Source organism: Ambystoma mexicanum, chromosome 6p (assembly GCF_040938575.1).
Source record: "Ambystoma mexicanum isolate Mex_15411 chromosome 6p, UKY_AmexF1_1, whole genome shotgun sequence".
NCBI lineage: Eukaryota > Metazoa > Chordata > Amphibia > Caudata > Ambystomatidae > Ambystoma > Ambystoma mexicanum.
In genome coordinates, this window is record NC_090935.1 from 389,999,083 (window position 1) to 390,071,171 (window position 72,089).

The following is a 72,089-nucleotide window of genomic DNA, read 5'->3' on the forward strand; positions in this document are numbered from 1 at the left end:
TTTTTCATTTCAAGAGCATGTTGTAATTCCATTTCCCTTAGTTTGAGATCCTGTTGTTTGGCTTCAGTTTGGAGTTGCAATCTTTTGAATTCTAACTCAAGTATCATTTTTTCAAGAGAGACGCATTCTGGACTCAGTACTGGACCTGGTAGAGTCCCTGTGGCTAAAGGTTGAGGCCTAAGAGCATGTTGAGGTAAAGAGGGGCTCACATCCTGAGACTCCTCTAACTCTTCTGACTCTCCAATAACATTAGAGTTAGACTTTCCAATTTTTTATCAAAATTATCTACACATGACTCGTGCTTCATAGTAGCGGATAGACACGCTTACTAGACGACAGACATTGACAGCCACTCACCTATATTTCAGGTCACGTATTGCTCTCTGAAGGGCAAAGTCATCGTCATACACTGACGTTGACCATCACTACATGCCAGCACAGGCACATTTGTACCAGAAAAAATACCAACACATTGCAAGTAAAGTGTGATAATGTAGCATTCTGACCGAATTTGACAATTAATTATTGTAGACTACCTTTTAATTCAGTCTTATCTATATTAATTTCAGGGCACTGTTTGTTGCCAGAAAATTACCAAAGTAACCATCACTCTACATGGTGATCGCATGTTTATGAGGAAATTGAGAGGCCAAATATTATTACCACGTGAAATCAATGCACACAAAGGGAATATGCTTGGAAAATGTACTACAGATACAATTATTTTATTTATTGAAATACACTAACATATTTCTCCTGAAGAAGAGAAACTGTCTCTCAAAACACATTGAGCTCTATTTTGAATTTTGAATTTTGAAACTTGTATTTTGAATTATCTGTTAAAACTTTCTGTGTATTTTCAAAACTGAGTGTTAAGGTATCTATGGTTTACACTAAATGGTATAGAATACATGTGTGAGATTAATACATGAACATGAAATGAAACTATGACTGATTCCTTATCTCAAATAGTGATGTGAATGAAATTGTGAAAACACAAATCAATAAGATTATCCAACATTTAATTCACTAAATGTGACACATATTTTGACTGGACGGCATCTCCAGTAGTGATAGGTGTGCAGAAGACGGGAGGACTCATACTCTATGAGTTCTTCATTTATTCTGGAATAGTAGGTGTGACAGACCTACTACCCAGTCTTTGATTTTCTAACAATCTTGCATTGAGTTCATTTTTTGTTCCTTTAACCGGTAGATTCCTGACCTTACACATTTCTTTAAGTTGCTCTACTGTTAAAATGATCAGGGCTTCCTGTCTGAAGCTACCCATATCTGTCATGTTACAATTGCTTTTCTAGCAGAGCTTAGCATTGTGGAGGTTACTATTTGAACAAAAGTAAAGCAAACTCTAAATGTAACAACTCTACAATATCCCACAGCTGCCACCAGTGTTAGGCAAAGTTCGTATGCAGTACCCTCTGGGAACACTACACACAACTATGACTACAGGTGTAAGCAAACCAACCTTTGGTATAAGTCTTTACTACACAGTTTTGGTAGCATGTTGAGCAGCCAAGCTTCAAGAGTGGAATTGTGAGCTGTAATGGAGTTGCACAAAGATTCCCAGTTACAGGTATTCAAATAAACTCTTACACTCAAAGTTTCTTGCATAAACAATTAATAATGTATTTATCAGTCAGTCACAAAGCCTTCTTCAGAAGGGAGCAATAGACTAGTAACACAGAAATATACTTCAATACTGTATACTCTTAAAAATAAAAAAGGTAGGCAAAAGGCAAAATCTATTAGAACATAAGAATAAAAATAATCTTAGACAGTGCAAATATTTTTAGTCCACCAGAAGAGTCAATTCAATTCAATAGGCTAGGCCAAAGTCAATGGGCTAAAGTCTTGGATAGGATAAAGCGTTTCTGATAAGTAAACAGAAAAATCTTGGCACAAGTTCTCAGAAGTAGTTTGTAAAAAGAATAATAATATGGTGGGTCACAAGCTGATTAGGCCTACAAATTGCAAAAGTTTCAAGCACTTTCACCGTGAGAGGTAAGTTCTCTTAGTCTTGTTTCACAGAACCTTACAATGAAGAAAAAGATGAAGCTGATGACTTCTGTTCATGGCAGTTCCTGCAGATCTCGGGGTTCCTGGGCTTCAGTCGCGGGGACAAGAGGAGGACGTCGGGGGCTCCTGCACTGCACTGGGACTTGTCAAAAGCTTGCAACTGGCAAACTTCTTTTTCAGTGCTGTTTCGCATTTCAGCTACTGCACTGGTAACAACACTTGTCCTGGCTGTCAAAGTGGACTGTCCTTGCTTCCGAGTTCCCACACACAGCTGGGGGGGTCAGGCTCGGTCAGTCTGATGTTGTGGGCATCTGGAGGATCTTTCAACGTCTTTCGGCTAGCTTCAAAGTAACGCACAAAATCTGGTGTCCCTCTCCCTTGCTCTACAGTTTCCTGCAGCACTCTGAGGAAATGCAACCAGCTCCGAGATGGGTGTCTAGGTGGCTTACTTGGGAGTTGATTGGTCCTACCAACTCAAAGGGAGAAGTCGTCCTTTGCAGGGCTTCTCTGTTGATGCAAACTTGGCGATTCGGACCTGCAGCAGGGCTTCACCGGGCAAACCAAAGTCCAGGAGTTGCAGCAGCCGTCATCTTCGAGCTGTTCTTCCGTTCCTTCGTCCAGTGGTCGACTCTGCCTTCCAAGCCAAGAGACTCGCCTTTTATTTGATTTTCTCCCATTCATTCCAGCCTAGCTGCCACTCACCCAGCAGGGTGGCTGTCCTTGCCGGACAGTCAGCCAGCCAATCATCACAGAGTGCATTTGGGTCTCCTTGGAGACTAAGCACAGGGAGTTTCGGGCACCTACCACACTTCCTGCCTGCCCAGACACTCTGGAGCCAGAGGCGGGTTTTACTCCTGAAGCCCGACAAAGGCGAATGAACAAAGATACCAAACCTGGTTTGGCGCGCAGAGAAAAACTCTAAAAGGACCTTTCCACATAGACATGGTGAAAACAGAACACCAGGAACCATTTTAGCAATGATGGCTGGGCGCCATCTTGAAAAACATGGCTCCCGCGATTAAACGTTACCACAGCTAAGAATAGTTTGCGGTCGGGAAAAATCATGGTAGTTTGTTACAAAATCACTGCCACCAGCCATTCTGAGAGGAAAGGGTAACATTGGACTGTTATATGAGTAACTGGACATAGGGAATACTAGGTAACCCCTCCAGCACTCTATTGTAAGATAGGGTGTGCTGGGTTGAGAAATGTACAGGGCTAAGTGAAGTCAATTTCACTCCTCTGTTCTTGGAAACAGTAGTTGATTCCAGAGAAAGTATTTAAACCTTGGGAAATCTGAAAGACTTCCCTGTGCCACTGCACTGAAGGTGCTTTGTGACACAACTGTAAAAGATGATGCCTAGGGAGTTGGTTAGACTCCCTATCCAAGAAAACACAGAGGTAAAACACATGTCAAAATACACAAGAGAGTGAAAAAAAGGGTCACACTCTCTTCAGGTAGAAAAATCAAGTCCTCAAAATCCAGCAAAGTTACTGGGGGTCTCTAAGGTAGAGGGAATTAGCACATTTCTGAGAATACTCCCAACAGCCCAGAATGTCAGGCAGCGGAAACTGTAAGTCCCCATTCCTGTGGAGTCCCATATGACTCCACAGGAAGGGGACACAGAAGCACCGGCACTGTTCATAATGGTGTCGGTGCTTCCTTGAGAAACATGTCTGCGGGACCGGTACTCCCGGCAGGTCAGAATGCCGGGAGATCCAGTCCCTGCAGGCATTCTCGTAGTCTGGCGGTGCGGAAAGAGTTCTAGTAAGTTGCTACTGGCCCCCTTATTTCCGGACCACCAGACTTAGAATGAGGCTTATAGGGTGCTCAGAATTGCCTTGCTCTCTAAAGCAGTTGTGGCCTCAGCTTTAGAAGCATATGAGGACCATTTTTTAAACCTGGGGGTAGGCCTTATAAACTGGGTACTCGTCCCATCATTTGGGTGACCCCTAATCACATGGGTCCAAAGACTGTATCCACCCCCATTGAACTTTCAATGCATTCACTAATTCATACATTTTACACTGCAGCGTTTTCTTTTCATTTTCAGCTAACCCATTGCTTTTTTGTGGGTGTTGATGGTACTCTTTTACTATAAAGAATGGTATTTTCCTATTTTATTTTAAATTGTCATTTCTTGATGATGTAAAAATAAAAGAAACGAAATGCATTTAAAAAAAAGGGATCGATTCCAGAAGGAATTGGTGAAGGTGTGAATCGAACACAGCTTCCCCACAGGAGACTGTTGCTTCAGAACTAGGACTGTGGCAATGAAGTCTTAAGTGTTAATGAGCCTCCACTCATCCCCAAACTGACAATGCAACCATCAACAAACTGATAATGCACACTGACACAAAGTGGCAATCACTTTCCAGTTCTACAAGTTCGAGGTAGATTACAATCTACTTACTCTCCAGATGTCCTGCTGGCAACACACTTACCACATTTCGTGTGTGCATGGCTAAGGAAGTGGCAAACATTTATGTCTCTTGTTTCTCATTATCCCACACCTCTCCCTTTCCCCACACTTGAATTCTCTCAACTATCTGCTTCTGAGATCACTTACAGCAGAGGGTGCATTTATACTTAAATTTAAGCCACTCGAGTGCCATTCTCTTTATTCAAAGACCTTTCATTGGACCTTAGTAAGTAAGAGATTGAGCGGCAGGCACCAAATAGTCAGCCACTGTCTCCTGATGATGGCTGCTATCAGACCAGCACCTTCACCTTGGCATCCCATACAGGACATTGTTATCATCTCCGCCTCCTTGACCCCAATGCCACTGAAGTTGCTGCAATGGCTAATGAACCCAATAAAGCATGTTTGGCAGCTTCTCCCAGCCAGTAGCTCGAGTTACAGATGAAGTTGTGGTGTATGGGCAGTCAAAACAATATCAGGTACATTCAATACAGCATTAATAATTAAGCAATTATAGACTACAGTCAATGCAACACTCAACGTTGAAAACCACTGAGTCAGTGGGTAGAGGTACCTTAGCTCCTGGGCAGATAGCAGTGGTTGCAACAAAGGACAACATTCGCATGGTGGCTCCCAATTACTGTTTTTTGATTGTGTAGGCCCTTTGTTTACCAGCCCCAGCCCAGTGCATGGGTGTACATTCATTAACTCTTGCCAGGCATACATCCCAAGGGAACTAACACCCCACCTCCCAGACCAGCTGGACAGGAAGAGGCTTTACACAACCTGCAATATATGATGTTAGAACAAGAGATGGACTATGCCCTGAGTCCCTACCTTACTCCAATTATTTAAAAACAGGCACACTTTTAAGGGATCCCAAAAGGTACCCAAACCAAAACACAATAACTGTATGAACATTAATAACCCTAACATACCCCTGATAGCGCATTTATTTTTTTTATTGTATATGGTTAAGAAAATATTCAACCTTTTACAATTACACGCGAAGACCACACATATATTAATATAAATACACATATACACATGACCTTATGTACAGCTAACATATTCCCTCTTCAGTTTAAAATAAACATAACATATCCAAAATTATACAGCATATCACTCTCTATCTATAGTCCATACCTTAGAGCAGTTTTATACTGTCAAGAAATCACAAAACATCCAAGGCCACCGATGTTGGGTTTCCGCCCATCAATCATTTCCACTCATTTTCACTGTCAATAATTTCTAAGCTATATACCGGCTATTTAAAATATAAAGTGCAAAGGGACTGCAGTGCAGGACAAAATACTGTCAAATATTTCAGAATTTCCATGGTTTTTGTGTTACCAATAAACAGGCAAAACAACATGTCTTTCATTCGATTAGTTAAAATTGATCTAGCAGGGCGAAGATTCAGCTGAAATGGATCGCATGAAATCAGTATGCGATTGGTTATTAGGAAACAACTTGTGGTAAGGTGCTAAGCCTCCCAACTATGTGAGTTTCCATTTCAGGTGAGCATAAGACTCATATCGATGAGTACTATCCATGGCGTCAATCCAATATTTTCTGTAAAATGCCAATTTGACATTACATAGTTCATGCTTTCCGAAAAGTGTTTATTCGTTTTCTCAGTGGAACTAATGATACAATCTAAAAATTGACAAATGGAGTGTTTTTCGGTGGATCACAAATGTTCTGGTCTACTGATAGATATTTCCACTTGGCCCTTGCTTGCAACGATTAAAGACCAAGTTCAAAGTGGATAACCACTGCAGGAGCACAATTAGGTAGCCTTAGCACCCTCAACCAGATCATAGCATCATAATATACCGAGTTATCTAAAACCCAATATTGCATAGTCTCTACCCCATAAGTTAATTTAGGAAAGACCATTCCCTCATAGAATTTGAGTAACGCAATTACAGAAAATGTCCCACATATTACATTAGTTTTACACATCTGTCCAGCTAGTGCTACTTCATTATGTCTCAGAAATTCACAGATGTGTGTCTTACTTGGTTTGGGTGTTGTAAGTGATTTCAATCCGGCATACACCCAAGTCAATGCCTAGCATGTAGTGCACAACTGAAATCCTTATTTATTTTTGTCTAAAAGTTCTTTATTCTGAACGATATACCACTCATATCACGCCCTTCTCCTGGAACACCCCTGCGCCACCACAGTCACACTGAACCAGGAATCAGGCTGGTTTGCAAAGGTAAAGATTTATTTATGTATTTCAAATTGTATCACAATATGTCTTAATGGGTACACAACAGTCACCAATCCGGCACTGAATCATCTCTTTAATACACAAGGAGTAGCGGTGAGCAAAACAATTAGCACAGAAAATAATACTTTTGTATTGTTTCAGATCGGATAGCACTATGGTTAAAGGTTACCCCTACACACCCCTCAACCCCTCAATAGGCAATGTAAAGAGATAGGAGGAGAGAGCAGGTATTCAGGAAAGGCAGAATTCAACAGAGTATCAATCCCACTTTACCCCTTTCAAACACAAGAGAAAACGGAATGGACTGTCAAGCTGTCAGAATGGCTTTTAAAGTTATCCTTAGAATGGACTGGGCAAAAACACTAAATGTGGTCAAAATCGCTGAAATTGTTATAAATTCTTATGGGAGCGCTTTGGATAGTTGCATACAAACACAAGCAATGATTTAATACCAAGAAACAATTTGTAATCTTAAAATTCAAGTCGGAAGCAATTAAAAGCTTTTATACACGTGTAAGACTTTCCCAAAACGCAAATTCGCAGCAAACTCTTCAATGCGCAATATTCGCGATAATGGGAGAACCGAGAGTTATGGACATTTTAGTAGAGGTCGTTTTTTTGAGATAGGCACAAGAATGGAAAACAGGAATGCACTTTTAAAATGACAATAGGATTTCTTACACTAGAGGATGACTATGAACAAAACAAATACCACACAGGAACACAACAACTTGATCAGAATGACTGCCTGTGGAGCAAACTCGCCTTCTTCAGATGAGAAAATATCAGTGCAGAGATAGTTTTAGCAATACTAGTACAGGAGGAAGATAGGATGGTTTGGATAGAGAGTTCAGACAATTCAAAAATACTCCTAACAATACAAGATAGGATGGGTTTAAGATAGGGATTGGACTATGCAAAATACATATGCCAGTGACACACTTCTTTCTATAGATAATCACTGGATACGTTTTTAAATGGAACTGTCAGGATTGTGGTCAGGGGATTGGATCTGGTTTAATACAGAAGGCTGGGCTCATCAGACTGGGCATCGTCAGCAAGGCACTCTGGTCATGGCACGGCACTGGACTGGATCTGCAATGCACTCTGGTCACAGCATGGCAGAGGACTGGATTGGATCTGCCCTTCTTGGTTATAATGATATTATTTTCAGCAGGCAAGCAGTACAGCACAGCCTGGCTGTATTATGATTTTTAGCCTTATGTTTGTGGGGTTTTTGTTCTGCAATTTGAGGCCTAGCTGAAAATGGATCAGCTATGCAATGGGTTTCTGCTTTGCCAAGTTTCTGGAGTCTGGAGCAAGGAAAATGTAGAGTTCAGCAGCAGTGTGCTGCGATAGCATCAGGATAGTGAGTGAATCTGTCGGTCCTTCTGTGTGGTGAGCTGTCTCTATTTGTGCTATGATAAGGGGGTGTGTGGCCCAGTTTATCCTAAACCTGCCCCTTTTGACAGGTGATTGGGTCAGAGTCTACTCTCTGGCTTGATAGGAGGAGAGAAACAGTGTGTCAACTTTATGGTGTGATTTTATGAGGCTGGGAAGCCACCCCTAGCCCCTGGAACACAAAATCTACTTTTGGCACAATACATATTTACACATGTGCAACCTCTACAACAATCACATATACCGATTACATATTTTCCATGGCAGCTACTCCTCAAAACCCTGTAGATGTGGGATCTTGTCTCCGCTTTTCACAGAATGTTGCCCTTTTCATCAGGAACACAATGTCCAATTTTTAAGCAAATTTCTACAAGTGTGCGCGTTTAACATGGGCATAGGTGTATAAAGTTTCATAATGCTAGCGGAAATACATTTTTGCGTAAGATCACATTTCTTGCTGTTTCTTTCCAGAACATGTCACACGATGTTGCCACCTCTTGAAACGTGCAGTCAAAATTCCGATTCACAAATCTGTTACTTTTATAATTTTCACAATTTTAACTGGCAAGTTATGTCTTTAAAAAAATGTCTTTGTTAATGTTCAGCCACAGATGGTTGTTTGTATCTGCCTCTTTTTGTCTCCCTGCAGTCCAGGAGAAGTCTCCTCCCTGCTTGCTCTTGGCAGAGGCCATTTACGACTGTCCTCACACCTCACATTTCCTTAGTTGCAGATGGTCATTGTTCCTCATGCCTCTGTAGACCAGATTGTTTCCTACCCCATACTTAGAGCTTTTGTATGATTTCCTGCTGGGGGAAAGACCTTCCTTCTGTGAGAAAACCTGTTATTCCAGTTTGGTGGCTTCAGCCAGGCTTAATTTTAATTGTTACTCTGTTGAATTTTTCCTTAGCTTAAAACAAACTTTTTGTATCAGATCACAGCTAGAATACTTATTCAAGATTTTAAACCATGAGGTCAAAACCATTACAATATGGGTTACTATCAGTAACAGGCCTCTTAGATTGCAACAATTACAATATGGGTTACTATCAGTAACAGGCCTCTTAGATTGCAAACATTTGATTTCAGTTTATACATGTTAAAGTTTAACAGAGCAGAGCTTGAGCCGAGGTTGAGGCAGTCTTCGGCAGTCTCTCCTTCATGTCTATTGTGGGAGGACCCACTTATACTCAACAACACCGCAGAGCAGTGAGCGGAGCTTGAGACGAGGTTGAGGCAGTCTTCGGCAGTCTCTCTATCGTGTCTATTGTGGGAGGACCCACTTATGCTTAACAACACCGCGAAGCAGTGAGCGGAGTTTGAGCCGAGGTTGAAGCAATCTTCGTCAGTCCGTGGCTGGTCCCAGACGGACCAGGATCCTGGGGATGGAGCCCATTGAAAATGAAACTGAAACTGCTGTGCGCGGTCTCCCTGAACCTCCATCTGAACCTATTGAACCATCAACAGAGGCGTGACAAATAAGGAGAAATTATAAGCTCTCAGATCTCCCTGCTCAGAAATCACAGAAATCACGGCTTAAAAAAACTAAGGAGGTAAGGACTCCAATTACTCAAATTTCCACCACAACTTCAGCCGCCACCAAAGCAGTCAAAACAATGAAAACACTGTTTGACTTTGAAAATCTGTTTGATGGTAACAGGTGGTCGCCATTTCTCTCTCCAACCGACCCACTTACGAGGACCCCCATCAATGCTATCAACGCTACCATTCAACCTGCCCCCTACGCCTCTAGTGCTCATGCACTATTACCCTCTACCTTTTCAACCACCCCCTCTGCTACAACATCAACCTTAATTAATGGCTGGACTGTGCCCCCAGCACTTCCTATCTCACCTGTTCCGCCGCTCGCCGATTCGGAGGATCTCCTCCATCCCTCAGTACCGCCTTCACCGCGATCAGCTTCCACATCGGGGTTCCTCTCCTCCTCTCCATGCGGCGTCCAGCATTCCTGCCAGGCCCTCACAGTGGCGAGGGGTGTGGAGGCTTCGACTGTCGTAGGACGGTCAGCCTCTGCCCCTATGCTTGCAGTCCGGGCAGAGGAGGAAGGTGCTCCTTCAGCAATCGATCACCCGGTCATGGGCGGCAGAGACCGGAACAGGGAACTGGAACGAGTGCCGATGGCAGAGCAGCCAAGACAGACTCCGCCTGTGGCCGAAGGTTTCTCCTCCCACAGCGCGGGTGCACTTACTCCCATACACCAGCACCAGCCGTTTACAAGTCGGACCGCTGGCTTGCAGGGGAGCCCGCAAGGGGGATCTGCACAGCCAACAATCTCAACTTCAATGCCCACAGTGATTCTGGCTCAAATCTACACCATAATGGAACCAAGGGACCCAACAATGGAACCACAGCGGCAGAGCAACATTGATCTACTGCCCAAACCGTCAAACAAAAAAACAACAACCAGTACCCTCTTCAATGGAGTTCTATCTGTGCCTGAGACAAGATCGTCAAGCAATGATGGTTGCTCAACCCTCAAAGAGCCTCTTTCTTCCTTAACAAGTAACACCAACCTACCGATTTCACGGAAACGAGACGCAGACCTCAAGGTACTTGACTCCGAAGCCACAGAACCCCAAGCAATGGAAAAAGTTAACAAACAAGATATTCAACCCAAAAAAGCACCAAATCCAAAAAAGAAATACAGAAAAAAAGACACAGGGAAGAAAACCCTTCCCCGTCCACTCCTATCCTCAGCTGCAGTGCAAAAGAAAGTTAGATGAAGCTCAAGAACTCTCGAATGCAGAAATCCTGGAGGCAATCCAAGACTCTCCTCCAGCAACAAAAGCAAGAAAAACAACGACCAATACAAAAAAACCACCCACGTTGCCTACCCTTGAAATACTGGAACTAGAAAAAAACAATGTTACCCAAGGAGCTCCACCAGCATTGGAGAAACAAAATGAGGCTATTGCAACTGCCCCAAACGTGTCCATACCTGACCATCTCCCAGCGAAAACAGTGTTAGCTGGGTCAGCTAAAACAACCCCCAATACCTTAGGAAAGGCAGCGCAAGCGAACAACTCCGAGAAGCCCACGCCACCCCATGAAGAAGGGCTAACTAAGACATCGTTAGTACCCAACAAGGAGATTTCTCCAAAAGAAAATCCACCTACTGGAACAAAACCATTACTTTCCCCAGCTTCCAGGCTGCAACTGCCCTACGGGAGCAAACCGATGAAGCAACTTGAACAAGACCCCTTTTCATTGAAACCAAAAAACTTGGACAGACCTACTCAGCTTTGCCCTAAGAGAGCCAGCATCGCCGTCTACACCTAGAGTCCGATCTCCTCCAAGAAACAGGAGGCTAAGTGAAATAGCCACCTCAAACTCCAAGGACTCACCGCCAAAAAAAAATGATCTTGCAACCATCATGTCGGCCATAACAATAGCCGTAGCTCCGTTTGGGAAATTATATGAAAACATTAATGACTCGCTAAAAGCCAGTATCACAGTAATAGCAATGATGCATACCAAGTTGATCTTCGTGGAGGGATTCATCACCACCCTGGACCAAAGAAACAAGAAACACAGAGACTCCTGGGGCTTGAAGATGTCCCTTCTGGAAGAAAAATTAAAGCTCCTCCAAACCACGAGTCATGAAAAACCACTGACAGCTGATAAGGAATCTGAGACACTGCCCCAATCCCAACCCATGAAATCGGCTCCACTTTTTGCAAGATCAAAAGACAAAAACCCTTCTCAATCAAATGTGGTGCCTAAACCAGCGCCACCAAGCGACTCCTCTCAAAAGTCCACTTCCACAACGAAAAAGCAACCTCTCCTGAAACTTGCTACCTGCTCCCAACAAGATTCCACTAACACGGGAAAAGTAACTGTGCTTGACCCACTGCTTTCTTCAAGTAAGAAAACCAAAAATACCTTGAGAGAGCCCTTGGATGCTGTACAAGACTCTGAAAACATTACCAACACTGAGTCTCATTCCATCCCTTCCCCTAGGCCTGTGGAGGAATTTATGATCCGAAGCTCCATGATCGACCTAACACAACATTGGGATTCAATAGAAATTCTGGAACCGCAAATGGAAACTACAAACAACACCAAACCTCAATCGTCAAGCCTACCTCCCAGCCCTGAAAAGGTCAACAATAAACCACTATCTTCAAACCTCTACTCAGAGCTTAATGACAGAACACCATTGTCGAAAGACACGAGTATTGAGCAACTTTACCAAAAACTAGAGACAACCCAATCGAACGCTTCTACCAGCCACATGCACTCTTAAGAACAAAAAACTTCACCAGTCAATTGAAAAGAAGATGCCCAAGAGCAAAATGCCAATCAACAAACACCGTCCGTCTGTTCAGAATTGAACAAAAACCGTCTGACGACCAATACATGATCTTAAACAGAAGAACGGTCCTCAAGATACTCAAACAAGTGGACACGCTTCAAGCTTTAAAGTCAGATGATTTTATCCTGATAGAGCCCTACCATAGGAACAACCAAGCTAAGGCCTACCTTCATATCAAAAACTTGGCACTTCGCGAAATCTCTCAAGATGTATACGCAAAACTAGCACATGTCGGCTTCCTCCCAACTGAGATCAAGGCGGTAAACACTACCAAGAAACAGGCCGAAAACTACAAGAAATACCCTACCAAAAACTATAGACAAATCACAAACAGAGAAGCTATACAGATTGGTGAGAAGGAGAAGAACTCCTTCTGCACTGGGAAAATCAGATTACAACCATACTAGATTATCCTGGAAACGAACAAACAGATCTGACCAACCGAAATACGACCGACCCCACAATGGCAGAACTGAAACAAGAAGAGAGTATAGAAACTACAAAGAGTATGAAAGACATCAAACGCTCTCTAGCCCTTCAAGATCCCGCCAGTATGAACGAAGGCCTATATCGCCAGATCGCTGCAAAAGCAAAAAACAAATATCAGATTCGAGCACTACCTGCCCAGAAGTCATGCCAAAAAAGGGCAGTTGGTCATGGATACGGGACGCCCTGACTCCAGGCCTCAAAAGATGGCAGCAAACAGGGGTGCCAATCATTCATCACGGCCACCCCACCCTATCCATGAAGACTTCTGTAATCCAACTCTGTCCATAGCTTCATGGAATACCAGAGGCCATATGCATTTAACTAAGACCGACTGGGGGCCCATGACATTCTTTGCCTCCAGGAAACCTGGTTGCAGGACAAACCAGCTCTGGATGGCTACACCTTAGAGATTTCACCTGCCCTCAAAGGCCCCCTGGGCAGACCATCTTCCGGCTTACTGATAGCAATTCGAACAGGATCAAACATAAGCATCACCAAGATAATAGCACCAACCTTCTGGCAGTCCTTGCGACACGGAATGATGAAACCCCAGCAGAAACTACATTTCCCCACAAAGCTTTTGCCATAATCAAAGTATACTGGAACCCCCACAAAACATCTTCAGCAAACTTCTGCGATGCAGCAGCCAACATTATCGGCGAGATTATGATCAAATACCAGACCTCGAATATCCTAATTTGTTGAGAGCTAAACACACATTGCAAAAACTCAAATTCTACCAAGACGAACCAGTCTGCTCTTACTATCACAGAGGCAAGAGGAAAATTGTGGGCTACGTTAATGAAGTCTAAAAATCTCCAAATGCATGCAGCAGCCAAAACCTGATACCTACGTGGGAGCGCGACCAGTCTTGCGCAACTTTTGATTACATCTTTGTCTCTGAAAAAATGTATGCAAGCATAGTCTCATTCGTAGTAATTAGAACCAGAGCAAGCGATCACAACCTATTGAACCTCACCTGCAACACAAGAGTCCGAGATCAGCAATTCTATAAAACCGCGATCGAGACAAATCCTCAACTAACTCACTTGCGTATGACGACTAAAGACATTAAAACTCTGTCAGACAAATACAAAATCTTAACTTCTGACACCTAAGCAAACGACTCAACCTTCATGGACAGTTATATTCCTCTTCTACTTCCCTACAAAAAAACCACGGAAACACCATCATAATTCATCATTAAATCACACCCACACGTACAACCGGAACCTGGTGATCAGACGAGATCACCTAAGGAAACTAAAAAAAGAAGCAGCTACCTTGAACACAACAACGCTATGGGAATCCTACCGTGCTGAGTTGAGACTATATAAGCAGTGGCTAAGAAACAACAGATCTGCCCTCTACCAATCAGACGCAGAAAAAATGCTCAAGGTCTTAACAGACAAAAAAACTTGAGAATTCTGGTCACTTGTTAATAAAACAAACCATCACCCCAATTCTCAAATGATAAATTCAGTCTCTGAAGTCAGCTGGATCACCCACTTCTCGCAACTCTTCGAGTCCTCTACCCCTACCACGGAGACCACAAAACGACCTACAGATGGAACCTGGTTGGACCTGTCAGACAAAGAAGAAATAAAAAAAGTCATCTTAAAATTGAAACTGTCGAGAGCACCTGGACCGGACGGACTGGCAAACTCTGACCTAAAGCAACCTCCTGAGGACCCGGTCAACCGTCCTGAGTATGATTTTTAAAGACTGCAAAGAACGGAAGATACTGCCAAGCTCTTGGATTCAAGCCGTCATTGTCCCAATCTTCAAAAAAGGCATTAGAGAAGATCCCTCCAACTACTGGCCCATAGCATTGCTTTATGTCATCGGCAATGTTTTCGCAACAATCCTCCTGACCCACCTCCAGAAATGGGCCTGATCGTCACCGGCCTGAAAGCTCGACTTAACCTGTTACCCACCCAAGAAATCTTGGTAATCAGAACAGCGTCCGATGAAAAAGCATGCAGACTCTGCAAAGATCCCTTCTCCACAGAATCAATTAGGCACCTTCTGATGGTTTGTCCGACAATAGACCAAGAAAGAAAAGCTTTCCTCTGCCCCTTGTTTATAAACTCCTTCGTCAATGACGAAAACACTTGGTGGAACCGCCTTATAACAGGAGCCCAAACTAGATGGCTAATAACATCGGCCAAACTTCTAAACATTGCCTTGGAGAAAGTCTCCCAACCTAAACAGAAAAATCCATCTAGTTAGAAGACGAAGACTGTGGGACCCTCCCCCCGAAGTGTATCCACCCGTAGAACTTTTCTTTTTCTTTTCTTTCTTGGTCCCCGCTGAGAACGCTCAGTCAAAACAGTAAACACTTCTCACTAGTTTTTCTTTCTGCACTACGAAATATTTTTGTAAAAATCTAAATAGATTAAATACAATTAAAAAAAAAAAGTTTAATCAGGCAGGCTCCTGACAGCTGTCATTCAGGCGGCCCATGGTACTGCATCCAGAGATTTTGGACAGATCCACAGACAGGCCACTTTTGCTGTGGAAATGTCTTTATGCTCTCAGCTTTTTAGGACTTTGTAAGTTCACAATGATTTCTTAAACTAAGTGAATTGTATCACCCAGCAAGCATTTTGAATGTTTGAGGGTGTTCTGTACCAGCATTTTGCAGTTTCAGCAACAAAGAAAAAGGGATTTAAAGCAAGATTTTGGGTTTCCTTTAGCAAAGCACTGCTTTTTCCTTCTGTACTCCATTTTCATTTGTTGTGGAGCCCAGTGACATATTTCAGGAGTGAAATCTCTGTTCCACCACTGACAACATGCGTGGCAGATTGGGCAGCCTTCTTTTTGTGCCTTGCGAAGTGCGGTTTTCAGAGGTTTTGGCACGCACAAGGGTTTTGCGGCTGTTTTCTGACACCATCATAACACAGTGCTGCAGCATAGCATAGCATAGCAAAGCAGAAGTGGGTTAATACATCCCACAGTGTAAAGGAAAACCCTAAATAGATTAATATATTAATATTTTCAAGTTTATTCTTATTGGGGTACCATGTACCCTCTTAACTCTCAATTGCAAAAAATGCTGTTTTCTCTGGGTTAATCTTTAAGTAATTATTAGTCGAAAAAAAATCAAAAGTGTTTATCAGCATCTGAAGCCCAATCTGAAAACAATCACAGAGTAAAAAAATCATCTGCACACGCAAGTCATGAATACTGCTAATTGTGAGGAAATATAAGCTGCCTTATCCAAGTATTCATCCACATTTGAAACATAAAGATGAAATAGGCATGGGGCCAATGTGCATCCCTGCCTCACACTTGACCTGGTGGGAATTTTCCTTGAAAGATTACCCTGATGATTCCTTCTAACTTGAATGTTTGAATTTCTGTGTAGACCAATAATCAGATTCAACAGTCCAGCTGGAATTCCTATCTTGCTCATTTGGACCATAACAAGTTGTGATTCATTAAGTCAAAAGCAGAAGACAAATCGACTGATGCCAAAAAGATTTAATCATATTCCTTGCACCAAGCCAGTTCCTGTATGCATTTAAGAACATAACCATTTAAGGTAGTAGCCTGTTTTCTCCAAAATCCTGTTTTTAACTGTTTCTGTCTCCCCAAGCTTTCTGCCCACTTTTCTAATTCCCTAAAGAAAGGGCTGCACCTCCAAGGGCCTTCACATAGGTCTCGAGCAATGGCAGCCAATGGTTTCACGGCAATGAAAAACAGATGGTGGGAGAGATGCACTTAGAATGGTGTTCACTCGCATTGGGCTTCAGGACCTCATCTACAAATGTGGTGTGTGGCTTTCCAGATCATGCAGGGAAGGGACAAGGATGTATGAGACATTGATGAACAGAAACAACATTTATCATAAGAACAATGTGTAGAGGAGCATGTGGATCCCTCTTCTCTAGTCCCTGCCCCCTCACCACTGCCCAATTGGAGTAGCAGACAAAGAGCTACAATTAGGAACCCATGCACGAGTTAATGCGACATGTCCATACTGCGTCGATTGTGTGAAAGACGATATGCACTCAGACAGCCATTCAGAAGATACCCTCACATTGAGGCAGTGGAAGGAAGTTACCAAGAAGGATGTCCACCTCCAAAGTGCCAGAATGCGGCTATGGGAACCATTGACAAACTCTAAACAAAGGGTTGACAATGACAACATGATGTAATGAAGAAGATATACAAGCCTATGCTGAAATGATATGAAAATACTTAAGACTGACAATCCAATAGAAGCACTAAGAGAAGCATGTACCTAAAGACGATGTTATTGTGAAAATAAGAAGATGACGCAACTTGCTTACCAATAACTGTACGTACTCTGTAATGCAAGGTAGAGAAAATCATATAGAAACGTGCTAAAAAGAAGTATATACATAACGTTTAGGACAGCCATTGGAAGAAAATGGACGATGGCGTGTGTTAAAGAATCAACCCAGATACCTCAAAATACGACCCTAGGATTGCAAATTGAAGAATTGAGGAAGAAGCTGTTTTTATGTGCAGAATAAGGGAGTACGTTGGTCTGAAGTCAAGGAGGCTATTTTGAGAGATGGATGCAAGGCACAAAGGGAGTCTAATTAACAGACGATGTGCGTAGGAAATATTTTTGCTAAGATTAGGAGAAGCAAGGACATTTGCAGATGACAAGTATTGGACACACATGAAGAATAAAGCTGATGTGAGGTGGAGTTAGCAAGTCTCTAAAGACCAGAAAGGGTTATGGCGCTTTGTTTAATAAAATCAAATAGCAGTAATTGAGAGGCTGAAAAGGACAAAAGCACGGTCTTCTAACACGTCATGGAAAACTCAAAACAAAGGCTATTCATTAGAGCTTTGAGTTAAGATTGTGGTGTGCGCGCTCTCCCTTGAATGTCCCAGAACATTGAACAGACTACAAGGTCAACTATAAACGATTGACCTTACCCAAGGATCAGGACGATGACTAATTGGGAAAACAAGAGAACAAGTTGAAGCAGATCAACCACATAGATTTCCTTCTGTTTACGTGCTACTGAGACAATACGAAAGTTCAAGGTTGGATAGGGTTACCCACAAATCAAAAGGCCTGCCATGAACTTTCATACACAATATTGCATTTATTATACTGCTGCCATATTCGCTGCTATAATCAGTATGTGACATATGTAGAAGTAGCTCAGGGCATGTCCTACAGAGAAGGGGAAGCCAAAGAGAAATTAACCCTTATATAATTCTATAAGTAGATATGGTCCCCTAATTTAATCCCTCCTGGCGATAGGTTTTATGAAATGCAGTGTAGGATGACATAACAAATGACATATGTGAAAGTACATAAACTCTATACAAGCAAATTAACGTGTGAATATTGAGCATCTACTTTGATAGCTGTATTTCCCACTACTTTCTTTCATTGATATTAAAGCAGTATTTTAACTGCTTCTTTAGTCTGTCCACTTCATTGGTCTGAGATAATTATTGGTAATTCCATCTAGCATAAAGAAGATGCTTCCAGGAGTTAGAGCACAAATGTGTTAAAGAGAGAGCAAGTGAATGCCCAGTGTGGACCTAGGGACAACACAGCTTTTGTCATATTCGTCTCTCTGCTCAACTGCAATTCCTTCATTGTGTATTAATTGCCCTTCTTGTGACCACATTTCTGTGTGTACTTAGCAGGATGAACACACCACCTGGCACCACCGCCCACCAATGCCCCAGTTATAGGCTAATCTAGAACATGACTGGGCGAACCTCGCCTCCACAGACTGCGATTCAGATCGCAAAATGGTCACACCACCTCACTTTTACCGATACCAATAAGCCCCAAACTCACACCTAGAACCAGGCCACCATCTCCATGACCCACCTACTCACCCAAGACACAACCATTGATACACACAATCATCCCCACCAATATTCACTCAGCGGATTGGCTCAAGTCGTCCTTGTTGATGCCTGGTCACTAGGTGCCCACGTAGTAGAAATCCACAACCTCACATTGGAGGAGCAAACTGACATGCTAGCTATCACAGAATCCTAGCTCAACAAGGCATTGGGACCACATCTATCCCTTGTCACCAATTACACGATCTACAGAGCCGACTAATTAGACATAAAAGGAGGGGGAGTTGTCTTCATAGTGTAAGAGGATTCAATTCAACACTACAGCTAAATCAATGCCTAGTCTGGGATACTGAATGGAAACCCTTATTGATATATCTTTATGTCCTGTTCATGAGTTCTGGATGACTACCCCTATATAACACCCCTCTCTTAGAATCACCCTGACCCCACTGAGCCAAGAAGTAGTTCTGTTTTGCAAGTTTAAAAGGTGTATTTGAGAATTTAAACAATATATATATATCACTCTTTATAATAAATTAATATCTGATAGTACACTTAGACATATGATGTTGATCAGCAATGGGTAATCTGGCACTAGCACACTTCTTTACAATCAATGTGGAGTTAGTATAGGATGGATAAAGTAGCAGCAATACTTTTATGATTTCAAGGGGAAAAGCAATGAGGAATAAAATGCAGTACAGAAATACTTGATATGATTTTAGCAAAAGATAAGATAATCACCTTTTCTCTGGCAATTCTCCCCCCTCCCCTATGCAATGTAAGAAATGGAAGGAGATGGAAAGAGGAGCACACAGTTCTCAGGAATGCAATCAAATACAATACGAAATTCAATTCCCACCCCAGCAAGCTTAGAGAAAACCGGTATGAGTTTTAAAACACAGGCCCAAGTGCTTTGAATGTGGTGGCAGTGAAGTGAGAAATATGCTGAAAATGTTTTTAATTCCCTTTAGGAGGTTCAGGGTGAGTGAGAGATACTTGGGATGAGCTCAGGCTCACTTTAGCAATGATTCAGGGATGGTTATTAAAAGACAAACGGATCAGCAGAGGAAAGCAAAAAGCTGCTATCTTTTTACAGGTAAAGAAATCAGGCCAAATCGCAAATCGCGGCAAAATTCGCGAGTGCGTGAATCGCGATTACGGCAAAAGTATAAGGAGTAGCAAGTCGGTTTTAGGTTCTTTGGAAAGCTTAGATTCTAGAATTTCGTTCCTAGCCCAAACGGTTCCAGAGATACGGACGATTAAATAAAGGATGTTTTTCGGATTTGAAGTAAACTCAAATGACAGGTGACAGCTTGCAGCTGCAGAATTGACAGGTGACAGTTGTGCAGCTTTAAAAATGACAGATGATACGATTTCTAGGAGGCAGTTCTACTTAGGTTAAATAGTTTGGATTAGATTATTTTAACTAAGAGATTGGTTCTGCACAGTTCTGCTAGGTACTCACAATATACATTTGAAATAGGCCTCACCACGGATCTGGTCAGGTTTTGGACTGGACTCCGGTTCTGGTCTCAGCACTTCACAGTGATCTGGGTCAGCTCTCTGGTTCTGCTCACAGCGGTCTGGGTCACTCTGGATCTCTGGTCTGGTCTCTGGCAATTGTTCTTGGCAAAAGAATTCAAACAGCTCGCCCGGCTGTGGAATAGTTTGCCAATGATTTCAAGGTTGCTGAGGCCTGCTGAGAAGAGTTCTCAGTTTGTGGGTTTAGACCCTTGCTTTAAGTTCTGAAGTAAAGTTCTAGCCTTTGGAGATTGATGGATTTGAAGTCTGGATTTCTAGATGTGAAGTCGTCGGTCAGCATGCTCCGCAGCAAATGGAATTGAATGTCTCTACCTGTCCCAGCAGTCTCTTTTTATGTGTTTTGAAAATGGGTGTGTGCCTGGGCCTAGCTAAGCCTGCCCCTCTCTACTTGTCATTGGCCCAATTCTCCCCTCTCCCATGATTGGGGGAAGAATATGGATTGTCATCATGATGAAGTCTGTTTATGGGTCAGAGGATCCTCCCCTGGTTAGTTTGCGCACAAATCTATATTTGATTCAAATACATCCTTCCCAGATATACAATTTGTTGAAATTACATGTGCACATTATATATTCCTCATGGTCCATGCTTGTCCACCTCTGATCTTCCTGGGGGCTTGCATTCAAAAATGACAACATTTTGCGCTTTTTAACTGGTTTTGCAATATCGGACATTTGCCCAAAATTATACACATGTGAGCAAGGAGTATGGACATTAATTGATGAAGTGTCAGATTTTCAACATGCAGCCATTTGGAGTGAGACCCTATTTTCCGCTAGCAACCCCCCAGAATACACCACAGGGTCCTAACGCCTCTCAAAATGTTCACAGAAAAATCACAAAAATAATGATATTACTTATATAATTCTGACAAGTCCGCACTATGAGTTATCTATCTTTTTAAAATTATGCCCTGGTCAAAAAGGGGTGTGGCTTCCCACATCACAGGGTGGAATAACTGGTTTATCCACTTCCCCCAAGCTCAGCTGCTAGCAGAGGCACTGCCCCTCCCAGTTTACCCTAAGAGGAAGCCACTTTACGGCCCCCCAATATAACATTTGCCTGAGTCCAGGACAGGCCTTTGTTCAACTCCCTGTAGTCCCCAGCTGCTCCACCCCTAATCTAATCAGAGAGGTGACATCTCTTTTTGGCAAGGGGAGTGGCTGAGCAGGTTTCAACTCCTGTCGGCGGTAGTTGTCAGGCAGAATCCAGTTTCATTAAGCCAGGTTTCAGCTAAATGTCACTTTTTGTTCCCAGTTTTCTACATTCAAATCAAACTGACAATTTTTACATATACATTAAATAATTACTTCCTTCAAGTCATTTCAGAATATAGTTTTACATTGTATCCACCACTTAGCAAGTCTTTCCTTGGTCTGGTTTTGTTTCATTTGTTCAGTTTTACACAAAAGTCTGGTGGTTTTAAAACGCTGGCTTTCTGATAGTGGTGAGTACTGGTAATGCAACCATTTTTGGGATTAAGAAAATGAATTCCCCACAGTTCTGAGTTGCTTTTTTGGCAATCAGCATTGCCATTCCCAATGGTTTCAGGTTACTGTGTGTGTAGCCCACCGGTGGTTTTAGGCAGTGGCCTCCTGTGCTCACAACATAGGCAAAAATGGGTGGCAGCCTATTCTTCATGTTTTCCCTGTGCCCTCTCTGGGGAGTACTGGCCATCATGATGTTTTCCATGCCAGTACTGCACAGTTTTATTGTAGGGCTTGGATGCATGGGTAAAAACATCCCACAATAGCTAAAGCCTCTCTACAAATCAGGATCTGTCCCTTGCCCACCATCCCAGTGTATGAAATAATACTCCTCAATCTGACCACAGACCCACAAACCATACTAAAAATACTCTTTCTGTACAGGCAACCCAATGGGCCAAGTCATCCACAGCTTGACATCCCGCTTCTGGTTACCCCCTTCTTGAAACCTGCAACTAAATGTATCATTGTGGGAGATATCAACATGGGATATAATGATGCCACCGACACCCAGGCCACAGCCTTATCCAATGCCATGAGCGACATGTGCTTCACCAATCTGTCACCACGCCGACCCATTCCAAAGTCTCAGCCATTGAACCAGTACCCTGGTCTGACCACCTCATTATACATTTCACCCTCCCTCTTACCAAACTTCATAAAATTGCGCCCAAAACACTGAGGCACAGATTAGTCTGCAAAACTTGCAAACTGATGCACAAGTACTTGTCATCACAATCACACATTATCACTGAGTTTCCAAATGCCTCTTTCGCAACTACCATAGTGCCCTCCAGAATCAAAACAGCCTGAATCAAACCACGACAAAAAAATTACCCTCAAATCCCCCATCCTGACGAATTACTGCCCCATCACTTCTGTCTCATTCTTAATAAAAATCCTGGATTGACTAGCCTATGCTCAAGTCCATCAATTCCTAGGAAAAAATTGCCTACTAGGCATAAGACAAAATGGCTTCCACCCTAAACACAGCACAGAAACCGCGCTTTAAAAAAAGAAACAGATGGATACTAACAGGAACTCCGGCAACCTAGCCATCCTCCTACTGCTCGATCTTTCTGCGGCCTTTGAATTTGTTGATCATAATATCCTCTGTCAGCACCTCACACAGCACTCCCATTTCTGCCATGAAGCCAGAGACTGGATTAAATACTTTCTTAGTTGAAGGCCTACACGAGTGGCCATAGGGGATTTGGCGGCCAATGCCATCCCAGCAACATTAGGTGTTCCTCAAGTGTCTTGCCTTTCGCCAATCCATGTATAACACTTATACAAAACCCCTCTTTGATCTTCTGTATGCCAGTGATATTATTTGTACGAACTTCGTGGATGACACTCAAATTCTCGTCCCGCTTTCAGGTTATCCTGTTGCTGATACCACCAAAATGAATGCAGTCTATAGCACCATCCAAAACTGGATGGCCATCCACAACCTCTTCCTAAATGATGAGAAAACTGAGCTCCTCGTCATTGGCTCATCGCACTGGATCAAACACCTTGATCCCTCATTCTCTTCCTTCTGCATTGAAAGCACACCCATCCTAGTTTCTAAGCAAATAAAGACATTAGGAGTCCATCTAGAAGCTGACCTCTCCATGATCAGACAATTAAAGTCCTATCATCATTCACAGCCTATACAGCCAGACTCATTGCTCTGAGTAGGTAATTCCTCTCACCAAGCAACTGCATCACTCTAGGTAGAGCCCTGATTCTCTCCAAACTAGACTATTGCAATGTGTTGCTTATGGGTACCTCAAAAGTTAATTTATCAAAACTTCAATTACTCCAAAACAAAGCACTGCGCTCCACCCTCGGCCTCAAAAGATCTGACCATATTTTGTCCACTAGACCTGAAACACACTGGCTTCCCATCAAAGCCTATGTGGACTTTAAAACTCTATCACACATCATTGTGTGCACAAAGACACCTCCCAGTATCTAAATGATTATATTATCCAATGTGTCTCTACACACCTGCTCAGATCCACCTCCAGCATCTCTCTGGTCACCTCCCACTTTAAGAGAAAAAGAACAGGTGGGTGTAGCTTCTGCGTTACAGCTCCCACACTTTGGAGCACTCTACCAGCACACATTTGGAATGAACATTCATTCCTTGTATTCCAAAAATGTGCCAAAACCTGGTTGTTTAATAAGTATTAGTAACTATGTGTAATATGTATTTTTTCTGAACTGTCATGTCTGCACCGTTAATTACTTGTTTTCTACTTAATAATAACACGCTCACACTATGATGTACTAATGCTGAGATATCACAAGGTTTGGGCGTTGCCATAAGTGCAAATAAATAAATAATTATATAAATAAATAAATAAATAAAATGTAAAAATAAATAAATAAATGGCTTGCGCCTCACAGTACGGTTTTCAGTCCATTGTACCACAGTTTGCTTTTTCAGTCACATTTTCTAATCCAACCAATTTCCCGATGATCTCTTTTGTTTGCATTCCAATACCCAAAATATTTTTTAGGATATTATGACGTTTCATTTTTTACCATTTCACCAGGTAAAGTCAACTGAAAATGTGGACTGCACCTGAACAACACATGTATACTCGTTAAACAAGTCATCATGGTGTTTGCAAAATATCTGTCCTTTAACTCACAAATGCGAAGCAAATGTGTTACTATCCATGACTCTACAATAATGTAATCTCGTGGGTTAGAAACGGGAGGCTACAGGGTTCATGGAGCTTGCAGGTTGTTTAAGCAATAAACAAATGGCTTTCTAAGAACTATTATCATTATCTTTATGGTTTTAGATCAAGCCAGGTGATAACGGGTCCCATTTCAGAGGCGAAGCTTCCTGCATACAAATCATAGGTGAGTGCCATAAAATAGCCAGTTAATTAAAACCTAGACTTGTGCAATAATTTAGCTGCAACGGGTGTGCTCTGTTTTGCGGTCTTTTATTTCTGTTGACATTGGATTTAAGTGGCTGTGGACTTTTTGCAAAGTCGCCCCACTCTCGTTTGTTACACCTGGCAACTCACCGCATTTACACAGGTTTGCCAGCAACAGATAAACTATAAACTTGTAGAAAAACACTTCAGAAATGTGTTTTTTGGCATGTTCGTCATGATGTACCCTCCCAGACAAACCAAAGCAAATGGTGCTTTGGACCATTCTACAGCATGGCAAAGTACATCTGAGTTTGATGATAATAGTATCGTTTTGGAATATTTGCAACCTTTTTTACAAAACGATTTTATATACTATCGGGTTCATAACACAAGAAGTGGCAATTGCATGTAGGGGAACAACATGTTTGCACGTGGGTCCTGCTGGGCCCCCTCCATGCACGTTTCGACATTTGATAAATGGAGTGAAAAATCATCAGGTGTAAAACAGACACCATGTCATGTGCCCCTTGTTTTCACTGTCTGCTGTGTAAAAGGGTGTACTTTCATGTCATTGTCACTGTCATATCCGGTGGCTGTATACTAGTACGTGTATGCGTTGCTGATAAACGTGTACAACCGCACAATAGCTTTTAATTTGCTCTAGAGTCCATCATGCCAAAGTTATAGCCATTTTGCTCTGACGTTTTTAATATGAACACACATGTTAACTCTCTTTGAGGGCAGATACTTGCCTACTAGTGCCTCTAACCCTATCTCTACTAGTCGACAGAGTTGGTGAACGTGTCTTTATTTTACTACAATCTGGTAAGGGAATTACCTGGCAACAATGAGGTATTTTCTTTTATTGCTGACGCTCCAGGCTAATTTCCATTAGCATGCCTTATGCCCTCCCACAAAATTTAACAGCGCCTAGCAATCTAGAAATTTCATATTTGACCAATTAAAACGAACAAAGTACAATATGTTGGAGTACAAAGTTATAAAGGATCGATGCTGATTTTACTGATGTGTATTTGTCAAACCTTATCTTCCCATCAGCGTTCGACTGGATGAAAAACACGTATTGCTGAAAAGTTCATAACATCTGGTTTTGGTCCCAGCGAGAAAACTCCCTTGTGACTCCCCGTGAGAGTGTTCACCTCAGGTAAAAGGGCATATTTCCAATGGGTGGACAGATGCATGACATTATTTGGAAAATCATGATAGCTGTCAGGGCGTGGAAAGGCAAAAGAAAGGGAAATACTGTCATTGAAAATATTTTTTAAAGAGGGGGCAGGATATGTCAGAGCCAAGGCAGTCAGAGTGCTATGTTGCAAGAACACTTGTTTCTACCATTTTGTATGATTCCTTTAATCAGTGACTCCCTGTGAGCAAGGACATACATACAAGAGGTTAAACACATCCCTATGAATGAATCATTATTGAATTCTAACAGATGGCCAGAAAATGCATCGATCCCCTGCTAAGATTTCACCATCAATGGATTCATCATGCACCACTCTCTAGATGTGCATTGGAGCTATTGACAGCCCAATGTCCTCTTCTTCCATGGAGGTAAAGACATTCATCTGCGAATGAAACAGCACACTCACATGAATGCCGAGGCTGGCCCAAGCTGGACGAACATTGTTTATTTGCTATACTTGCAAAGTGACAAGTAAGTAACCGGAGTGGAGTGGAGGCAGTGGTTAAAAGGTATGGTTGAGTGCCAAAGGCAGCAGAGCAGGACCTGAGATTTGAGATGCAGCAAACCAGATTTGAAAGCAGTACGTTTGGTTTGAGGCATTGAAAAACAGAGATCCTATCTGTCTTGGTTCTCAGTATGCCGCAAGTCCCACTCTGCGGACTAAGGGACAAGTCTAGTACTTGTTCTTGGGCTCCCAAGCAAGAGAGGTTATTATTATTATTATTATTATTATTATTTTTATTGTGCCTTTTCTTCAGAGTTTATTGGATGCTTATTTTGTACTGGGCTCATAGTGAAGACACCTGCTTCAGGATTAATAGGATGATTTTATGTTCTGGCTGGTGGACCCCTCCAAAATGATTAATCGACAAACTTGATAAATTAGGGGCTTCAATGACCATGATCAATCAGACATTGCAGGATCTTTGATTACATTTCTATGGTCAGATTTACTTATTATTGTGTAGATATGAGGTTGTTTCCCATCTGTTCTGAGATAGGCAGAGTCCAGTGTTCCTATTGCACAATCACTTGCTACTCTATAACCTTCAGCCTGATTCTAGGAGGTAATTCTGACGGACTGGGTTTCAGAGTGTCACTGCTGGGTCTGTAGCTTGAGATCCTACAATCTTTCGTCTTTTGATAATTGTGTTACCAGATTAAGGTGGACATTTGCAGTTGGTAGATTGTAAAGGTGTGTCATATTCCATTGCACAGAAGTAAGGTCTCCTTCTCTAGCTGTCCTAGCTTGCTGGTGTATGAGGTGGCTCATTGATTGGTGGCTTAAGAGACCTAGAGATCGTATAAATATAATACTGTACTCTGCTTACATTGTTGGTGTGAACAGTCTAGGACCAGTTTACTTCACAACCATAAGACCTGAACAAACCCAAAACTATATTTCATACCTAAAGAAATCGCTCTGCTTTGGAAGTCAATTGTGCTTTTCATGTGCAGGATCAGGATGTTTGCAGCACATCATTTCCAAATGGCACAATCTGTAATGACGTTGCTATTCAATTTGTGTCCATTTTGACTGAGTAGGAGGTTATTTCATGAGAGGGTTCTAACATCTGCTTTATACAGTCAAACGATCTTAAGTATCTGATTGTCTTTAGCGGCACTACCACACTGGCTGGACTTTTAATTGTGAGAAAGGTGAACTCTCCTAGGGCGCCAGAAACACAGCACTCGTGGGAATAACTAAGGATTTGGATGTTACGGCAAAAAAGCAACACGTGCAATTAATGGATGCATGCACATTATTGTTTAGTGTGGACCGACCTGTATAAATGTATTTTCTTTTTCTTTGGTTCCTCTTATTTGCATGTGCAGCAAAAGTAACAAACGACAAACGAGTACATATATTCAAATGTAACGTTCACATTAAAAATATAAATACAAAATTAGATGGGCACTATCTTTTCAAGCTTGGAATATTTCAAGAATCTCTAATGCTGAGCACTGCATTTTATTTCAATGTTCTTTTGTAATTTAATACATAGCATACATTATCATACATAATTAAGACGAAAGCAAGCACAAACATAAATAGGCTCATGTTCCTTGAGAAGTATCCTTAAATTAATGTGTAACAGTCATGCATAACACTCTGAAGCATTCATTTAACATGACTGCAAATGTGTATGCATTTGTATGGCAGAGGCGAGGCACAAATTGTAATGTTTGATTTTGCTTCCCCTTCCTCTCTTTAATGCTGCTGTGAATGATGTGGGTTCCTATGGAATGTGCCTGCTTCTTACAATAGCAGGAAATAGGCTTATTCCCTAAAAAATCCATTGTAAACAATACCTGTCATGCATAAATGGCAAGCAGCGTTTACTCAGTGTGTTTGCATTGTGGATAAAAAAGGAAGTCGTAAAGACAATTTCAACTTCACTTTATGGCTCCCTTTTCGACTCTGATGTTCAAAAGCTGAAAAGAATGCAGATCAGATGCCTTTTTGCACCAAAGTGCAAATGTAACTGGTAACATCAGCGTAATTTATGTGGTTTTCAAACATGAGCCGCAAAAAGAGTGACATCTTCAAGCCCATGCACAATGTGCACTGTGCACATAACATGTTTAAAGTACAAAGGCCCTGGAAATGTAACACTGGCCCAAGCTAACGAGTGCTTGTGCCTCTATCAGAGTGGGAATGTTGGATAATGTGTGCCTTTTCAGATTATTCTGGAAAGGTGAGATGGGAACTCTATGAAGAAATGTGCATCTGTCCCCGGATCAGCTCAGAATGTGGCATCCAAAGTTACTCTGCAGGCCTCAAATCACTCTTATGGTCAGCTTCTTCCATTTCCTTTAGATTGGACATAAATCATCTTGCCTTTGAGTCCTCTAGTATGGCCCAATGCTTATCATGCTTCGAACAATGTTAAATTAAAAAGAGGGATATATTGCATCTGAAAAGAGACGGGGTTGTCCACCTTGAGCTAGATAGACACATTTGTGCAGTGGGAAATGAAAACGAACCAACACGTTTGTAACTATGTATCTATATCTTAAATCGGGACTGCATGGATTTCAAGAAGACAGTGGAGAGCCAGAGTAAATAGTCTTTCATGGGTGTTGGACGGTATTCAGCAAGTAATAGGTCAATAGGCACCTCTGCCACTCATTGTTTCTAAATCAGAAGTAGTACACCTGCTATTTTCTGAGTCTAAACTATAATGCATTTGAATTCCTTTCTAGGGTATGAAGTTGGCAGTCTTAATACTCTCTCATTTAATCAACACTTTTATTCAAACCCTTTTCATAGAACATTTGTATGTACAATTATTATTACCCAATAACAGGAGTGGCCATGGAAGGGTCGTACGAGCGCAAATGCCTTCCAGCCTGGCAGGGATGTTACCCCTTGGGCTGGGGTTCATTTTATTAAAAACAGAGAAATCCTTTAGCACCCAACCTTTCTGGAAGGAACAGCATACTGCAAGGACTGATTGGCTTCCATGTAGCTAAACGGAGGCACTGGTGATGATTTCCACACGTTACAAATGCACCTGGGCACTCTCTACAGGTGGGCCTCCACAGTGAGTGAGTGAAAGAGAACGAGCCTAACCACAGGAACATATTCAAATTGCACATTGGCAGCCTCTATGTTGCAATAATAGATGACAGACTCTGTGACATTGGATGATAATGTTGGCACTTCTGTAGCCAACTCACCAATGGTCTGTTACAATCCAGAGAAGCTTATCAGGATTAGTTGTGACAAGGAAGTAAGGACACAGATCTTATTAGAGTTTGTCATCTTTTTCATCTTTTAAGGATGCTTTCCCTATGTTGTTGTGAATTTCTTGATCACTGATGAGTTAATTACGAAAATATCTAAACACCACCTCAAACAGATCCCATGAATTTTCAGATATGCAGATTCTAGTAATAGATGTTGGATTGTTCGTGGTACTGACATACAGCCATTGTTACAAAACAGGCACAGCAATATTTAAAATTCCGTATTAATAATCGGTAGACTACAATGAGATTGTTTTTCATTTTCCTGTCCACAGGTTTTTTATGTGAAAAATAAATACATACATACAGCATCAAATGCAAATGCACTTAGATGCACATGTTCTTGAGCACAGATACATCCTCTCACATATATTTTACATATATACTTCCACAGCCAGATTTATGTTATGCTGTTATGATGTGTACCACTAACCATTGTCATTTGCATAGTTTCCAATTGATTCGCCAGATCTGAAATGGAGCGGGTGGGTTTGGTTACTTGGGAAGAGAAAGAAAAGCAAGAGTACAGTGATTTGTATTGGGGATGCAAATCGAAAATAACCTGAGCTCTGTTTGCTTGTAAGTTGTCTTGGTGGGAAAGGTAGGAGGGATTGAGAGATTTGCATCCAAAGAGGCAGCCGTGTGCTTCTAGTGTGGGTGTGCGCCGGCCAGGGGATGAATATGCAAGCTGTTGTGAAATGTATAACTTAGTGATGTTTGTAGTCTGGGGCTTTAGTGGTTGATGCATGAAGGAGGTTTAAATATTCCATGGGACCTGGAAGTCTTTACATTGGGGTTTTTACACTCACCACATAACCGCAGTCTGAAAAATAAACACACCTTTGTGAGGTCTGGTGATATCTCTATCCAGAAGGACAGCGTTCCAGCATGGCAGCCTTCCTGAAGGAGCTAACCTGCGAAATAGGCATCGAAGAGCACACCACTCTGAAAGAAATGTAGCCTCACACCAGGGTACAGCATAACAAAAGAGCCTTTAATGCTATTGACAAATAAAAGAGAGAGGTGTTAGTGTAGGCAGAGGGAACTCAGCATAGTTGGAGGAAGATATCACCATCTTGTGTCTCTATCTGTGCTCCTTCCTATCGCCTCCAGTTCCCATAACACAATGCACTTAAAGTATTATGTCAGAAGTCACAACCACTTGTCACATGGACAGGGATTGCACCCCTTAAACAGGCTTGCTTTCATCCATTCACCTGGAAAATTTTACCATTAAAAGAAGGGTGCTCCCATTCTTTCTCTGATTGACTCTTGAACAAAAGCCTTAGGAAGAACTCATTTGAACATCTTTTGGGACAGTGGACCACTCTAAAACCTTCATCCATTGAGGTGAAGGAGCAACCCAAGGCAGAGGCAAGCGCTGTCCCTTACCACTCCCAGGGCAAATTGGAGATGACCCTTGCTGATGATCAAGAACAGCCACCAAACCTCCCCAGGCCAGAAGAGCAGAACCTAATGGACTTATCCTGTGCTAGAGCCCCTGGAGTGAGTCTCACAACATCTGGTGGACAAGATCAGCTAAGGCTCCCTGTTATATCTAATCAAACCTGTCAATCTGCATTCACACCATGCTTGTAGCATTCAAACCAGAGGGATACGTCAGTGCTGCTGTTGGCACTAAACTGAACCCGTCAAGTGTTGCAATTTCCAAACCAGCTTTATGTTGCTTGGTATCCCTCCAAAGCCTGTCACCTGTTCAACTCGAATCAAGCACTCATCGCCCGAGTTGGAGTCGAACAGCTGGAGTAGTCTTCTTCGACTCGAATTAGCAGTTCCCAAACGACTCAACCCAGCTTGACCTCAAATTATGACTTTGTCGAGCCGCAAGCTTTAACATCAGAATCACAGCTTAGAACCATCACTGGACCTTGACTTGAACCGATGGAGCATCAAGCGCCAACCCTAACCAGTGGTCACTGCACACCTCAAACCTAATTGACCCCAAACCAATTCCGATGAAGATTCCAACTTGCATCACTCAAACGCCACCTTCAAACCACTCTGGGCCATAGCATTTGTACCGACTTGACACAAGCTAGCCGCTTGGGGCGATATGAGTTGCTGCAACTGAACTTAGATTGATCCGTCCACATAAGAGCTCTTAGCTTGGTTGGGCATTGTCGAACCGCCAAAGACCAGAAAAAAGGTATTATTGAACCATAACTCCCCCACTGGTCCATCTTTGGGACTTGGAGACTAATTAGGTTATTGTTTATTTTATTTATGTATAGAATTTATAAAGCACAAACAAAACACCCAAATGCATCTAGGCGCTGAAGGAGACAAAATAACAGAAAATCAGTCAGACAAGAGAGTGACCAGAAGTAGACAGTGGCCCAAGGCTCAACATTGATGGGTCAGTATGGCCCTACGAAAACTCAAGGTCTCTAATCTCCAGAAGCCGAGGCGGGAGAAAGTTCCATAAGGAAGGTTCCTGAACAGAAAAGGAACAGCCCCTCAAACGGGCCATGCAGAACCTGGGGATATTCAACAAATTCAGAGAAGTGGACTGCAGCTGTTTAGCAGGGAAGTATCTAGTGAGCTCAGATTGCACGTATTCTGCAACTGTATTGGAAAATGCATGATGCACAATACACAGAACCTTGAATTGAATCAAGGGAGACACATGTTTGGGGATGCTTGTGGTCTCGTGCAGAAGGGATGTGGCCTAGCAGTTCGGGCTGGACTGCCCCTCTTGGGGTGGGGCCACACCTGATTTGCATATGGTCTTTCCCTTCTGTAATGGCTTGGCAGGCGAAGAACGGTGGTCTGGAGGGTTGCCCAGAGCATTGCCAGTGGTTAAGATTAAGTCTAAACCTTCCAGCCATCACCTCTTTGTTTTTGCCTTGAATTGAATGTGGCTCATCCCTGGGAGCCAATGAAGCTGGTGATGAAGACTAGAGGAATGAGACATTCTTGCAGCTCCCAATGCCAAATGTGTTGCAAAGTTTTAAAGCAACTGCAAATGGTCAATAGAAAGCCAAGCTGCCCAAGATCAATTCCATTGCAGTAGTCTAAGGAGCCCATAATTAATGCAAGCACTAGCCTGGGTTGGAGTGGGAGCGGAAGAAAAGGCAGAATGCTCCTCAGAATCTTCAGCCTAAAAAAACAGATCTGCATTCTGCCAAATACTGGGCGTCCATGGATCCAGAACGTAACAATTTATGCGCAGACCTTTCACTGAATCTCCGGGTTTAGGGCAAGGGCCCAGTCAGCCAGGCCAAAAGGCTGAAGTCCAGGTCATACTATAAGTGTCAGAACCCACCACCAAGATCTCTGTTTTTTCTCGATTGAACCTAAACCAGTTACTTGCCATTCATTTGGCAAATGCTTATAGACAGTTTCACAATTTTGAAGGGGGGTCTGACTCAGGTGAGTTCAGGTGAAAAAGAAATTGGATATCATCCACATAGGTTTAAAAGCATACCACATGTTCAGAGATGAGTGCTGGCAGAGCTTGAAGACAATGATTAAACAAAAGCAGAGACAGAGCAGAACCCTTAGGCACCCCACAAGAAAGGGCCACAGGGTCTGAATAGAATGGGAAAAGAGACCCCGAATGAGAGCGGTCTGAGAGACAAAATGGAAACCATCTAAGTGGAGACCCAGACAAACCTGCATATGATGAAGATGAATGCCAGGTATTACCCAAATTGGTTGTTTCAAATTGGCCGTATGGTTCAACTGGCTGAATTCAGCCAGTACCATTTGCTCGTTTTGAAACAACCAATTTGTGTAATCACTATCAAATATGGGGAGCGGGTGTTGCGGGGATGTTCTCCGCTCGCCATGTTTGGGGGTAATGGGGTTGTCCACAAAAAAATGTAAATTAAAAAAACATGAAAAGCAGACCCTGCAGCGTCGGATCCGAACCATGTAGGAGGGACAGTTCCGATGCTGCAGGGTAAAAACATGCACGGACGGCCAAAAGTTAAGTAGGGGGTGGGTTGGGAGTGATGGGGGTGAATCAGAAATTTAATTAGGGCCATTTTGCCCACGTCAAAATTGGCTTCATGGCCAAATTGACCATGGTCAATTTGGCTACGAACAATTGTGCCACGGCCAAAATGTATACATCTGAATGCCATGCTCAATCGTATCAAACCCTGCAGAGCAGTCAAGGAGAATCAAACTCTGACTTCTCCATGGTCCTGTAACCCAACAAGATTATCTGCAACCAAAATCATAACTGTTCTGTGCCCATAAAAAGGGGGTACAAGCTGATGGCATTCCAGAAAGCGAGAGAGTTGTGGTGCTACAATAGATTCCATAAGTTTCATCATAAATGGGAGGAGCACGATTGGCCGACAGTTCTCAACCAAGATAGTGTCCAGAGGAAGCTTCTTCAAAAGCAGGGTAACCAACACATGTTTGAGGTCATCAGGAATAATGCCAGCGGAGAAAGAATATTGGAGAGCAGCAGTGAACAAGGGAATAACTGTTTGCAGTAATGCTTGAATAACTCAAAAGGGTAAGGAGTCCCTAGGGAAGGCTGATTCGATCTTTTTACAAACAGCTGAAACTACATCTTTGGTAATAGGATGAAGCTGAAACCGTTCCCACTGATGGGATTACGAAGAATAGAGTCCACTGCAGGGTTAGAAACTTCTTACAAAAGATTGACATATTTTGCAGATTATCTATGTAAAAAATAGGCTAATATAATCACATTGTTCGTGTGTGCATGAAAGATCCACTTTTAGGGATGGCAGAGTTGAAAGTTCCTCAGGTGCGAAAGAGTCATCTGCATGCATCATGGCCTTAAGAAGAACACCCATCAGATCAAAGTACTATCTTTTGTGAGGTTGCTAGTTCTACTAACAAGCTGGTTGGCCAGGGTGGTAGAGGAGACCTTATTCCAGCTCCGATGAGAGGCAGTCAGTTTTACAAAGTGAGAATGAACATTGGGAAGAGCAATGGTAAACAGAAGAACAACATGATCCATCCTGATCACTTTTAGAGGCTTGTAGATAATAGTCAGAGATCTTTAAAAACAAATCTAATCCAGCACGTTGCCCTGCTTAAGAGTTGGAAGACAGTTTTGAAGGGTTAAATACATATATGCCAATGTAGCAATTAGCTTCCTGGCATAAGAGTCAGCCATATTATTGTCCCACAAATTGAAATCGCCCATCAGAATCAGCTTAGGAGGGGAGAGAGCCAGCTCAGCAGCCAGCTGTGCAAAATCATAAACAAAATTTGTTAGGGCATGAGATGTTGGATGATAGACCAAATATGTATTGTGTCGTTAGGAGAAATATTTAAGCAAATGAGTTGAAGCTCACAAGCCAAATGATGAACAAGAAGGATCGCAGTACAATGTAAAGTGGCACAATAAATCAGGGCCAGGCCACCCCGAGTCCCTGGGGAGGTCCATCAATGTTTAAAATACAATAATCTGATGGAAGCATCAGTGTGTAAAGTCTGGCCCAGGAGATGGTGTGAACCTGGTCTGTGTGAGACAGAGCACATCCGGGGATTACTCATCTAAAAGAGTATAAATATGACTGTGTTGTGCCACTGCAAATCTAGAATATACTAGGAAACCAGAAAGAGTCATAGAGGCTAGGACGCCAATGTCACTTGCCTTGTTCACCCTTTCAATTGGCAAGAGAACAATTTGTGTTTCCAACTAGAATCCTAAAGGAAAACGTGCATCAGAGGAAGCTAAGGACAGTAATTCTGTGCAAGAGTACTGCCTGACCACCTTCGTAGAAGACTGGAACATTTTCTGAAATGAAGAAGCCTCTTCCTGGCCAAGTGTAATGTCCCAGGGACCCGCCGGGACCCGGACAGGCACAGATGGGCTTGACTGTACTGTGCCCGTTGCATGCGCCTTCTGCACGCCCACACATTCCTGCACATAAGTGTGGTGGGTCACATGGGGGGTAGGTAGGGAAAGTAAAAGAACTGGAAGAAATACTTCCAAGTGAGTTCCATGTGTGCAAGAGCACTCAGAATAAAATAACAATGCTGTTAAGTTTCATAAATTACTACGACATCAATACAAAATAATGAAAAGCAGCAAGGTTCACAAAGTTATAAACACTCAGAGGTTTCTAATCAAGCAGGTATGTAATTGGTGAGCTCCCGATTGTCAGAGCAGCCTTACCACTTGTCCTATGTGCTGTGCACCCTTTTCAAATGGAAGACATAATACTTTTAAAGAAGAGTGTGGTTGTTGAATGTCCTTCGACCCCTTACTTACTACCCAGAGTGACGTATTTTTCTACCTATTGCATAGTCAGTATTCTTTCCAGGGGAGTGGATTTTGCATAGTGTTTTTCTATTTAGTTATTATTGCACATGGTGTGTTTAATTAAACTATATATATTTTTTATAGAATTTTGATCGGACTTTCTCTTTATTTTGTACTGTAATACTTTTCTGTTTGGGTTGCAGCAGGATCCAAGTTACCACAAAAACCAGAGGAGATTTTTCTCTAAACGGCGTCTGTTTTAACTTTATGAGTGGGATCATGGTTTGTTTGTTGAAGTGTATAGGAGCAGTTACATGCCTCTGCAGGAAATCCCGCCCCCTGCCTCCTATATGTTGGAAGTCTGAGATTGTGCCATGTTGGACACCAGCAGTTGTGCCAATACCTTTAGCGTATATTCAAAAGATAATATCCATTGAGACAACTCTATCGAATATAACCCCGAAGAGACAACAATCTGAGGGAGGAACCCCCTGAAGGAATCGGAAAAAGAGCAAAGAGCGAAGCTAGTGACGCCACAAGAGACATGTGTGATGCCCCGAAATATTGGCTGAAAAGGATGCATGGATTCTATAGAAACAAATGACAAAGTAAAGAGACAAGTGAACTTTTAAAAATGAAGAAGATTACACGTGTACGAAGTGCTGCAGAGAATCAACCGTTCAATAACTGTACAGATGCTGAAACACAAGGTAGACTAAGTCATCATAGAAGCTGGCTATATGTAGTGAATAGAATGCAGGCGAAGCCACAACTGTATAGAAGCTGGAAATTGGTATCATGAATTTTAGCAAGCCAGGACCATGAAGAAGAAAGGGAGAATTGTATCACTGCAAGAATAAGATAAAATCGTGGAGCTGCAAGGCAAAACTGTCTGGCCTGGTATCAAAACTGAAGTCAGTTATCTATTTCTGAAAGGAGTGAACGTGCAAAAGATGAATCATCTTTTGTTAAGGTGGAAGAAATCAACACCAAGAGTGCCAAGTTTCTTTCATTTAAGACATTTTAAACCTGAAAAATTGACCAAATTGTGGTCTCCGGTCATGTGAGCCAAGCATGAAAATAAGGTAGAACTTGGAGTCCTAGAACAACGATTGTGAGTGCTTGCACTCCCATGTATTCACAGAGACAAGGATACTTTGCAAGGCCAAGTTCAGAGACAATCTTCATGGCAGAAGGCTTGGGTGATTAAGTACACAGTTTTCAATTGGTCTTTAAACTATAAGGGCCTTCGTTATACAGACATCTACAATTGGTTGGCACGCGTGTGCCATGTCTGGAACATTTGGTTCACATAGAAGCACATAATCCCAGACCCAGGAGCAAGGAGGTGGGCCTGACTTTATCTCCCCACACAATTAGCCCAACATCTTTCATCACCCAAGCCTTCTGCCATGAAGATTGTCTTTGAACTTGGGCTTGCAAAGCATTCTTGTCTCTGGGAATACATGGGAGTATGCGAGCACTCACTATCGTTGATTTTAAGGATGACATGTTTTAGAGGTAGGCATATATTGTCCATCTGACAGTGGTCAACCAATCACAATCCTAGTTCCTATGTAATGTATATTTAGATGTTCCCCTTAACCCTATCACAATCCCTAGTAGGTTTTGTATTATTTGCCACGTAGTATGGCGTCACTTCTGACATATTTTTAGTATTTTTAGTATAAAGTCCATGTTTTGTGAAAAGATCGCTGAGAGAAATTGGACGAACGTTCGCCATCTTCCTGAGTTGGTTTGTTTATTTGGATTCAGAGTTATTCTATGAACCCATTCATTGCATGCATGTTACTAAAGGGTCACAAGCTCAGAAGTATGGGGCCTGAGCCGGTGGTTTCACCATTACTTCTGCATTGCAGAAGTAATTTTGTCACAGAGAGGACCTTTGTGAGACATTAAAAATCATCAATGAGCCTGCATACAATGAGCTTTTTTCTCTAATGTACAGATTTTTCCTTCAAAATGTAGCAATCATAGGCTCTCCCTATTACTACAGATGCATATATTAAACCTGATTTGGGACTAAGCACAGATTTTGGATGAGAAGGCAAACTAGCAAAGAATGTGCTTCTATTAACAGCTGCTTGTTTTTTTGTTGTTGTCATCTTTGATGTCCTGGGTGTTAGTCTTAGCTGTGCACAGTGGTGGCACGAGTTATGGTTGTGTAACTTACCATAACTGGTGAATTTCAGGGGTTTTTCGGTTTTACTTGGAACCATAACGTCCCTTTAACAAAGTTTTTTTTTACTGAATTTCATAGGTTTTTAGTAGCACAACTTAACCATAACGTCCCTTTAACAAAGTTTTTTTACTGAATTTCATAGGTTTTTAATAGCGGAACTTAACCATAACGTCCCTTTAACAAAGTTTTTTTACTGAATTTCATAGGTTTTTAGTAGCGCAACTTAACCATAACGTCCATTTAACACATTTTTTTACTGAATTTCATAGGTTTTTAGTAGCGCAACTTAACAATAATATCTCTGACTTTATGTACATGTAACATGGAACATACTGACCCCCATCTACTGAATTTGATGTCCGTGAACTCTTCTAATGTCCACAGACATATGCGGACAACAGCAACACTACCCAAAAAGTCTGGGGGGTATGTTTAATTTTTATATCATAACATATGAACATTGTACAAATTTACAAACCAGCACACATACACATTATATGTAGTAATAAATAAGAAGTGTAACCCATATATATAACACATTAACCATTCATTTAAATACAGCATGTTCTAAAATGGAATATACCAAAAGAAGAAAGATAGGCTTCCAACATGATTACCTCACAGAAACTCCACAACTAAGAGCAACAGCAGATCTACAGACCAGTAAGAACACACCTTACCAGAAGCTAGTAAGTATACTGCATTTTACTCATATATTTGTAAACTTTCTGTATTAGATACAAAAAAAGTGATATTATTTTTTTTTCTCACAGAAATGTCTAGTACTCTGGAGTGGCTAGAGGAGCATTTCCCATGTGGGGAAATGTCTGAAGATAGTGAACCTAATGGTGGACACTTTACTATATAAATCAATTAATAAATATTATTTTATATACATTTAACATATACTTTTTTTGTACAGACCATACAAAAATTGAAAATAGTAAAGAAAAAGAAGTATTGGATAAGACTCTCCAGCACATGGAAGAAAATATGGACCTACTCATGTCAAATTTCAACAATTTAAAAAACTTTGTGGAGGATTACTTGAAACAAAAAACTAGATACCATTGTCCCACACGTACCTGTCCCCCCTCACCATATACCAGTCAATTATCCCCAAACCCTCTCCATGAACCAAAACGTTTTGATGAGACTTCCATCTCTTCTTCACCTTATATGAATCCTATTGAAACCCCCAATTCTCCTGTGTTTGTCTCACTTTTTGCTTCACCTTCTCTGTCCTAAATTTAACATCCATATATAATAAAGTAAAATTATTATATTGTGTCCTAATTAATACCTTGTTTTTTTTAAAAAAGCAGTTCAGATGTCCACGGACAGCACGGATGTCTGGAATGTCCTTGAAAAAACGAAAATAGAGGTGTCCTAAGAACACTATACCTGTCCGTACTGTTTGCTAGCAAGTTGAAACTGTTCTAAGAACACACAAGATGTCCGGGATATCCGCAATGAACCAAAATTGAGATGTTCTAAGAAAAGTATGCCTGTCTGTAATGTTTGCAAACAAGTCCAATCTGTTCTAAGAACACATTCGGTGTCCGAGATGTCCGTAATCAAAGTAACACATTTGTAAATAAACAAAATGGGGGTGTCCTGAGGACGCTAGACATGTCTGTGCTGTTCGTAGGCAGATTGAAACTGTTCTAAGAACACATCAAGCGTTCCGGAATGTTCGTAAATAAACAAAATGGGGGTGTTCTGAGGATGCTGTCTGTTTTCGCAGGCGAGTTGAAACTGTTCTAAGAACACAAGCAATATCCTGAAATGTTCGTAAATAATCAAAATGGGGGTGTCCTGAGGATGCTGTCCGTATTGTTCACAAGCAAGTTGAAACTATTCTAAGAACACACGCAGTGTCCTGACATGTTCGTAAATAAATAAAATGGGGGTGTCCCGAGGATGCTATGTCTGTCCGTATTGTTCGCAAGTGGATTTAAACTGTTCTAAGAACAACCGCCTGTTTGTAACTGTTCGTTTCACTTGTGTCACACTTTTAATTAGTTTCAGGACCCGAACAGTGTCCGTAGAACAACAACGCACAAGCGCAAAACAGTTCCTGTGCATTTGGTGTCATGCAGATACCGGTTCCCTTCGCTGACATGTTCGCGAAGCTATCATGTGACCGTGCCCACGCTGAGCGTGTGTTCTGACTGCGGACACTGTTCGTGTCCCCGAACAATTTAAAACTACCTTTTCAGGCAATCCACAATATTTTTCAATAATAAATCACCATAGGAGAAGTCCCAGCCAGTAATCCTGAGTTTCTACATACTTTTTGGGACTTTTTTGACTTTTTTTGGTGTTCGATCTGTCTGCGGACAGGGCGTGTGTCCGCGAACTGCGCACCAGCACCCCTATAAAAGGCCACACCCTAGAGCTCATTCTCATTGTGTTTCTTGCTATTTTACAGAACACAGTGCATTTTGTTGCCAACTTTCCAGATTTTCATCTGAAACCTGATGGCATCCATGGCTGCAGTACTGCCACCTGGTGCTACATCTGCCTCAGCACCATCCCCACCCCCTCCACCACCACCACCTCTCCAAGGGCCCGAAGAGGGGAACAGGAGTGAGGATGCAGAGGAGGATGAAGAGGATGACACGAATGAGGTAGTGGAAGTCCCTACTACCAGCACTCGGCGTGGGTCTTGGGCGTGTTGGTTATTTACCATTCCTGGTAATGTACCTAAGGCACGTGCAAACCAAGTCACCTGCAACGAGTGTAAAATGGTATTCAGTCGCGGGAGACTTGGTTCATACAGACTCTTGAACAAAAGCCTTAGGAAGAACTCATTTGAACATCTTTTGGGACAGTGGACCACTCTAAAACCTTCATCCATTGAGGTGAAGGAGCAACCCAAGGCAGAGGCAAGCGCTGTCCCTTACCACTCCCAGGGCAAATTGGAGATGACCCTTGCTGATGATCAAGAACAGCCACCAAACCTCCCCAGGCCAGAAGAGCAGAACCTAATGGACTTATCCTGTGCTAGAGCCCCTGGAGTGAGTCTCACAACATCTGGTGGACAAGATCAGCTAAGGCTCCCTGTTATATCTAATCAAACCTGTCAATCTGCATTCACACCATGCTTGTAGCATTCAAACCAGAGGGATACGTCAGTGCTGCTGTTGGCACTAAACTGAACCCGTCAAGTGTTGCAATTTCCAAACCAGCTTTATGTTGCTTGGTATCCCTCCAAAGCCTGTCACCTGTTCAACTCGAATCAAGCACTCATCGCCCGAGTTGGAGTCGAACAGCTGGAGTAGTCTTCTTCGACTCGAATTAGCAGTTCCCAAACGACTCAACCCAGCTTGACCTCAAATTATGACTTTGTCGAGCCGCAAGCTTTAACATCAGAATCACAGCTTAGAACCATCACTGGACCTTGACTTGAACCGATGGAGCATCAAGCGCCAACCCTAACCAGTGGTCACTGCACACCTCAAACCTAATTGACCCCAAACCAATTCCGATGAAGATTCCAACTTGCATCACTCAAACGCCACCTTCAAACCACTCTGGGCCATAGCATTTGTACCGACTTGACACAAGCTAGCCGCTTGGGGCGATATGAGTTGCTGCAACTGAACTTAGATTGATCCGTCCACATAAGAGCTCTTAGCTTGGTTGGGCATTGTCGAACCGCCAAAGACCAGAAAAAAGGTATTATTGAACCATAACTCCCCCACTGGTCCATCTTTGGGACTTGGAGACTAATTAGGTTATTGTTTATTTTATTTATGTATAGAATTTATAAAGCACAAACAAAACACCCAAATGCATCTAGGCGCTGAAGGAGACAAAATAACAGAAAATCAGTCAGACAAGAGAGTGACCAGAAGTAGACAGTGGCCCAAGGCTCAACATTGATGGGTCAGTATGGCCCTACGAAAACTCAAGGTCTCTAATCTCCAGAAGCCGAGGCGGGAGAAAGTTCCATAAGGAAGGTTCCTGAACAGAAAAGGAACAGCCCCTCAAACGGGCCATGCAGAACCTGGGGATATTCAACAAATTCAGAGAAGTGGACTGCAGCTGTTTAGCAGGGAAGTATCTAGTGAGCTCAGATTGCACGTATTCTGCAACTGTATTGGAAAATGCATGATGCACAATACACAGAACCTTGAATTGAATCAAGGGAGACACATGTTTGGGGATGCTTGTGGTCTCGTGCAGAAGGGATGTGGCCTAGCAGTTCGGGCTGGACTGCCCCTCTTGGGGTGGGGCCACACCTGATTTGCATATGGTCTTTCCCTTCTGTAATGGCTTGGCAGGCGAAGAACGGTGGTCTGGAGGGTTGCCCAGAGCATTGCCAGTGGTTAAGATTAAGTCTAAACCTTCCAGCCATCACCTCTTTGTTTTTGCCTTGAATTGAATGTGGCTCATCCCTGGGAGCCAATGAAGCTGGTGATGAAGACTAGAGGAATGAGACATTCTTGCAGCTCCCAATGCCAAATGTGTTGCAAAGTTTTAAAGCAACTGCAAATGGTCAATAGAAAGCCAAGCTGCCCAAGATCAATTCCATTGCAGTAGTCTAAGGAGCCCATAATTAATGCAAGCACTAGCCTGGGTTGGAGTGGGAGCGGAAGAAAAGGCAGAATGCTCCTCAGAATCTTCAGCCTAAAAAAACAGATCTGCATTCTGCCAAATACTGGGCGTCCATGGATCCAGAACGTAACAATTTATGCGCAGACCTTTCACTGAATCTCCGGGTTTAGGGCAAGGGCCCAGTCAGCCAGGCCAAAAGGCTGAAGTCCAGGTCATACTATAAGTGTCAGAACCCACCACCAAGATCTCTGTTTTTTCTCGATTGAACCTAAACCAGTTACTTGCCATTCATTTGGCAAATGCTTATAGACAGTTTCACAATTTTGAAGGGGGGTCTGACTCAGGTGAGTTCAGGTGAAAAAGAAATTGGATATCATCCACATAGGTTTAAAAGCATACCACATGTTCAGAGATGAGTGCTGGCAGAGCTTGAAGACAATGATTAAACAAAAGCAGAGACAGAGCAGAACCCTTAGGCACCCCACAAGAAAGGGCCACAGGGTCTGAATAGAATGGGAAAAGAGACCCCGAATGAGAGCGGTCTGAGAGACAAAATGGAAACCATCTAAGTGGAGACCCAGACAAACCTGCATATGATGAAGATGAATGCCAGGTATTACCCAAATTGGTTGTTTCAAATTGGCCGTATGGTTCAACTGGCTGAATTCAGCCAGTACCATTTGCTCGTTTTGAAACAACCAATTTGTGTAATCACTATCAAATATGGGGAGCGGGTGTTGCGGGGATGTTCTCCGCTCGCCATGTTTGGGGGTAATGGGGTTGTCCACAAAAAAATGTAAATTAAAAAAACATGAAAAGCAGACCCTGCAGCGTCGGATCCGAACCATGTAGGAGGGACAGTTCCGATGCTGCAGGGTAAAAACATGCACGGACGGCCAAAAGTTAAGTAGGGGGTGGGTTGGGAGTGATGGGGGTGAATCAGAAATTTAATTAGGGCCATTTTGCCCACGTCAAAATTGGCTTCATGGCCAAATTGACCATGGTCAATTTGGCTACGAACAATTGTGCCACGGCCAAAATGTATACATCTGAATGCCATGCTCAATCGTATCAAACCCTGCAGAGCAGTCAAGGAGAATCAAACTCTGACTTCTCCATGGTCCTGTAACCCAACAAGATTATCTGCAACCAAAATCATAACTGTTCTGTGCCCATAAAAAGGGGGTACAAGCTGATGGCATTCCAGAAAGCGAGAGAGTTGTGGTGCTACAATAGATTCCATAAGTTTCATCATAAATGGGAGGAGCACGATTGGCCGACAGTTCTCAACCAAGATAGTGTCCAGAGGAAGCTTCTTCAAAAGCAGGGTAACCAACACATGTTTGAGGTCATCAGGAATAATGCCAGCGGAGAAAGAATATTGGAGAGCAGCAGTGAACAAGGGAATAACTGTTTGCAGTAATGCTTGAATAACTCAAAAGGGTAAGGAGTCCCTAGGGAAGGCTGATTCGATCTTTTTACAAACAGCTGAAACTACATCTTTGGTAATAGGATGAAGCTGAAACCGTTCCCACTGATGGGATTACGAAGAATAGAGTCCACTGCAGGGTTAGAAACTTCTTACAAAAGATTGACATATTTTGCAGATTATCTATGTAAAAAATAGGCTAATATAATCACATTGTTCGTGTGTGCATGAAAGATCCACTTTTAGGGATGGCAGAGTTGAAAGTTCCTCAGGTGCGAAAGAGTCATCTGCATGCATCATGGCCTTAAGAAGAACACCCATCAGATCAAAGTACTATCTTTTGTGAGGTTGCTAGTTCTACTAACAAGCTGGTTGGCCAGGGTGGTAGAGGAGACCTTATTCCAGCTCCGATGAGAGGCAGTCAGTTTTACAAAGTGAGAATGAACATTGGGAAGAGCAATGGTAAACAGAAGAACAACATGATCCATCCTGATCACTTTTAGAGGCTTGTAGATAATAGTCAGAGATCTTTAAAAACAAATCTAATCCAGCACGTTGCCCTGCTTAAGAGTTGGAAGACAGTTTTGAAGGGTTAAATACATATATGCCAATGTAGCAATTAGCTTCCTGGCATAAGAGTCAGCCATATTATTGTCCCACAAATTGAAATCGCCCATCAGAATCAGCTTAGGAGGGGAGAGAGCCAGCTCAGCAGCCAGCTGTGCAAAATCATAAACAAAATTTGTTAGGGCATGAGATGTTGGATGATAGACCAAATATGTATTGTGTCGTTAGGAGAAATATTTAAGCAAATGAGTTGAAGCTCACAAGCCAAATGATGAACAAGAAGGATCGCAGTACAATGTAAAGTGGCACAATAAATCAGGGCCAGGCCACCCCGAGTCCCTGGGGAGGTCCATCAATGTTTAAAATACAATAATCTGATGGAAGCATCAGTGTGTAAAGTCTGGCCCAGGAGATGGTGTGAACCTGGTCTGTGTGAGACAGAGCACATCCGGGGATTACTCATCTAAAAGAGTATAAATATGACTGTGTTGTGCCACTGCAAATCTAGAATATACTAGGAAACCAGAAAGAGTCATAGAGGCTAGGACGCCAATGTCACTTGCCTTGTTCACCCTTTCAATTGGCAAGAGAACAATTTGTGTTTCCAACTAGAATCCTAAAGGAAAACGTGCATCAGAGGAAGCTAAGGACAGTAATTCTGTGCAAGAGTACTGCCTGACCACCTTCGTAGAAGACTGGAACATTTTCTGAAATGAAGAAGCCTCTTCCTGGCCAAGTGTAATGTCCCAGGGACCCGCCGGGACCCGGACAGGCACAGATGGGCTTGACTGTACTGTGCCCGTTGCATGCGCCTTCTGCACGCCCACACATTCCTGCACATAAGTGTGGTGGGTCACATGGGGGGTAGGTAGGGAAAGTAAAAGAACTGGAAGAAATACTTCCAAGTGAGTTCCATGTGTGCAAGAGCACTCAGAATAAAATAACAATGCTGTTAAGTTTCATAAATTACTACGACATCAATACAAAATAATGAAAAGCAGCAAGGTTCACAAAGTTATAAACACTCAGAGGTTTCTAATCAAGCAGGTATGTAATTGGTGAGCTCCCGATTGTCAGAGCAGCCTTACCACTTGTCCTATGTGCTGTGCACCCTTTTCAAATGGAAGACATAATACTTTTAAAGAAGAGTGTGGTTGTTGAATGTCCTTCGACCCCTTACTTACTACCCAGAGTGACGTATTTTTCTACCTATTGCATAGTCAGTATTCTTTCCAGGGGAGTGGATTTTGCATAGTGTTTTTCTATTTAGTTATTATTGCACATGGTGTGTTTAATTAAACTATATATATTTTTTATAGAATTTTGATCGGACTTTCTCTTTATTTTGTACTGTAATACTTTTCTGTTTGGGTTGCAGCAGGATCCAAGTTACCACAAAAACCAGAGGAGATTTTTCTCTAAACGGCGTCTGTTTTAACTTTATGAGTGGGATCATGGTTTGTTTGTTGAAGTGTATAGGAGCAGTTACATGCCTCTGCAGGAAATCCCGCCCCCTGCCTCCTATATGTTGGAAGTCTGAGATTGTGCCATGTTGGACACCAGCAGTTGTGCCAATACCTTTAGCGTATATTCAAAAGATAATATCCATTGAGACAACTCTATCGAATATAACCCCGAAGAGACAACAATCTGAGGGAGGAACCCCCTGAAGGAATCGGAAAAAGAGCAAAGAGCGAAGCTAGTGACGCCACAAGAGACATGTGTGATGCCCCGAAATATTGGCTGAAAAGGATGCATGGATTCTATAGAAACAAATGACAAAGTAAAGAGACAAGTGAACTTTTAAAAATGAAGAAGATTACACGTGTACGAAGTGCTGCAGAGAATCAACCGTTCAATAACTGTACAGATGCTGAAACACAAGGTAGACTAAGTCATCATAGAAGCTGGCTATATGTAGTGAATAGAATGCAGGCGAAGCCACAACTGTATAGAAGCTGGAAATTGGTATCATGAATTTTAGCAAGCCAGGACCATGAAGAAGAAAGGGAGAATTGTATCACTGCAAGAATAAGATAAAATCGTGGAGCTGCAAGGCAAAACTGTCTGGCCTGGTATCAAAACTGAAGTCAGTTATCTATTTCTGAAAGGAGTGAACGTGCAAAAGATGAATCATCTTTTGTTAAGGTGGAAGAAATCAACACCAAGAGTGCCAAGTTTCTTTCATTTAAGACATTTTAAACCTGAAAAATTGACCAAATTGTGGTCTCCGGTCATGTGAGCCAAGCATGAAAATAAGGTAGAACTTGGAGTCCTAGAACAACGATTGTGAGTGCTTGCACTCCCATGTATTCACAGAGACAAGGATACTTTGCAAGGCCAAGTTCAGAGACAATCTTCATGGCAGAAGGCTTGGGTGATTAAGTACACAGTTTTCAATTGGTCTTTAAACTATAAGGGCCTTCGTTATACAGACATCTACAATTGGTTGGCACGCGTGTGCCATGTCTGGAACATTTGGTTCACATAGAAGCACATAATCCCAGACCCAGGAGCAAGGAGGTGGGCCTGACTTTATCTCCCCACACAATTAGCCCAACATCTTTCATCACCCAAGCCTTCTGCCATGAAGATTGTCTTTGAACTTGGGCTTGCAAAGCATTCTTGTCTCTGGGAATACATGGGAGTATGCGAGCACTCACTATCGTTGATTTTAAGGATGACATGTTTTAGAGGTAGGCATATATTGTCCATCTGACAGTGGTCAACCAATCACAATCCTAGTTCCTATGTAATGTATATTTAGATGTTCCCCTTAACCCTATCACAATCCCTAGTAGGTTTTGTATTATTTGCCACGTAGTATGGCGTCACTTCTGACATATTTTTAGTATTTTTAGTATAAAGTCCATGTTTTGTGAAAAGATCGCTGAGAGAAATTGGACGAACGTTCGCCATCTTCCTGAGTTGGTTTGTTTATTTGGATTCAGAGTTATTCTATGAACCCATTCATTGCATGCATGTTACTAAAGGGTCACAAGCTCAGAAGTATGGGGCCTGAGCCGGTGGTTTCACCATTACTTCTGCATTGCAGAAGTAATTTTGTCACAGAGAGGACCTTTGTGAGACATTAAAAATCATCAATGAGCCTGCATACAATGAGCTTTTTTCTCTAATGTACAGATTTTTCCTTCAAAATGTAGCAATCATAGGCTCTCCCTATTACTACAGATGCATATATTAAACCTGATTTGGGACTAAGCACAGATTTTGGATGAGAAGGCAAACTAGCAAAGAATGTGCTTCTATTAACAGCTGCTTGTTTTTTTGTTGTTGTCATCTTTGATGTCCTGGGTGTTAGTCTTAGCTGTGCACAGTGGTGGCACGAGTTATGGTTGTGTAACTTACCATAACTGGTGAATTTCAGGGGTTTTTCGGTTTTACTTGGAACCATAACGTCCCTTTAACAAAGTTTTTTTTTACTGAATTTCATAGGTTTTTAGTAGCACAACTTAACCATAACGTCCCTTTAACAAAGTTTTTTTACTGAATTTCATAGGTTTTTAATAGCGGAACTTAACCATAACGTCCCTTTAACAAAGTTTTTTTACTGAATTTCATAGGTTTTTAGTAGCGCAACTTAACCATAACGTCCATTTAACACATTTTTTTACTGAATTTCATAGGTTTTTAGTAGCGCAACTTAACAATAATATCTCTGACTTTATGTACATGTAACATGGAACATACTGACCCCCATCTACTGAATTTGATGTCCGTGAACTCTTCTAATGTCCACAGACATATGCGGACAACAGCAACACTACCCAAAAAGTCTGGGGGGTATGTTTAATTTTTATATCATAACATATGAACATTGTACAAATTTACAAACCAGCACACATACACATTATATGTAGTAATAAATAAGAAGTGTAACCCATATATATAACACATTAACCATTCATTTAAATACAGCATGTTCTAAAATGGAATATACCAAAAGAAGAAAGATAGGCTTCCAACATGATTACCTCACAGAAACTCCACAACTAAGAGCAACAGCAGATCTACAGACCAGTAAGAACACACCTTACCAGAAGCTAGTAAGTATACTGCATTTTACTCATATATTTGTAAACTTTCTGTATTAGATACAAAAAAAGTGATATTATTTTTTTTTCTCACAGAAATGTCTAGTACTCTGGAGTGGCTAGAGGAGCATTTCCCATGTGGGGAAATGTCTGAAGATAGTGAACCTAATGGTGGACACTTTACTATATAAATCAATTAATAAATATTATTTTATATACATTTAACATATACTTTTTTTGTACAGACCATACAAAAATTGAAAATAGTAAAGAAAAAGAAGTATTGGATAAGACTCTCCAGCACATGGAAGAAAATATGGACCTACTCATGTCAAATTTCAACAATTTAAAAAACTTTGTGGAGGATTACTTGAAACAAAAAACTAGATACCATTGTCCCACACGTACCTGTCCCCCCTCACCATATACCAGTCAATTATCCCCAAACCCTCTCCATGAACCAAAACGTTTTGATGAGACTTCCATCTCTTCTTCACCTTATATGAATCCTATTGAAACCCCCAATTCTCCTGTGTTTGTCTCACTTTTTGCTTCACCTTCTCTGTCCTAAATTTAACATCCATATATAATAAAGTAAAATTATTATATTGTGTCCTAATTAATACCTTGTTTTTTTTAAAAAAGCAGTTCAGATGTCCACGGACAGCACGGATGTCTGGAATGTCCTTGAAAAAACGAAAATAGAGGTGTCCTAAGAACACTATACCTGTCCGTACTGTTTGCTAGCAAGTTGAAACTGTTCTAAGAACACACAAGATGTCCGGGATATCCGCAATGAACCAAAATTGAGATGTTCTAAGAAAAGTATGCCTGTCTGTAATGTTTGCAAACAAGTCCAATCTGTTCTAAGAACACATTCGGTGTCCGAGATGTCCGTAATCAAAGTAACACATTTGTAAATAAACAAAATGGGGGTGTCCTGAGGACGCTAGACATGTCTGTGCTGTTCGTAGGCAGATTGAAACTGTTCTAAGAACACATCAAGCGTTCCGGAATGTTCGTAAATAAACAAAATGGGGGTGTTCTGAGGATGCTGTCTGTTTTCGCAGGCGAGTTGAAACTGTTCTAAGAACACAAGCAATATCCTGAAATGTTCGTAAATAATCAAAATGGGGGTGTCCTGAGGATGCTGTCCGTATTGTTCACAAGCAAGTTGAAACTATTCTAAGAACACACGCAGTGTCCTGACATGTTCGTAAATAAATAAAATGGGGGTGTCCCGAGGATGCTATGTCTGTCCGTATTGTTCGCAAGTGGATTTAAACTGTTCTAAGAACAACCGCCTGTTTGTAACTGTTCGTTTCACTTGTGTCACACTTTTAATTAGTTTCAGGACCCGAACAGTGTCCGTAGAACAACAACGCACAAGCGCAAAACAGTTCCTGTGCATTTGGTGTCATGCAGATACCGGTTCCCTTCGCTGACATGTTCGCGAAGCTATCATGTGACCGTGCCCACGCTGAGCGTGTGTTCTGACTGCGGACACTGTTCGTGTCCCCGAACAATTTAAAACTACCTTTTCAGGCAATCCACAATATTTTTCAATAATAAATCACCATAGGAGAAGTCCCAGCCAGTAATCCTGAGTTTCTACATACTTTTTGGGACTTTTTTGACTTTTTTTGGTGTTCGATCTGTCTGCGGACAGGGCGTGTGTCCGCGAACTGCGCACCAGCACCCCTATAAAAGGCCACACCCTAGAGCTCATTCTCATTGTGTTTCTTGCTATTTTACAGAACACAGTGCATTTTGTTGCCAACTTTCCAGATTTTCATCTGAAACCTGATGGCATCCATGGCTGCAGTACTGCCACCTGGTGCTACATCTGCCTCAGCACCATCCCCACCCCCTCCACCACCACCACCTCTCCAAGGGCCCGAAGAGGGGAACAGGAGTGAGGATGCAGAGGAGGATGAAGAGGATGACACGAATGAGGTAGTGGAAGTCCCTACTACCAGCACTCGGCGTGGGTCTTGGGCGTGTTGGTTATTTACCATTCCTGGTAATGTACCTAAGGCACGTGCAAACCAAGTCACCTGCAACGAGTGTAAAATGGTATTCAGTCGCGGGAGACTTGGTTCATACAGACTCTTGAACAAAAGCCTTAGGAAGAACTCATTTGAACATCTTTTGGGACAGTGGACCACTCTAAAACCTTCATCCATTGAGGTGAAGGAGCAACCCAAGGCAGAGGCAAGCGCTGTCCCTTACCACTCCCAGGGCAAATTGGAGATGACCCTTGCTGATGATCAAGAACAGCCACCAAACCTCCCCAGGCCAGAAGAGCAGAACCTAATGGACTTATCCTGTGCTAGAGCCCCTGGAGTGAGTCTCACAACATCTGGTGGACAAGATCAGCTAAGGCTCCCTGTTATATCTAATCAAACCTGTCAATCTGCATTCACACCATGCTTGTAGCATTCAAACCAGAGGGATACGTCAGTGCTGCTGTTGGCACTAAACTGAACCCGTCAAGTGTTGCAATTTCCAAACCAGCTTTATGTTGCTTGGTATCCCTCCAAAGCCTGTCACCTGTTCAACTCGAATCAAGCACTCATCGCCCGAGTTGGAGTCGAACAGCTGGAGTAGTCTTCTTCGACTCGAATTAGCAGTTCCCAAACGACTCAACCCAGCTTGACCTCAAATTATGACTTTGTCGAGCCGCAAGCTTTAACATCAGAATCACAGCTTAGAACCATCACTGGACCTTGACTTGAACCGATGGAGCATCAAGCGCCAACCCTAACCAGTGGTCACTGCACACCTCAAACCTAATTGACCCCAAACCAATTCCGATGAAGATTCCAACTTGCATCACTCAAACGCCACCTTCAAACCACTCTGGGCCATAGCATTTGTACCGACTTGACACAAGCTAGCCGCTTGGGGCGATATGAGTTGCTGCAACTGAACTTAGATTGATCCGTCCACATAAGAGCTCTTAGCTTGGTTGGGCATTGTCGAACCGCCAAAGACCAGAAAAAAGGTATTATTGAACCATAACTCCCCCACTGGTCCATCTTTGGGACTTGGAGACTAATTAGGTTATTGTTTATTTTATTTATGTATAGAATTTATAAAGCACAAACAAAACACCCAAATGCATCTAGGCGCTGAAGGAGACAAAATAACAGAAAATCAGTCAGACAAGAGAGTGACCAGAAGTAGACAGTGGCCCAAGGCTCAACATTGATGGGTCAGTATGGCCCTACGAAAACTCAAGGTCTCTAATCTCCAGAAGCCGAGGCGGGAGAAAGTTCCATAAGGAAGGTTCCTGAACAGAAAAGGAACAGCCCCTCAAACGGGCCATGCAGAACCTGGGGATATTCAACAAATTCAGAGAAGTGGACTGCAGCTGTTTAGCAGGGAAGTATCTAGTGAGCTCAGATTGCACGTATTCTGCAACTGTATTGGAAAATGCATGATGCACAATACACAGAACCTTGAATTGAATCAAGGGAGACACATGTTTGGGGATGCTTGTGGTCTCGTGCAGAAGGGATGTGGCCTAGCAGTTCGGGCTGGACTGCCCCTCTTGGGGTGGGGCCACACCTGATTTGCATATGGTCTTTCCCTTCTGTAATGGCTTGGCAGGCGAAGAACGGTGGTCTGGAGGGTTGCCCAGAGCATTGCCAGTGGTTAAGATTAAGTCTAAACCTTCCAGCCATCACCTCTTTGTTTTTGCCTTGAATTGAATGTGGCTCATCCCTGGGAGCCAATGAAGCTGGTGATGAAGACTAGAGGAATGAGACATTCTTGCAGCTCCCAATGCCAAATGTGTTGCAAAGTTTTAAAGCAACTGCAAATGGTCAATAGAAAGCCAAGCTGCCCAAGATCAATTCCATTGCAGTAGTCTAAGGAGCCCATAATTAATGCAAGCACTAGCCTGGGTTGGAGTGGGAGCGGAAGAAAAGGCAGAATGCTCCTCAGAATCTTCAGCCTAAAAAAACAGATCTGCATTCTGCCAAATACTGGGCGTCCATGGATCCAGAACGTAACAATTTATGCGCAGACCTTTCACTGAATCTCCGGGTTTAGGGCAAGGGCCCAGTCAGCCAGGCCAAAAGGCTGAAGTCCAGGTCATACTATAAGTGTCAGAACCCACCACCAAGATCTCTGTTTTTTCTCGATTGAACCTAAACCAGTTACTTGCCATTCATTTGGCAAATGCTTATAGACAGTTTCACAATTTTGAAGGGGGGTCTGACTCAGGTGAGTTCAGGTGAAAAAGAAATTGGATATCATCCACATAGGTTTAAAAGCATACCACATGTTCAGAGATGAGTGCTGGCAGAGCTTGAAGACAATGATTAAACAAAAGCAGAGACAGAGCAGAACCCTTAGGCACCCCACAAGAAAGGGCCACAGGGTCTGAATAGAATGGGAAAAGAGACCCCGAATGAGAGCGGTCTGAGAGACAAAATGGAAACCATCTAAGTGGAGACCCAGACAAACCTGCATATGATGAAGATGAATGCCAGGTATTACCCAAATTGGTTGTTTCAAATTGGCCGTATGGTTCAACTGGCTGAATTCAGCCAGTACCATTTGCTCGTTTTGAAACAACCAATTTGTGTAATCACTATCAAATATGGGGAGCGGGTGTTGCGGGGATGTTCTCCGCTCGCCATGTTTGGGGGTAATGGGGTTGTCCACAAAAAAATGTAAATTAAAAAAACATGAAAAGCAGACCCTGCAGCGTCGGATCCGAACCATGTAGGAGGGACAGTTCCGATGCTGCAGGGTAAAAACATGCACGGACGGCCAAAAGTTAAGTAGGGGGTGGGTTGGGAGTGATGGGGGTGAATCAGAAATTTAATTAGGGCCATTTTGCCCACGTCAAAATTGGCTTCATGGCCAAATTGACCATGGTCAATTTGGCTACGAACAATTGTGCCACGGCCAAAATGTATACATCTGAATGCCATGCTCAATCGTATCAAACCCTGCAGAGCAGTCAAGGAGAATCAAACTCTGACTTCTCCATGGTCCTGTAACCCAACAAGATTATCTGCAACCAAAATCATAACTGTTCTGTGCCCATAAAAAGGGGGTACAAGCTGATGGCATTCCAGAAAGCGAGAGAGTTGTGGTGCTACAATAGATTCCATAAGTTTCATCATAAATGGGAGGAGCACGATTGGCCGACAGTTCTCAACCAAGATAGTGTCCAGAGGAAGCTTCTTCAAAAGCAGGGTAACCAACACATGTTTGAGGTCATCAGGAATAATGCCAGCGGAGAAAGAATATTGGAGAGCAGCAGTGAACAAGGGAATAACTGTTTGCAGTAATGCTTGAATAACTCAAAAGGGTAAGGAGTCCCTAGGGAAGGCTGATTCGATCTTTTTACAAACAGCTGAAACTACATCTTTGGTAATAGGATGAAGCTGAAACCGTTCCCACTGATGGGATTACGAAGAATAGAGTCCACTGCAGGGTTAGAAACTTCTTACAAAAGATTGACATATTTTGCAGATTATCTATGTAAAAAATAGGCTAATATAATCACATTGTTCGTGTGTGCATGAAAGATCCACTTTTAGGGATGGCAGAGTTGAAAGTTCCTCAGGTGCGAAAGAGTCATCTGCATGCATCATGGCCTTAAGAAGAACACCCATCAGATCAAAGTACTATCTTTTGTGAGGTTGCTAGTTCTACTAACAAGCTGGTTGGCCAGGGTGGTAGAGGAGACCTTATTCCAGCTCCGATGAGAGGCAGTCAGTTTTACAAAGTGAGAATGAACATTGGGAAGAGCAATGGTAAACAGAAGAACAACATGATCCATCCTGATCACTTTTAGAGGCTTGTAGATAATAGTCAGAGATCTTTAAAAACAAATCTAATCCAGCACGTTGCCCTGCTTAAGAGTTGGAAGACAGTTTTGAAGGGTTAAATACATATATGCCAATGTAGCAATTAGCTTCCTGGCATAAGAGTCAGCCATATTATTGTCCCACAAATTGAAATCGCCCATCAGAATCAGCTTAGGAGGGGAGAGAGCCAGCTCAGCAGCCAGCTGTGCAAAATCATAAACAAAATTTGTTAGGGCATGAGATGTTGGATGATAGACCAAATATGTATTGTGTCGTTAGGAGAAATATTTAAGCAAATGAGTTGAAGCTCACAAGCCAAATGATGAACAAGAAGGATCGCAGTACAATGTAAAGTGGCACAATAAATCAGGGCCAGGCCACCCCGAGTCCCTGGGGAGGTCCATCAATGTTTAAAATACAATAATCTGATGGAAGCATCAGTGTGTAAAGTCTGGCCCAGGAGATGGTGTGAACCTGGTCTGTGTGAGACAGAGCACATCCGGGGATTACTCATCTAAAAGAGTATAAATATGACTGTGTTGTGCCACTGCAAATCTAGAATATACTAGGAAACCAGAAAGAGTCATAGAGGCTAGGACGCCAATGTCACTTGCCTTGTTCACCCTTTCAATTGGCAAGAGAACAATTTGTGTTTCCAACTAGAATCCTAAAGGAAAACGTGCATCAGAGGAAGCTAAGGACAGTAATTCTGTGCAAGAGTACTGCCTGACCACCTTCGTAGAAGACTGGAACATTTTCTGAAATGAAGAAGCCTCTTCCTGGCCAAGTGTAATGTCCCAGGGACCCGCCGGGACCCGGACAGGCACAGATGGGCTTGACTGTACTGTGCCCGTTGCATGCGCCTTCTGCACGCCCACACATTCCTGCACATAAGTGTGGTGGGTCACATGGGGGGTAGGTAGGGAAAGTAAAAGAACTGGAAGAAATACTTCCAAGTGAGTTCCATGTGTGCAAGAGCACTCAGAATAAAATAACAATGCTGTTAAGTTTCATAAATTACTACGACATCAATACAAAATAATGAAAAGCAGCAAGGTTCACAAAGTTATAAACACTCAGAGGTTTCTAATCAAGCAGGTATGTAATTGGTGAGCTCCCGATTGTCAGAGCAGCCTTACCACTTGTCCTATGTGCTGTGCACCCTTTTCAAATGGAAGACATAATACTTTTAAAGAAGAGTGTGGTTGTTGAATGTCCTTTGACCCCTTACTTACTACCCAGAGTGACGTATTTTTCTACCTATTGCATAGTCAGTATTCTTTCCAGGGGAGTGGATTTTGCATAGTGTTTTTCTATTTAGTTATTATTGCACATGGTGTGTTTAATTAAACTATATATATTTTTTATAGAATTTTGATCGGACTTTCTCTTTATTTTGTACTGTAATACTTTTCTGTTTGGGTTGCAGCAGGATCCAAGTTACCACAAAAACCAGAGGAGATTTTTCTCTAAACGGCGTCTGTTTTAACTTTATGAGTGGGATCATGGTTTGTTTGTTGAAGTGTATAGGAGCAGTTACATGCCTCTGCAGGAAATCCCGCCCCCTGCCTCCTATATGTTGGAAGTCTGAGATTGTGCCATGTTGGACACCAGCAGTTGTGCCAATACCTTTAGCGTATATTCAAAAGATAATATCCATTGAGACAACTCTATCGAATATAACCCCGAAGAGACAACAATCTGAGGGAGGAACCCCCTGAAGGAATCGGAAAAAGAGCAAAGAGCGAAGCTAGTGACGCCACAAGAGACATGTGTGATGCCCCGAAATATTGGCTGAAAAGGATGCATGGATTCTATAGAAACAAATGACAAAGTAAAGAGACAAGTGAACTTTTAAAAATGAAGAAGATTACACGTGTACGAAGTGCTGCAGAGAATCAACCGTTCAATAACTGGTACAGATGCTGAAACAAAGGTAGACTAAGTCATCATAGAAGCTGGCTATATGTAGTGAATAGAATGCAGGCGAAGCCACAACTGTATAGAAGCTGGAAAATTGGTATCATGAATTTTAGCAAGCCAGGACCAATGAAGAAGAAAGGGAGAATTGTATCACTGCAAGAATAAGATAAAATGTGAGCTGCAAGGCAAAACTGTCCTGGCCTGTATCAAAACTGAAGTCGTTATCTATTTCTGAAAGGAGTGAACGTGCAAAAGGATGAATCATCTTTTGTTAAGGGTGGAAGAAATCAACACCAAGAGTGCCAAGTGTTTTCTTTCATTTAAGACATTTTTAAACCTGAAAAATTGACCAAATTGTGGTCTCATGTGAGCCAAGCATGAAAATAAGGTAGAACTTGGAGTCCTAGAACAACGATTGTGAGTGCTTGCACTCCCATGTATTCACAGAGACAAGGATACTTTGCAAGGCCAAGTTCAGAGACAATCTTCATGGCAGAAGGCTTGGGTGATTAAGTACACAGTTTTCAATTGGTCTTTAAACTATAAGGGCCTTCGTTATACAGACATCTACAATTGGTTGGCACGCGTGTGCCATGTCTGGAACATTTGGTTCACATAGAAGCACATAATCCCAGACCCAGGAGCAAGGAGGTGGGCCTGACTTTATCTCCCCACACAATTAGCCCAACATCTTTCATCACCCAAGCCTTCTGCCATGAAGATTGTCTTTGAACTTGGGCTTGCAAAGCATTCTTGTCTCTGGGAATACATGGGAGTATGCGAGCACTCACTATCGTTGATTTTAAGGATGACATGTTTTAGAGGTAGGCATATATTGTCCATCTGACAGTGGTCAACCAATCACAATCCTAGTTCCTATGTAATGTATATTTAGATGTTCCCCTTAACCCTATCACAATCCCTAGTAGGTTTTGTATTATTTGCCACGTAGTATGGCGTCACTTCTGACATATTTTTAGTATTTTTAGTATAAAGTCCATGTTTTGTGAAAAGATCGCTGAGAGAAATTGGACGAACGTTCGCCATCTTCCTGAGTTGGTTTGTTTATTTGGATTCAGAGTTATTCTATGAACCCATTCATTGCATGCATGTTACTAAAGGGTCACAAGCTCAGAAGTATGGGGCCTGAGCCGGTGGTTTCACCATTACTTCTGCATTGCAGAAGTAATTTTGTCACAGAGAGGACCTTTGTGAGACATTAAAAATCATCAATGAGCCTGCATACAATGAGCTTTTTTCTCTAATGTACAGATTTTTCCTTCAAAATGTAGCAATCATAGGCTCTCCCTATTACTACAGATGCATATATTAAACCTGATTTGGGACTAAGCACAGATTTTGGATGAGAAGGCAAACTAGCAAAGAATGTGCTTCTATTAACAGCTGCTTGTTTTTTTGTTGTTGTCATCTTTGATGTCCTGGGTGTTAGTCTTAGCTGTGCACAGTGGTGGCACGAGTTATGGTTGTGTAACTTACCATAACTGGTGAATTTCAGGGGTTTTTCGGTTTTACTTGGAACCATAACGTCCCTTTAACAAAGTTTTTTTTTACTGAATTTCATAGGTTTTTAGTAGCACAACTTAACCATAACGTCCCTTTAACAAAGTTTTTTTACTGAATTTCATAGGTTTTTAATAGCGGAACTTAACCATAACGTCCCTTTAACAAAGTTTTTTTACTGAATTTCATAGGTTTTTAGTAGCGCAACTTAACCATAACGTCCATTTAACACATTTTTTTACTGAATTTCATAGGTTTTTAGTAGCGCAACTTAACAATAATATCTCTGACTTTATGTACATGTAACATGGAACATACTGACCCCCATCTACTGAATTTGATGTCCGTGAACTCTTCTAATGTCCACAGACATATGCGGACAACAGCAACACTACCCAAAAAGTCTGGGGGGTATGTTTAATTTTTATATCATAACATATGAACATTGTACAAATTTACAAACCAGCACACATACACATTATATGTAGTAATAAATAAGAAGTGTAACCCATATATATAACACATTAACCATTCATTTAAATACAGCATGTTCTAAAATGGAATATACCAAAAGAAGAAAGATAGGCTTCCAACATGATTACCTCACAGAAACTCCACAACTAAGAGCAACAGCAGATCTACAGACCAGTAAGAACACACCTTACCAGAAGCTAGTAAGTATACTGCATTTTACTCATATATTTGTAAACTTTCTGTATTAGATACAAAAAAAGTGATATTATTTTTTTTTCTCACAGAAATGTCTAGTACTCTGGAGTGGCTAGAGGAGCATTTCCCATGTGGGGAAATGTCTGAAGATAGTGAACCTAATGGTGGACACTTTACTATATAAATCAATTAATAAATATTATTTTATATACATTTAACATATACTTTTTTTGTACAGACCATACAAAAATTGAAAATAGTAAAGAAAAAGAAGTATTGGATAAGACTCTCCAGCACATGGAAGAAAATATGGACCTACTCATGTCAAATTTCAACAATTTAAAAAACTTTGTGGAGGATTACTTGAAACAAAAAACTAGATACCATTGTCCCACACGTACCTGTCCCCCCTCACCATATACCAGTCAATTATCCCCAAACCCTCTCCATGAACCAAAACGTTTTGATGAGACTTCCATCTCTTCTTCACCTTATATGAATCCTATTGAAACCCCCAATTCTCCTGTGTTTGTCTCACTTTTTGCTTCACCTTCTCTGTCCTAAATTTAACATCCATATATAATAAAGTAAAATTATTATATTGTGTCCTAATTAATACCTTGTTTTTTTTAAAAAAGCAGTTCAGATGTCCACGGACAGCACGGATGTCTGGAATGTCCTTGAAAAAACGAAAATAGAGGTGTCCTAAGAACACTATACCTGTCCGTACTGTTTGCTAGCAAGTTGAAACTGTTCTAAGAACACACAAGATGTCCGGGATATCCGCAATGAACCAAAATTGAGATGTTCTAAGAAAAGTATGCCTGTCTGTAATGTTTGCAAACAAGTCCAATCTGTTCTAAGAACACATTCGGTGTCCGAGATGTCCGTAATCAAAGTAACACATTTGTAAATAAACAAAATGGGGGTGTCCTGAGGACGCTAGACATGTCTGTGCTGTTCGTAGGCAGATTGAAACTGTTCTAAGAACACATCAAGCGTTCCGGAATGTTCGTAAATAAACAAAATGGGGGTGTTCTGAGGATGCTGTCTGTTTTCGCAGGCGAGTTGAAACTGTTCTAAGAACACAAGCAATATCCTGAAATGTTCGTAAATAATCAAAATGGGGGTGTCCTGAGGATGCTGTCCGTATTGTTCACAAGCAAGTTGAAACTATTCTAAGAACACACGCAGTGTCCTGACATGTTCGTAAATAAATAAAATGGGGGTGTCCCGAGGATGCTATGTCTGTCCGTATTGTTCGCAAGTGGATTTAAACTGTTCTAAGAACAACCGCCTGTTTGTAACTGTTCGTTTCACTTGTGTCACACTTTTAATTAGTTTCAGGACCCGAACAGTGTCCGTAGAACAACAACGCACAAGCGCAAAACAGTTCCTGTGCATTTGGTGTCATGCAGATACCGGTTCCCTTCGCTGACATGTTCGCGAAGCTATCATGTGACCGTGCCCACGCTGAGCGTGTGTTCTGACTGCGGACACTGTTCGTGTCCCCGAACAATTTAAAACTACCTTTTCAGGCAATCCACAATATTTTTCAATAATAAATCACCATAGGAGAAGTCCCAGCCAGTAATCCTGAGTTTCTACATACTTTTTGGGACTTTTTTGACTTTTTTTGGTGTTCGATCTGTCTGCGGACAGGGCGTGTGTCCGCGAACTGCGCACCAGCACCCCTATAAAAGGCCACACCCTAGAGCTCATTCTCATTGTGTTTCTTGCTATTTTACAGAACACAGTGCATTTTGTTGCCAACTTTCCAGATTTTCATCTGAAACCTGATGGCATCCATGGCTGCAGTACTGCCACCTGGTGCTACATCTGCCTCAGCACCATCCCCACCCCCTCCACCACCACCACCTCTCCAAGGGCCCGAAGAGGGGAACAGGAGTGAGGATGCAGAGGAGGATGAAGAGGATGACACGAATGAGGTAGTGGAAGTCCCTACTACCAGCACTCGGCGTGGGTCTTGGGCGTGTTGGTTATTTACCATTCCTGGTAATGTACCTAAGGCACGTGCAAACCAAGTCACCTGCAACGAGTGTAAAATGGTATTCAGTCGCGGGAGACTTGGTTCATACAGCTTTGGGACAACTACTATGAAGCGACACCTAAGGTGATTCCACACTGGGGCCATTCGCAAGGTTGTACCTTGCGAGGAGCATAGTAGGTTGAATTCCTCTACTACATCCTCCATTTCTAATCCTGTCACCACAAGGAACACTCCTGTGGGACAGCGTATTCCTCAAGCTGTCTCACAGGCCATACGCAATGCTGATGACCCTTATGAGTACTCTGCAGGGGGAGAGACTTCGAAGTGCTTTTGAGACTCTGGTCTGAGAGCACAAGAAGATCTGCTCACTACCCAAGTAAGACCCACTCTACATCTTCCTCTCTCCACCCGCCCTTTCTTATCCCCGTGGTTGGTGTCCCCTCTTACCATCCTTTTCCCTCATCGCCTAGTGTGTCATGTATAAAAAAAAACAAAAAAATATAAAACAACAAAAATAAAAAAAGGCTCTTTTCAGAGCCACCTTTCACAGTTTAAAAATAGAAGTGAAAATAAATGAAGCAGGGCCTTGTGTATTTTTTAGAAGTCCGCGGACAGTCCTCGAACATTTAAAATTTTGGGGTCCTGCCCTATCATAACCATTGCAGTTTGGTGGTGGCTCTGAAAAGAGCCTTTTGGTGGTGTTTGAAAAATTTGAAATGCTCAACACCTGCTACAAAATGGATGCTGTAATTCCAAAAAAGGTTGCAATGCATTTTGTACATTTCTCAGAAAAATCTGATTGCCAGCATGAGTAAGATGGACTCCATTTCTGCGAAAAATGTATGTGCTACGAAACATAATATTTTCATTTTGAAAAGAGGACATGCCAAAATCTTTTAGAAAGTCACAAGCAGCCTTATTAACATTGTGCCTTGCTTTCTCCATTTGTGGACCAAATGAAGAAGAACAAAGCCACATTTGTCTCTGCACAATCCGTGAAAAAATTACTTGAGAATTTGGAAACATTTCCATGACCTCCCCAAGTCCTTCTTTCATTGCAAATGTCCACATGTCCTAAACTGTTCCCTCCACAATGAATTACAATTATGTCTGGATGTTGCTCTGTCTCCAAAGTAGCACAGAGAGGTAGCAAGTACAACCACTTCATTCCATGTACTCCATACCAGTGCACTTCCACATGTGGGGATCCAAGATCTACAGCTACTCCACAGCTTTCTGCATGCACCTTCAACCAATGTATCCACGAGTCTCCCAAAATCCAAATAATCTGTTTTCTGAAATACACAGCCATAGCTATCTGTTCTTCTCTTAGCAAAAAGAGTATCTCTCTCCTGGCACAACACACTCACTAAATTGAAATCAGTGCTATGTACAAACACAATTACTAATTTATTTCCTTTACAATTGCAGTGAAGACCACTCTCCTGAAAAGAAGCAACCGAATTTGAAGTACAAAGAACAACTAAGAAGAAACCTGCTCATTCCAGAAAAAAAGTAAGTTAAATACCACCATAATATTTGTACTATTACTCAAACACACTGTAAGGTTAATTCATGCTATTTTTGCGCCTAAAAATAGAGATTGTGCACCATTCTGTCCACAAATCCCCATTTCTTAAACAGAGATTTACAGGCAGAATGGCACACAAATTCCTATTTTTCGGCGCACAAATTACCAAACTCAGCCCCTACAATTTTGATTTTATAGAACAAACAACTGTTTTAAGGATATGCCTATAGATTTACTATTTGTACTTCTCCACACCACTAGCTTACTTTCTACTGTCATCTGAACCCCAGTTTAGTAGCACATAAATTCAAGAATACCCATCCCAACTAGTTGTAGTTGCACAATGCACAATCACACACCATCACATACATCTTTATCATCATACTCAGACACTCATGCACACAGCACACATACATTGCAGAACACCCCAACACATAGTTTCTTTATTTTTTTTAACAGACCCTAAAGAATGCCTACCAAAAATCAAGTCCGTAGAAAGCAACGCAGAAGTAGAGCAAATGAAAATAGAAGTGTCCAAAATAAGCATCCATCTCTAGCAGAATTTGTAAAAAAAGTTCAAACAAAACAGCTAATACAGTCATTTAGCGAAACAAAACAAGCTTCAAGTAAAGAAAGTTTGCCTCCTCTATCAAAATGTAAAACAAACCAGAAAACAATTAACAAAAATTCAGCTACCACTACAGATAAAACTGCTCCTATAAATCTTGATATAGTTCCAAGTAAGCATCCCAAAAAAAGTATTTTAGCAAAAATGTTCCGTCACAGAGTCCTTCAAAATCGTATAAAAACAGGAGAGAAATCAGGCACAACTCTTAAAACCTATCGTAGGAAATGAATCTTAGAAGCTTTGATAGACATTGCAATCCTTCTCAAAAGAAAGTCATTTATTTTAGTGTTAAACAAAATGAAACCACTAACAAAACTAATGACTAAATTACAAAAAAGACTTCTCAATAAACGAAATGTCAGCAGAAATAACTTCTTAAATATCTGTGGAGGTGAGGGGAGTCACACTACAAGCACAGAACCATATTTTAATGAAGAAGCATTCAAACAAAATCAAACAAATACAATTGCCATACATAGCAGTAGACGAGCAGTAGACGAGGTTATGAAAAGTTAATAATACCATAATGGAACAAGAAATACTGCTTACAAAAATATCCCCAGAAAAGGTAGAATTACTTCCTCATTCAACTGAATCAGAACATCTAGTATACAAATGGCCATGCACGTCAATGTGCAACATTCCCAAAAACATCTTTTGCCAATTCCTCAATCAATATGTGAAAGGCAAAGACAAAATCAAAATTAAACTACTGAAAAATATGCATACCTGTCCAGTGCGCAAGTACACAGGACTACAAGGACATTAATTGGCCTGCATTTCAGGACCTACTTGCAAAACCACCTTCCATTATATCAAAATGATATCAACACATCATTCAACTTTAAGAAATCCATTCTATAAACTGTACTATGCTAAAAGTCCTGCTTTAGCACTAGCCAATTTGAATAACATTCTTCTACATTGTACAGCAAAAGACCTACTTGAAGAAATCGACTATATCCAGAAAAAATATTTTGGAAGTGAAAGCCACTTACAGAATGAAATAGCTTTGAAACAAATTAGCAAAAATTCTATGCATGGCAACCTTCTACTACACACATACAAAAAAGAAATACTGAAATTTAAAAGTACATCTGCTGAAGTACCAAACCATGTGTGTGTATGTTACTGCAAAACTTTTTATGAAAGTAACACAAAAACTGTTGACCTAACATACACAATAGAAGACAATGAAGATTCTAAATGGTTTGAATTAGCTCTCTACCTTTTAGCAGAAAACAAATATGAAATAACGGACCCCTTAATACTTTGCAGTTACTGCACTACAAAACTTGACAACAACCAAACTCCTTCACGTGCTATCACAAATAATTTGGAATTATTTCCATTACCAAAACCCCTACAACAACTCAATTTATATGAGTGCATCATAATTAAAACAGTATACCCCTTTCAAGCAATAATACGCCTTCAACCAAAAACAGCAAAATTACCTCCCTCTGAATTAGTGAAAGGTATTTGTGGAAAAGTAGCGTATTTACCATTAGATCTAAAACAAATTGTGCACACTCTAGGAGTGCAACGTCCAATGGAGCAATCTTTAATTATCTTAGTAAATGGTGTGCCTGCAAAAGACAAAAAAATTTGGCAACAACTGGTAGATTTACATAACGTTAGACAAGCCTTGCAATATCTAAAAGACAATAATGAATACTACAAAGAAATTAATATTGAAGAAAACTTGAAGGATACCACTGAAATAATTCAAGAGTCACAAGAAGCTGGTCAATTTGAGCTCCTAAATCCGGCTACAGTGTGCAATACTTAAGACCATTATACAATTCATCCATTGCACTCTAAGAACACCGTAGAAGATGCACTAGAAACATAACAAATGTGACAAACTAAAGGATCACTAATCAGCATCTGGGAAAAAAGTATAGAAGCACGTGCTTTTGCTCTACTCTTTCCTACTGGCAAAGGAGGAAGGTACGATGATAGACCTATTCAAATAACAGCATCAGAATACCGCTCGTTATGGATGTATTCTGAAGATCCCAGATTTAGACAAAATGTGGAATACATATTCCACCTACTCTTTGAAAGTGAATTAGCAACTTTATGTTACAGAGTTGCACACACATTAAAATCAGGATCACACTTTCAAAATATGTCAGCTACACAATTATTACAAAAAGTGCAACAAAAAGATGAGGTTTTACAACCAAATATTACAAATCTATTAGCAAACATGTGTGGTACTAAAGAGTACTGGTTTCAACATCATGGAGATGTGCGTTGTATGATAAGAAACCTTGGCCCACCCACTTGGTTTGTTACATTAAGTTGTGCATAATATGCATGGGAAGATTTACATGATTTCCTACGCATATCAAACAAAAATAAAACAAACATAGATATACTAACACCTGGAGAACTTTGTTCTCTAGATCCTGTTAATGTATCAAGATATTTTCACCATTGCTTCATTGCCATGCTACACTTTATTTGTAATAAAACTGTTCCTCCCCTTGGAGAAGTGCAACACTTCTTTTGGAGAAAAGAATACCAAGCCAGAGGAGCACCACATATCCACATGCTTTTATGGATTAAAGATGCTCCTAAAGTTGGTCAAGACAATGACGCTACTGTGATACAGTTTGTTGAAAAATATGTCACTTGTGAAATTCCATCAGAAGCAACAAATAGTGATCTTCATGCACACATTTTACAATTTCAAAGACACAAATGTGGCAAATATTGTTGTCGCAAATACAAAAACAAAGGGAAATACTACACCAAATGCCACTTTGGTTTCCCTAGTAGGGTTACAAAAACAGGTCAAGTGAACAACTTCATTTCTTCAGTTAGACATAGTGTTAAAGGTAAGTCACCTAAAAATACATATTACATAAAAAGAACAGAAGAAGAAAAATATATCAATGATTACAATGCAATCATTGCCCACTTATAGAATGCAAACATAGATGTGCAGTACATTGCAGACAATTTCACTGCAGTTGCACGATATATTACAGCATACTTAACCAAAGCAGATAAAACAACTTCAAGACCTCTGGAATGACCTGTCATCAGACAAAACACTGTCTCAGAAATTATACAGCTTGGGCATAGAAATGCTTTCCCATAGAGAATGTGGCTCCTATGAAGCAGCAGAACTTTTAACTGGTACTGCTTTGTATGGAAAATCTGAAAATATAGTATGGCTAAGTCTTGGTCCTGCTAAATCTAGAAAAAGAGTTCTAAAATCATATGAAGATATAGAAACAATAACCAAACATGATCCCAACAGCCAAGACATTTTAAAAAACAATTTACTGGACACATGCTACCCAAACAGAAGTACCACTTTGGAAACCATGTGTCTATACCACATAGCCCAAAACTTCACATACAAAAATAATATAAAACCCAATGAAAAAAAGGTAAATACAGAGTATCAAATTGTGAAGGCAGCTTAGTAAAACTCACCAAACCAAATTTAATTAATAATATCAAATTGTCATTAAAGACTCCTCAACATAAAGAACAATATTACATGTCCCTGCTACAACTCTTTAAACCATGGAGAAAAGAAGAAGAAATACTAGATAACTATGACTCCTATGAAGACGCTTTCAAAGCAAATGAAAGCACTATAACCGATGTAAACTTTACACAGTACAAAACAATGTTGCACAATGAACAGCAACACGAAGAAGAACTCCAGGCCCAACTAGATAAGGACACTCCTAACAGTAGTCAACCTTCTGTAACAGGAAGCCAAGAACCACAGGGAGAGCCACTAATAACAAATGAGGCAGAATTAGCTATGACGGAAGTAGAAAACACCATGTGTCAGTATGAAAATATATAAGACTTAACTATACTACAATCAAAACTAAACAATGAGAAACATAGCATTTTTGAAGAAGTAACAAAAGAAATTGCACATGGTGTACAACATGAAAACAAAGAATGCACCTGCCAAAATTACAAACCTATACTACTGTACGTCAGTGGTGCAGCTGGTTCTGGCAAAACATTCTTAATCAAAATCATCAGGAAATTCCTTCAACAATTGATAAACAACCAACAGTCAGCTGTTGTCACTGCCCCCACAGGTTTAGCTGCCTACAACATAGGCGGTGTCACTTTACACCGATTACTACTCCTGCCAGTAGAACACTAAAACAAATTAGACTATTACAAACTTTGTACAGAAGCTGAAATGGAACTATGAAGAGTATTAAAACACATGAAAATGCTACTAATAGATGAAGTGAGCATGGTCTCCAACCTAATGTTGGCTTTGATTCACCTTAGATTACAAGAAGTACTCAAAACAAACTACGAAGAGCTCTTTGGAGGAAAACACATTGGGGCCAATTCATAGAATTCGGCGCACAAGTGGCGCACGCGGCTGGCGCACAGTGTGCGCGTGCGGTAGTCTGCGCCAGCCGCGTGCGCCGAAACACATTCCCGCGCACAGCGTATTCATGGATTCCAGCCACCAAAACCAGCCGTGGCGCACAGTGGTGCAGCGACCTTGCAGCAGCGCCAGTTACGCCCCCAAGAACGCCTTCCGCGCAGGGAAAAGCCATCAAAATCCCCAATCCAGCGCAAAGGGCTGCGCTAACCCTGTACCAGCACGGCAAGCGGGCTACGTGTATTACAGGGGTTCACGTGAAGTTTCACACGCGATTTCAGCAGGGTACATGTATTTCAGGGGTGCGCGGCAAGTTCCACACGCGAATAGCCTGGGCGCGTGTATTTCAGGGGTGCGCGGGAAGTTCCACACGCGAATAGCCTGGGCGCGTGTATTTCAGGGGTGCGCGGGAATTTCTACACGCGAATAGCCTGGGCGCGTGTATTCCAGGGGTTTGCGGGAAGTTTCACACGCGATTTCAGCAGGGTACGTGTATTTCAGGGGTGCGCGGGAAGTTCCACACGCGAATAGCCTGGGCGCGTGTATTTCAGGGGTGCGCGGGACGTTCCACACGCGAATAGCCTGGGCGCGTGTATTTCAGGGGTGCGCGGGAATTTCTACACGCGAATAGCCTGGGCGCGTGTATTCCAGGGGTTCGCGGGAAGTTTCACACGCGATTTCAGCAGGGTACGTGTATTTCAGGGGTGCGCGGGAAGTTCCACACGCGAATAGCCTGGGCGCGTGTATTTCAGGGGTGCGCGGGAAGTTCCACACGCGAATAGCCTGGGCGCGTGTATTTCAGGGGTGCGCGGGAAGTTCCACACGCGAATAGCCTGGGCGCGTGTATTTCAGGGGTGCGCGGGAATTTCTACACGCGAATAGCCTGGGCGCGTGTATTCCAGGGGTTCGCGGGAAGTTTCACACGCGATTTCAGCAGGGTACGTGTATTTCAGGGGTGCGCGGGAAGTTCCACACGCGAATAGCCTGGGCGCGTGTATTTCAGGGGTGCGCGGGAAGTTCCACACGCGAATAGCCTGGGCGCGTGTATTTCAGGGGTGCGCGGGAATTTCTACACGCGAATAGCCTGGGCGCGTGTATTCCAGGGGTTCGCGGGAAGTTTCACACGCGATTTCAGCAGGGTACGTGTATTTCAGGGGTGCGCGGGAAGTTCCACACGCGAATAGCCTGGGCGCGTGTATTTCAGGGGTGCGCGGGAAGTTCCACACGCGAATAGCCTGGGCGCGTGTATTTCAGGGGTGCGCGGGAAGTTCCACACGCGAATAGCCTGGGCGCGTGTATTTCAGGGGTGCGCGGGAAGTTCCACACGCGAATAGCCTGGGCGCGTGTATTTCAGGGGTGCGCGGGAAGTTTTACACGCGATTTCAGCAGGGTACGTGTATTTCAGGGGTGCCGGGGAGTCCTACATGTGATTTGACAGTGTGGGTCCTCCCAGGTGTTCCCTGTACACCCTCCACGGCCCCTGCAGGCAGCCCACACCACAGGGGACTACCCTGCATCCCTGGTCATGTCCCGCAGGCAGCCCACCCAACATGGGCATGCCCCCCAGCAAAGGCACATGTCTCCTTGAACTAATGAACACCAACTCATGTCCCCCACCACCCCCACCCCCCAGCACTGTGGGGCACCTGCCAGCAGGCCCCCACCCATGTCCAACTCATGTCCCCCACCACCCCCACCCCCCAGCACTGTGGGGCACCTGCCAGCAGGCCCCCACCCATGTCCAACTCATGTCCCCCACCACCCCCACCCCCCAGCACTGTGGGGCACCTGCCAGCAGGCCCCCACCCATGTCCAACTCATGTCCCCCACCCCCCACCCCCCAGCACTGTGGGGCACCTGCCACCAGGCCCCCACCCATGTCCAACTCATGTCCCCCACCACCCCCACCCCCCAGCAGTGCAGGGGCACCCACCACCAGGCCCCCACCCATGTCTCCCACCACCCCCACCCCCCCAGTCACCAGGGGCAGCCTCCACCAGGTCCTCACAATCCCCAACACACATGCACGTCAGCGTGTAATACGAGGAAAGGGCCATGCGCGTAGTGGAAACTGCACGTCCGCGTGTAATACGAGGAAAGGGCCTATGCGCGTAAGTGACGTGACGCACGCAGGTGTTACCCTCATTGCACGTGATGACAGAACACACGTGGATTTCAACCAATCGCGTGTGAAAGTTCCCGGCACCCCGGAACACACGTACCCAGGCCACTTGCGTGTACGCACACTCCCCTCCAATCACACGCGATGACACTCGGACCGTATCCGAACACGGGAAACACGCGCACGGCAAAAGACGTGCACAGGCGTCAACGCGTCTGCCACACGAAAGCAGGCGGAAGCGTCCCCGCGCACAGCATAAAAGTGCGCGCAAACAACAAACGCGTATATACAGCTACGATGAATGCCCCATTTGTCGCTGCACTGATCGTGGGACACCGCAGGAGGAGGAGAATAGCCAGGGCACGCATTTTCGCAACACGGACAAGCCTTTTTGGGATGCCTGACGACCAGGTCTATGGCAGGTATAGGTTTCCACCCCATATCATCCTAGACTTGGTCAGGGAGTGGGAAGATGACCTCACATCCCCCACCCTTTGCTCCCAAGCATTGAGCCCCTTGGAGAAGGTGCTCAATGTCCTGCATTTTCTGGCCACTGGGTCATTTCAGCGGACCACTGCCATAGTGGGGGGGGTCTCACAGGCCACGCAGTCACGCTGCCTACACCAGGTACTGGCAATCATGACAGCGCGCCCCTCAGTCCGCAGGCACATATACATGCCCAGAACACCCGCAGAAAGGCAGGCCGTTGTCCTGGATTTTTTCAGGGTGGCACACTTCCCCAAAGTGCTCGGTGCCATAGATTGCACCCATGTGGCCCTACGTCCACCTAGGGCCATTGAGCACATCTACCGAAACCGCAAGCACTGGCATTCCATCAATGTACAGGTGGTATGTGATGCAAAGGGAATCATCACCTCTGTCTATGCAAACTACCCTGGCTCCACCCATGACAGTTTCATATACAGAATGTCTGCCCTGAGCCGGGCCCTGGAAGCTGGTCAGCATGGCGACACATGGCTCCTAGGTCAGTACAAATGCCCTTGCATATGCATGCAAGTCACACACAGACAAATATCCAAACCCTAATTATCTCAACTATTATCATCTCCCCAGGGGACAGTGCCTACCCTCTGAGCAACCACATGATGACGCCAATCCGGAACCCCACCACACCACCCCAGGTAAGATACAACGCCGCCCATATTGCAACCAGGGGCAAAGTGGAGCGCACATTCGGAGTGCTCAAGTCACGTTTCCGCTCCCTTGACCGCTCTGGCGGGCAACTACTCTATGCACCACCAGTAGTGTGCAGGATCATTGTGGCAGCATGTGTCCTGCACAATGTTGCAACACGGCAGGGCGTCCCGGTGGACATGGTGGTGCCCCCACATCCCCAACCACAGGCGCTGCCCATGGGAGGGGACAGGGCACGTGGCGAGGAAGCCCGGACCCAGCTTGTGGCCACATTTTTCACCTAAACTCCCACCCCTGCGGAGTGCACACAGGCCTGGCACATACCAGGTGACAATCGATGATGACAAAGAGACAGTCAACTGTCACAACCTTACCACCCTGAGATAGTTGCCATGGAAGTGCCACATCGTCTGCATCCCTAGCTACTTAAACACAAGCTATCCTGTGTGACCAAAAGGCACACATATGACATATGACATGATATGGGCCATACACAAGTATTCCAAGGCGCAATGAGGCAGGGAGAGGGGAACAAGGGAACACAGAGAACGGTACTACTAGGCCAGGTGTCATTGGGATCGTGCAAGTGCAGGGGTAGGGGGAATGGGAAAAGTGCAAGGGGAAGGGTGGGGGGGAGTCCAGTACAGGGGAAGTAGCCCGAAAAAATAATACATAGGTCACCTGGTGGCAACTACAAAGGTGAGTGCAGTCAAGTGCTGGGAAGGGAGGGCTGTAGGGATAGAGAGACAGTACTGCAGTGCAGGGGTTGCCAGGGAGGCAGTGCAAGTGGAGAGTGGCTGGGCCAGGGACCAAGGTCGGTGAGAGTGGCCCAGTTGCAGCTCCTGTGCAGTTCCAGTGGAGAATTCTGCAAGGGAGAGGCAGAGAGTAAGCAGAAGCAAAGAGGAAGGACATGAGGTGCTTCCAGAACTGGAGATGATTCCCCTCAAGTTCAAGCCAGGCCGGAAGTCTGTTCCAGGGGGAGGGCCCTGCTGCGGAGAGAAATCTACCCCCAGCTAGTTGCTCTGAGAAGCGGATGACACGGACATGCAAGGTGTGCATCACACACACCTGCACACCAGGCCATGGCCATCACTGTCATGTCACACAAACCCTCCCAAACATCAACATGTCATGGCAGGCAATACCCATACACCAATGCAGTAACGATAAGGTACACATTGCCATGTCCTAAATGCACAGTGGCATCGGACACTGCTGCCTGACCCGGAATCAGATGAAATGACAGACCAACAACCTCCCACCCAAAATAAGTCATTTCAAAATGCATTACAACAGTCGTAGACGTAATATCACAATGAATGCCTGTCTACATGCACATCATGCATTGCAAAATCAACACTGCAGCTCATGTGTGCAGTGTCCTACTCCTGCATCACACTGCTCAGCGCACAGCACAGTGAACAGCCATTGTGTGTGATGCACACCCTGAGCATCAAATCTAAGTGACAGACCACGTCAAACATCAAATCAGGCATGTACTGGATCCATGATCGGTCACAGAACATGTGCTGCCGGGACACAGTGGGCACCAGAAGGCAAACAGTGTACATGTGTATATGCAAGGGTGGGAGTACATGTAGTGCATCAGAGTGCAAGTGTGTGGTTCTGCAAGGACATGCACTCC